We start from the raw sequence: 72,089 nt of genomic DNA on the forward strand, positions 1-72,089 counted from the left end.
GTTGTGTTTCTCTCAATCTCCCTTTAGGGCAACAAACTATTTCTGAAAGCTGTTTCACCACCACCAGAAAGCCTGTTTCCACAATGCAACCGCCTTTTTCGGCAAACCAAAAGCCTGTCTACACAGCACCCGCCTTTTACGGCATCCACCAGTAAGCACGTCTGCACGCGGCATTCCCAATCGGTAGGTTAACTTTGGATCTGAAACTCTCTTTTTGCGCCCAAAGGACACCATGTCTCTCAAAAGCACTCGATTTATGATTTATTGGAAATCCCTAAATGCAAGGAATCCAACAGACCTGACCAAGTGCGAATCGGAGTCCAATCAGAAGAGATATGGACGACCGAATGCATTGATAAGAGACGAAACCACCGCCACCCGAAAGCCCGTTTTAACACGGCAAACGCCTTTTTGTCGAGCTAGAAGCCTGTCTAAACAGCGCCCGTCATTTACGACATAAACTGGTAAGCCCATCTGCACATGGCATTCCCAATCGGCAGGTTAAATTTGGGTATGAAACCTTCTTTTGGCATCCAAAGGACACCCAGTCCCCCGAAAGCACTAGATTTATGGCCCATTGGAAAGCCCTAAACATAAAGGTGTTTTAACGAACCTGATCGCGTGCGAATCGGAGTCCAATCGAAAGAGATATGGATGATCGAACATATCAATAAGAGACGAAAAACACTACAAAACAAAACAGAGAAGAGACGAACTATCGCAGGAACCGGGAACGACATCATCCACCTTTATGGGGATGATGTCGTCCCAAATTTCATCCCGAACGAATTCAATTTCGTCCCAAATGAATTTGAATTCGTCTGAGACAAAATCTGGTTCGAACCAGATATTTTTTACCCCCATCCCCTATTTCTAGGGGAGGGGGTAAAGGTTTTTTAACACTTACCTCTCTCTCTCTCTCTCTCTCTCTCTCTCTCTCTCTCTCTCTCTCTCTCCCTCTTGGTGTATACACCTTCTCCAGGTGTATTTCCCCCTTTTTTTCCAAACCCCGAACCCCTGCAGAAAATCAGACAGAAACCCTAGTTAGCTTGCTTTAGAAGAGAGAAAGTAGAGAAACACTATGTAGCTTTTTTCGGACATCGGCACTCCGCTGAATTTTCGAAGGTTTAAGGCGTCTTTTCTTTTTTACGCCGTTGTTCTGCCGCATTTCGTAGAACTACGAGCTACTTTTCCGTAGTAGCACCGTTGTTCTACCGAAATCTTGACAAACTCGGAGGTATTTTCGGCTATATAATGTCGTTACGCCACCGATTTCTCTACAGCCTTTTTAGGCTCCCCTTTAAACACAAGCGCAGTCACACTACCCAACTCTCTCCGGTGGTAAGTTAAAAATCCTAAAAAATGTAATTCCTTTACCTTTCAGTTGTGTATTTACAAAACGAGTAGGGTGGGTTTCATCATCCGTGATGTCAAGCCCCTCTACCTGCCCCTTTACTTCTTTCTGCTATTTACAGCTTTCATTTACGAAACTGTTAGGGTGGGTTTCGTCATCCAAATGTCAAGCCCCTCTACCTGTCTTTTACTAATTCTAGCTCTTTACTGCTTTCATTTACGAAACTGTTAGGGTGGGTTTCATCGTCCAGATGTCAAGCCCCTCTACCTGCCTTTTACTAATTCTAGCACTTTATTGCTTTCTGTACTTTTACATTTCAAGGTAAGGTACGAGGTTGAGGTGTCAAAGAGACTTGTTCCTCTACGGCCGAACGCTTGAGACATTATTCCCTCCGACTTGCTTTTACTTTCTGCAATTTACAGCTTTCTGCATAGTAAGGTGCGAGGTGGTGACATCATAAGATCTCAGGCGCACAAGATTCCCCCTGAACTTATGATATAAATCCCTCTACCTTACTTTTACTTTCTGTACTGTCATTTTCCGTTTGATTTACGGAGAGGGGGCCTACTTGGGATCAGTTGCAGAATTCCCATGGAGCCTGTGACATATGGTCTCAAACAGGATCGAACCGATCCACGCCTTTGTTCGATTTTTCCTTTACTTTATGTACAGTCATTTTCTGTTGATTTATGTTAACCCGCGATGTGAGTAAGTTGCGATGTCTAGATCTTCCATAAGCAACTTACAATATCAATCAGGTTAACTATCGCTTAATTTTTATTTCTTTCATAAATACACTTCATTTAGATTCGGAATTAAGCATAATCTAACAAGGGAAACAAAATCAAATCCTTTTATTTTAAATCCTTCCAAAATGCCAATTTAAGTTAAGAGACCGGATTAATCCGGGCAAGAGGGGTGCTTAACACCTTCCCTAATTGTAACCAAAACCCTTACCCTGATATCTGTAAGGACCACGCCTTAAGCAAACAGAGTAAAATACAAGGTTTTAGGCCTAGAGCAAAGGAACCCCTGATTTCTATTCCTCCAAATGAAATTCGAGTCGTTACTCATTTCCTTGGAAGAATAGACATGGGTCCTAGATCCTAACCTAGGTAGCGACTATGAGTTTCTCTAACTTTCGAAGTTAGGACTAAGGTCCCGAGTTCGCAAGTAGCACAGATCAAATAACATCCCGTCTTTGAAAACCCGATTGTGGTGATCGCATGTCGTCCTGCGCAAACACGGGAAAAAATCGGCCCCCATAGAATGACGACTCTGCTGGGGAAACTAAAAGAACATGATAATCCCTCTCTAGCAGAGCCTGTTATCAAATGAAAGGGTTGTAGCTCTATATAGCTAAATTGGCATTTTTCAAGAATTTGAAATCAACTAATTTGATTTTTCTCCTTTTTTGGAGTTCTCCTTAACCCGATGTAGCCTTCAGGAGTATTCGCAAGCTGCGAATTTTTTCGCAAGTTACGAATGCTCCAGACGAGCAAAAATAAAACAAGTGTAAAATTTACTTTCTAGTACATATACACTTGCTGCGCCATTTTTTACAGGGATTGCTAAGAGCCAATACTCAAAATTGCCGCAAAATTGTTAAGAGCCAATGCTCGCAATTACCGCAAAATTGTTAGAGCCAATGCTCGCAATTGAAATGTCATGAAAATGCCCCGTGAGGCACCCTAGGTTTACCGTTTCTTTTAATTTTCATGCACACACCATGGGAGTTCATCGCCCACTTGCATAACTATTTACCCGGGAGTGACTAGGCCTTGGAACGAATTCGGTACCACTTGGGATTTTATCACCTGAAGTACAGCTGATCTCGCATCCATTTACGGTGAAAGCATCACCTATTTGCACGTCGCCCTTGTGGCGGTGTTAAAATGATAATGTATTAACTTCACGCCGCATTGGGTTACCCCTGACATGTGTTGTTTAATCACATTGGCAAGAGGGACCTTCAAGCCTTCATCCCCTGCATAGCCCAGCATTTTGTGCACTTAGATATTACCATGTCCTGTCTAAGGACATGTGAGCTTAGAGTTAGGTAAGCCTACCAGTTACTCTCGAGAGATGTGAGCGTCATCTAAATAGGGATACACTAAACCCCCAGACCACCTCGGGCATGTTGAGCGAGTCTAGAAAGGTGTCCTTGAGTTGCCCCAATTCTTGTTAGGGATGTCATTACCCTAGTCCGATGCGCACTCGGTCGCAGTTCATTTGACCCAAAATTGGAGGTTATGTCTAACCTTTAATTTTGTCTAGAGTCATGTTTGCAAACTCATATCATCACATTCTTTGAATAAGCAAACCATTGTACCCTGGAAGAACGTCCGTCTTATGGTTCACGCTTAGCCAAAAGACGCCCTCATTCTGGTCCTATCACACAAAATTTTGCAAATCCCTCAGTCATTCTCTTCAAATCCAGATCAAATTGGTCTCAGTCATGTTAGGCTCTACTGTTTTTCACTTCAATCCATCCTGACTAGCATTACAGTCAAGAAGGTGAAGCCCTGTTCAAATAAAGTCTACCTATCTTTAGACCCGTTCAAAGCTTTATCCAAATTCCTGTTAACAGGTTATCTCTTCACACAGAAATAGACCTTCCTTGACCCCTCTTGCGGTCGATAGCGACAAAGCTCTGCCCAAATTCATGCTAAAAGGTTATATCTTCACACAGAGATAGACCTTCCTTGATCCCTCTTGCGGTCTATAGCGGCAAACCTCTGCCCAAATTCCTGTCAATGGTTATCTCTTCACACAGAGATAGACCTTCCTTGACCCCTCTAGCGGTCAATAGCAGCAAAGCTCTGCCCAAATTCCTGTTAAAAGGTTATACCTTAACACAGAGATAGACCTTCGTTGACCCCTCTTGCGGTCTACAGTGGCAAAGCTCTGCCCAAATTCTTGTCAAAGGTTATCTCTTCACACAGAGATAGACCTTCCTTGACCCCTCTTGCGGTCAATATCGGCAAAGGTCTGCCCAAATTCCTATTAAAAGTTGTCTCTCCACAAAGAGATAAACCTTCTGTTGAGGTCTATGGCGGCAAAGCTCTGCCTAATTCAACCCATCTTCCGGCACAAAGATATCTTCGCTCAAACCATCTGTTATGATCACAGTACCTGAGCCTTGCTCCCCCTCCTTTCAGTCTTTTCATAAGATTAGACTCATTTCCACCCAAAACAAAGGCAGAACTCTGCCCAAGTTATCTTCATCTTCTTTCAAGGGAACGTGCATTTCTTGGTCATTGCGTTCAAAATGTCAGGTCTCTGTGAATACATCTTCTCGTCAGAAGGTATTTCCAGCCAAATCTTTGTCATAACTCAGGTATCGAACCTCTGTCCATTTATTGTCATGAGGCCGGGATTAGATGTGTATCTAAACCCTATTTGAGTTCAGCCTTAAAGAGGTGTCTCCCAATTCTCATATCGCCAGGGCAGACGTTGCTCTCATCCCTTTCTAGTTCAGGATCCATCCATAAGTTAGTAAAACTTACAAAAAGAAAAATGACTAAAAATAAATAAAAAAATAAAAAATACCAAAAGAAATGTTTTACCAACCGTTTTACATTTGTCTTACCATGTTTTGGTTCTTTGTCTTCCATGTAGGTAGATCATGAGCCACCAGGAAGAATTGGATGATTGGATCAACAACTTCTACAATGTCAAGAGTTTCAATTTTGGTCGTTGGTTCACCAACCCCTTCGAGCAGTATTTTCCTTTGCTTTCTTCCGTCCAGGTTGATTGGAATTTCTTCCGAGTAGCCGTTCAATGCTGGGACAAAGACAATCATGTTTTTCGATTTGGATTAGAGGAAATTTGCCCTACCTATGAGGAATTATGTACCCTATTAGGAGTACCTGAGGATGGATGCACTGTCAGACCTATCGACAGGTTAGGATATGTCCAGCAGGTCGTGAAACACTTTTGCTTCCAAAGGCAAAACCCTTTAGACTTCATGACTTCAGAAGCAGTTCTCGTTAATCAGTTAATTGAGACTTTTTCTTCAACCCGAGATATTGATGATCTCGTTTACCAAGCAGCTCGTCACAGAGCTCTCTTGTTCTGCATCTATGCTAAGTACCTCACTAAGCAAGAATCTGGCGAAGCTTCCTTTCGCATTCTCAGCATACTGGATCAGGTCCCCGACGGAGCAAATCAGGTACCCATCATTCTAGCCAAAACTTTAAACGGATTAGACAAAAATCGAGATAATCCCCCTCGTCGGTTCACAAGTTTTCCTATCCTCCTTTACATCTGTGTCTATCTAAATCTTTACATCGCCACCCCAGGATCCCGATTAGATGTCTCCATATACAACTTCCATAATTGGCATCATTTCCCACACTTGGAATCGATATCCAGCTGGCATTCATTGATGTCCGGTTTAAAAGCTGAGAGCATATATTGGAAGATACACGGGTATTGTCCCAATATTCTATCTTCGCCAGGATCTTCTTACATCCAGCTCCTTGGTCTCGAAGATACATCATTCTATATTCCGAGCCGTATCATGCATCAATATAGAGCCAGACAGGAGATCATCGAACCCATCCTTCACTTTTTTCTTCCACGAGAGTTTACCAATGAAATTGCCAAGATCGTCGCTTCAAAGTGGAATATTAGGAAACCCTTTCTTCTCACGATCTGGCCTCTTCACTTGTAAACGAAGTGGCAACCAATTACTACTCTGAACTCGAAGCAGAAATCCTTCCTGCATCTAATTCTTTCGGTCATTGATCTAGCTGTGTAGAAGACAGAGAACATCATTTTTCTTTTCTTTTACCCTTTTTTGCTTTGTAAATAACCTGTCAAAGGCGTCTGTATAAAAGAAAAAAGGAAATGTGGATAAATAAAAAGTACGTGCATAGGTATTGTTTCATTTAGCCGACCCCAACTAGCTTGGGACAAAGGCTTTGTTGAGTTGAGTTGAGTATGTGCATAAGTATTGTATCAATCTTTTTTTTGTCTGGAAATTTTCTTGTTATCTTTGATTGTGATATTATAAATAACCGCAAGTGCAGGGATCGTGTAAATACGGGTCGAACTCATGGAAGAGCTTATTGTGATTTCTACTCTTATACTACTTAGAAATAAACTTATGATATATTATTGCCTAGAATGGAATCAGGATTTCCTTGGACTACAACCTCGGATCCAACAATATATTTAAATTTATAAACTAAATAGACAAGGATCGAAAACAATAAAGAAACGATTACCAGTTTAACTCTTATATTTAGGCAAAGTGAACCAAAAAGACTTCCATTAATTATCTAACCTAATTATAAAACCAAAATCCAAAGCATAAATTAATCAAAAAATTGATTAGAAATACTACTCTAAAGTGAATTGGAAATCTATTGGAAAAGTAATTGACAATTAGATTGGAACCTTAATTCAATTAAAAGACAACATAGGGTTAGAATCCACCATGGGTTTGGATTGGATTATCAATTAAACCAATTTTAGCATTGGATATTGTATTTGATAAATTTGGTCAATGGGGAATAAGATCTATGGATGCCATTGCGCATGAGTGATTGATCAAACATATGACCCAATTTTAGTGATTATATAAGAAATTATATTTGTTTATTGGCAATTATTCATATGAAAGGGAAAAGCCAATGGCATGAATAATTGGGAATCTACAAATATAAACCCCTATATACGATGTTATTTTATGCTATTGATTGTAATTAATCATCTTTCTCCTTCCCCATGAGTTCATCTAAACCCTAAGTAGATGGGTTTAGTTACTCATAGAGAAGGAAATAGAAACAAAAAGAAAGAAGAATAAGAAGTAGAGAGCCATCAAGATTTGAGAAAGCGAGAAGAAACAAAAGTAATCTCTTTTAATTGAAATTGAAACAAAAGTACATCAATTTGGAATTGAAATAAAAAGCAAAAATAGGAAAAACTTAGCCTTTTTCTTCTCCTCAAGCAATTGTTGAATCATTGTCCTCCTTCAAGCTTTGATATCACCCTTGGATTGAATCTTGAATTGTTGGATCGAGCCTTGGTTGAGAGAAAGAAAAGAATGGGAACTTGAAAAAGAGCAAGAGAGAACAAAAGAGTAAAGAGAGAGTAGAGAGAAGAGCCTTCCTTTCAATATATGGCCTTCTTCCCCTTCTATTTTCAAAACCCACGAAAATACACAAACTTGGCAAGTGTCTTGTATTTTTGGAAACCACCACCTGTAATTGGTAATTTTTGCAAATTTAATTATTTGTTGGTAAGGCAAACTTCTTCTTTTTATTTCTTCACAATTTCTCCAACTTAGAACTTGCTTTTGGTAATGTTTCTCTCCCTTTTTACTTGTACGTGGAAGAATGGGTTGAAGACAAAATAGCATGAGTATGCATATATTAGAAACCATATATATAAATATAAGTGAACCAAGTGGGTCCCACCATGTTGTGTATGTGGTTGTATATCCACTATTCAAGCCAAAAACAAAAACGTGTATTGTTCTTGCATGTTTTAGCAAATAGAAAGTGGCTTGTTGGAGAGGCATGCAAGTGGATCCCACGGTTTTGCATTGAATAAAAAAATTACAAACATAGTGAAGAGGCTGCTTTGTTTTGGAAACGTACATGGGAAGTCAAGGACATAGCAAGTGTATTCTTAAGTGGGTCCCCTCCATTGCATGTAGTATATTTAAAAACATCCAAATTCATGGGTTGCCATGTACGGAAATAGGCTTTCATGCTTTTGTAAGGAAATTAGCAAAACGTGAGCTGTATTTCTAATCCAAAACGTGGCTGCTATTTTACACCAAGGTGGGTCCAATTTTTCCATGCTTCCAAAAAACGAAATTCGTTGGCTGAATTGGCTTGCATGGTTTTGGTTGGCAAGATGTCAAATTTAGTATTACTGCTTTCCATAATGTGAGAGTAGCACTATGTAATGGCCGAGTGGGCCCTACAATAGAAATTGCCGAATCATGAGGTGGAGAAGGGAGTTGCCACAACCATGTTTTGATAGCTACACTAGCTAATCTCCTCCTTACATCAAAGGTTATTATATCCCATGTGTGGATATAATAATGTATATCTAAAGCCTTGTGTGGATTCCATATAATGTTGGACATATGATGGGCTCACATCACAGGCCGAGACCCCATTTTGGACTGATTCAAATCGTCCAATTAATGAACCACGTTCATGAGCTATGTCAATTTCATGGAGTAATCCTTACCATTCATTTTGATGGGCTACAATTCAATTAAAACTTCTTAAATTCTTCCTACCCAATAAATGGATGGATCGGATTACTTCTATGATATTGTAGTGCACTTAATTGGGTGATCAAATCCACCCACTAATTATCTCGATAAAATAATCCGAACCCTTCATTTAAATGATCTTGGCCATCCAAAATATAGCTCATCCAGAAATCAACCTTGCTCTCAAATCAGCCCATATTTGTACGAAAATCCAAAACAAAAAAGAGTAGCTTTAGCAAGCAATAAATTACATCTTATGGGTTCGGCCAATGTTGGACTCTTCTATGTTGGGAACTTATATAATCTCAGCCATTCAAATTGTAGCACCCACAATCATGCCATGATCTGGACACCCTGTAATTTTTCTTTGGAATTTCATTTCTCTAGCTCCATTTTCTATAAAAATTTGGAAATTACCCGTAACACCAGAAACAGAAAAAATACCTTAGTAGCACTTCTTTAAATGAGAAAATTACATGCTTTTCCAACCTACAATTCACACATAAATGTGCTCGTCAGATTGCCCCATACTGAAGCTTTGCTTGTCGTCAAGGAAACAAAAAGAAAATAAAACAGAAATAACAACTAAAACAAAAATAAAATCCTAACTCACTTTCGTAAGAATCACGATTGCACTTAGCACGTGCAACAAACCTTTAAACACATAGGTTACCCTAGTAGATGAGTTGTGTCTCGTGAGTGTTTGCCGTGAATATACACACAAAATTCCAAAATAAAACTTTCTAAAAATAAAACTTTCTGAAATACAAGGTGACAATCCAAGAGGGGGTGGAATTGGCTAATTAAAATTTTGGGGTTTAACTAAATAGATTATTAAAATCAATTTACCCATTAAGCATTAACAAGTCTAACCCTTTATCAATCAATATAATGTAGGATCGGGATTAGATATAACTTTATGCTTATATAATCTAACCCTTGCTCAATGAAATATAAACACAAGTAAAGGGTAGAGATTACCAACCACCAAAGTGCAAAGAGAATGAGATAAGAAAGCATCCACAAGGTACAAGTTTTATAGTGGTTTGGTCACAACTTGACCTACTCCACTCTTCCAAGTTTTCCTCCTTGGGATCTCCACTAAACCAATAAGATTATTCAATGGGCGAATCTCAAAGTCGTACACCAACTTCTCCTTCAAAGGGATCACACCCTTTTCACACAAAGCCTTGCGAGGGCACCTCCCTCTTACAATGATTCACCTTTCTTAACGGGCCGAATCGGAGACCCTCACAAACAAATGAAGAAATAAAAATAAGAACTCTCTTTGCCTCTTAGATAGGCTGATTACAACTTTGAAAGCTCACAAACACTCCAAGGAAGATAAAATGTAAAGCCTATGGAGTACCTCTTGATAGAATATACAAATACAAGTTCAAAGAGGTTTTAACCTTTCATATAAAAGTTTAAGTTCAAGAAGATAGGATTTAATCTTGCCAAAAAAGGTTATTTAGAAAGGTTTGGATAGTGTGTATATAGCCCACAAGGAAATATGACCGTTTGGGGGTAAAACTGTAAAATACAGGGTTAAAAGAGTCAACCTGCGCAAGCCCCAACGGATCTATTTCCATGTCGTTGTGGTCGACAGAGGCACATCGGTCGCCCGCCCTTATCGGGCTCACAGTTTGAGTTTCAAATATCATACCGGCGCGGTCGACCAGCCCTAGGACGGCCGCCCGGCGAGGCTACCTGTTTGAAATAAATTTTCGGCACAAAAACACTATCGCGGTCGACCGAACCTATGGCGGTCGAGCTCCAAGCCCAACTTGGATGTTTTCTGGATTTTCAGAAAACATATCCGAGGTCGCCCGGATTACCCCAGTCGTCCGGCCTGATATTTTCGAGATGCCTTAGAGTTCCAGGTAGCATCCTGTGGTCTCCCGGCATAGCCCGGTCGACCGGCCCTGAGTAAAATTTCATTTTTATCTTTAAAATCAAGTGGCTTTGGGCTTAAGTCCTAGGTTTTCAAACACATATTTGGGTGTGTGAAATGATTTTCAAAGATATAAAAAGTTAAGTATGAGAACCATTTGAAAACCTATTGAAAGTGCATTTAAACATAAATCAAGAGGACTCCAAATACATTCTAAAAATAAGAACCTTGAGTCTTCTTGGAATATTTTGGGTCCTTTGCAATTCCTTGGACTTCTTACGCTTGAGTGAACAACTTGAACTTTTTCTTGGCTCTTGTGACTTGTCCTCCAATCTTCAACGCATGTTGAGGTACATGAGGTGTCACCATGGCATGTTCAACTCCAATCTCCTTCTTGACACTTGCTGGGGAACTTGTGGGATCTTCATGTTGAGCTACTTGACTTGATCATCTCCAAATGGTGATGACTCCAATGTAGGTGAAAGCTCTTTGCTCCTTACTTTCTTGATCCACAAGCTATGTGTTGAGTTGAGTTGTGTAATGGTGATTATGACATGAAATTCCTGTATAAGACACAACACCTCAAGGCAACACATTAGTCTGTAAAAGCTAATCAATTTGGTTTGCTAGCATCAAAACAAGAAGGTAAGGTGAATGATTAACCCATGGGAACCCTTGGGCTTACATTCTCCCCCTTTTTTATGATGCCAAACAAATTAATTAGGGAGGCAGGAGACATTAATCAAATATATGAATTTAGCATTTAAGTACTTGTAAGCCCAAGGGTTCCCATGCGTTAATGATTCACCTTACCTAATTGTTTTGTTGCTAGTAAACCCAATTGATTAGCATTTATGGACTGATGTGTTGCTTTGAGGTATTGTGTTGTATACAGGATTTTTATATCATAATCGTCATTACACAACTCTTCACAACACATGACTTGTGGATCAAGGATCAAAAGAACCAAAAGCTTGCAGCTACATTGGAGTCATCACCATTTGAAGATGATCAAGTCAAGAAGCTTATCATGAAGATCCCACAAGTTCGTAAGCAAGTGTCAAGAATGAGCTTGGAGTCGAACATGCCATGGTGACACCTCATGTACCTCAACATGAATTGAAGATTTGAGGACATGTCACAAGAGCCAAGACAAAGTTCAAGATGTTCATTCACCAGCCAAAGAAGTCCAAGAAAGTGCAGATGAGCCAAGACATTCCAAGAAGACTCAAGGTTCTTATTTTTAGAATGTATTTTGAGTCCTCTTGATTTTATGTAAAATGCACTTTCAAAAGGTTTTCAAATGGTTTTCATACTTAACTTTGTACATCTTTGAAAACCATACACACACCCAAAAATGTGTTTGAAAATCTTAGACTTAAGCCGAAAGACCATAGCCCAAAAGCCCCTGGATTTTAAAGTTAAAATGGAATTTCACTCTGGGCCAGGCGACCGCGGGATGGAACCTGGAAATCCAGGCCATCTCAATTTTATCGGGCCAGTCGACCGGGTTAAGCCGGGCGACCGCGGATGCGCTTCTGTTTCAAACAGAACAATCCAATTTGGTCTAGGGTGGGCGACCGCCGTGGGTCGGTCGACCGAGTTAGGTTTTTGAGCCAAATCTTTTGAGCAAACAGTAAGCCCTCACCGGGCGACCGCGATGTGGTCGGTCGACCACGACGGTAAGAAATTTGAAAATAGAATAGGACGCCCAATAGGGGCGGGAGACCGCCGCGGTACAGCAAATTAGCCGTTTGGGCATTTTCTGCTTGACTTTTTCAAGCAGTTTATTTACAATTTTACCCCAAACGGTCATATTTTCAAATACACTATATATACATCATTAAAACATATCTCTACAAGCTTTTGAACATTAGAGAAAGATCAAATCTCATTTCTCTTTGAGCTTCAACCTTTTTATTTCAAAAGCTAAAATCCTCTTTGATCTTCCATTTCTACATGTTATCAAGAGGCACTCCAGAGGGCTTTTCTTTTACTTATTTCTTTAGAGTGATTGTGAGCTTAAACTTTATAATCTGCTTATTAAGAGGCAAGAGAGTTTTTATTTTTATTTGTTCTTCATGTGAGGAGGTCTCCTCTTCGGCCCGTAAAGAAAGGCGAAGACAAGGGTCTCTGATTCGGCTTGTGAAGAAAGGTGAATCATGTGCAAGGGTTTGACTCCCTTGTCAAGGCTTCGTGCGAAGGGCTTCGCTTTGGCCCTTGAAAATGGAAAAGCAAGGGTTTGTTCCCTTTGGAGGTGAAGGAGTCGGGTGTACGGCTTCATCATTTTAGTGGAGATCCCAAGGAGGTAAACTTGAAAGAGTGGAGTAGGTCAAGTTGTGACCGAACCACTATAAATCTTGTGCCTTGTGGATGCTTGCTCTTTTCTCTCTCTCTCTCTCTCTCTCGCACGTGTGGTAATTGGTAATCTCTAACCTTACTTATGTTTATGCTTTAATTAAATAAGGGTTAGTAAATGCACTTAAGATAAATGTCTAAACCCTAAATTGTATTATAATATCTATTTGAACAAGGGTTAGCCAAATGTGCATGATTAGAAAGTTTAATCCCAAGAGTTTATTGATATACCTATTTGAACAAGGGTTAAATTAATTAGTGTTTAATTAAATGGATTAATTTTTAATCTCCTTTAATTAAGCCTAAAATTTCTAATTGAACAATTCACCCCCCTCTTGGATTGTCACACCTGTATTTTATTTGGTATCAGAGCTTAGGCTCTTAAAGAGATTTTTAATTTCAAAAAATCTACAAGAGAAAAGATCTGTGACAATCCCTATGGATTTTGAGAAAGGCGGATCCACCATAATTCCTCCATTCTTTGATGGAACGAATTATGGAGTTTGGAAAGCACAAATGCAAGCCTATCTCAAATCCATAGATAATGACATTTTGGGATTATGATTGATACCTTCTCGTAACCCCAATAAGATGTAAGAAGATTAAAAGCTTTCTCTTTGGGATTAGGATATAAATCTCATCTTTCCTAAGATCTCATAGGATTAGTCTCTTCTTTATCTACCCATTGAGTTCAATCTTCAGCAATTTCGCCTAATCTTTTGATCATGCGTTTATCATTTTTCTCTTATGAGATTCAATCATGTCTTCATTCCTTCTATTAATTAGCGGGAAGTATGCCTCGATCCTATGATTATGTAATCATGATCCTCCTTTTGAAATGATCTGATCATACATGTATGCTTGGTCTCTTTTTACTCAAGGGGTGACCTTTTTCAAGATTACTTTGCTAAACTCCTCAGAGTTTATTCTCATGATTCTTAAACTAGGGGCATTCCCTTGTGCGGTTGTGTCATCATTGTTTTGTCTCGATCATTAGGGTTTCATTCTATCATCCCAATTGCTTGCTTAGCCCATAATCATCTTTCAGTCACTGAATAGAAAGCACTCCTTGAATGTCAAGCTTACGCCTCGTGTTCATTGTTTCTATTTCAGGAAGTTGACACCATAGATAAACCCACTTCTTGGGTTCGGATTTCTTCACGACTGGAGAGGAGATTTGTTTCTCCACCACCCTCTGTGATAACCCCAGCATCTTCACCTTCTTTCCCGTCCCCACCAATGGCAGAGAACTCAGATAACCCTTCACCCATTTCCATTGCTGATACTCTTGCATTGGTTCTCAAGCAATTGCGAGAGCTTAAAGAAGAGAATCAATACATCAAGGCTAAACTGAACGAGAAATTGGGTTCAACCGCTGTTACTTCTAAAGACAGAGGTCCTAGCTTCCTGGATACATTGGAGCCATCACAAAATCCTATGGCTATGAGAATGGGAGAAATGATTATGAATCTCTCTAGACAAATGGCCGCGCTAACAGAAGAAGTTCATCAAATGAAGCAGCAAATGCAGACGAATTATTCCCAATCTTAGGACTCCGACCACCAGGGTGATAGAGCACAGAGTTTTTTTATATGTAACTTGGCCGGTCAAAGGTCAAAAGAACCTCTCAGGCCTCTAACTCATGAACATGACCAGGGAGAATCATTCAAAAAATCAAGAAGGGAATTCAGCAACCTCTACAAACCAGATCCGATAATTGAACTCAGTAGTAGCAGCAGCAGTGATAGTGATTCAGATGACGAAGGAAAATTGGATGCAGTGTTGCCATATGGATTCCTCGATCCCTTGCCACCAGAAGAACTAATGAAATATTATCAGAATCAGAATCATCAATGCGTTGTAAACGCTGCAAGCCTTACCTCCATGGGGCAAAAAATCAAAGAGGCTGCGACACATGGGGCTTATAACCGAGGCAATTTTACTTAAAAAAATATCAGGGAGCTACAAAACCCTATGGTATTCAAATACAATCAATCAAGGGCTGCACATCGGCCATAGGATCAGACATAATTTACTCATCTCCCTCTTCTACCATCTGAGATACTTAGGCAGTGTCTAGCCTCAGGTCATATTACCCTACCTGGCATTAGGGCTCCTCCTAATCCTTTACCGGCGAATTGGAGAGCAGACCAACACTGTGAATACCATGAAAATCCCGGCCATCTCACTAACAATTGCGTTGCCCTAAAATTCAGGATCCAAAGGTTGCTCGACAATAAGGGCCTTGCCTTCCAGCAAATACCTAGTACTGTCAATAATCCTGTGACGACTCATGCAGTACCGCCACTAGGAAATCTCAATGCTTAGACAACTCAGGGTTCAAAGAAGCACAGGTCTGGCTGCAATGAAAAGAATCGGAAGTTGGAAGTACTAGTTACGAGGAAGCCATCTCCGAGCCTCCACGGCTGGACAGTCGCAGCAGTTAAAGTTTTAGTCAATTACTAATTTACGTTGAGTCAGTCATTATGTTCATTCCAGTTAATATGTCAGGTCTTACAGTTCAAGGTCAATGCCTAGTCCAGGGCAATTATCTTCTACTTTTCTTCTTATTTTTTGGAGTTGTGAATCCTGATCATGTTCAGGATAGATCATGTGATGTAATAGCCTTTTCTTTAAATGGAATTTCAGTTCCAATACCTCCTTTGTGTTTATTTCTCAAGTATGCTTCTAATCTGGATAACAATAACAATAAGACTCACTCCTCAAATGAGGAAGAGATCGACGAAACTCCACTTGATTCACAATAATTTCTTGAACAAAAGGAGGAGCGTCGATCCCAACCTTTCAAAGAAGAAATTGAAATGATAAGCATTGGCACTAAAACTTTAATCCAGTAAATGCCAATTGGAAATGCATTACCCCCAAAAGAGCACAAAGAATTAATAAAATCATTTCGAAGATAAGAGGATTGCCTAGAAGCGTTATAATCGATACCAAGTGCAAGACATAGATAGAAAGCTAAAGAGAATAAAGGAAGTGAGAGACATATGCTATACAAGGGACATGGATTATAAACAACTTTCATATCTGCAATCAATGACCTTGGTTCCCAAGTTCAAAGGTTATTATATCCCAAGGTTGTGGCGAAATCATTTCAATTCACTAACCAAAAAGCTCCTTCAATACAAACCGGACCACCACCTTCCATTTAATCTCGCTGGGCTGTATGATGTATATCTAAAGCCTTGTGTGGATTCCATATAATGTTGGACATACGATGGGCTTACATCACAGGCCGAGACCCCATTTTGGACTGATTCAAATCGTCCAATTAATGAACCGCGTTCATGAGCTATGTCAATTTCATGGAGTAATCGTTACTATTCATTTTGATGGGCTACAATTCAATTAAGACTTCTTAAATTTTTCCTACCCAATAAATGGATGGATCGGATTACGTCTATGATATTGTAGTGCACTTAATTGGGTGATCGAATCCACCCACTAATTATCTCGATAAAATAATCCGAACCCTTCATTTAAATGATCTTGGCCATCCAAAATATAGCTATCCAGAAATCATCCTTGCTCTCAAATCAGCTCATATTTGTGCGAAAATCCAAAACAAAAAAAGTAGCTTTAGCAAAGCAATAAATTGCATCTTATGGGTTCGGCCAATGTTGAACTCTTCTATGTTGGGAACTTATAAAATCTCAGCCATTCAAATTGTAGCACCCACAATCATGCCATGATCTGGACACCCTATAATTTTTCTTTGGAATTTCATTTCTCTAGCTCCATTTTTTGTAAAAATTTGGAAATTACCTGTAACACCAAAAACGGAAAAAATACCTTAGTAGCACCACTTTAAATGAGAAAATTACATGTGTTTCTAACATACAATTCACACATAAATGTGCTCGTCAGATTCCCCCATACTGAAGCTTTGCTTGTCCTCAAGGAAACAAAAAGAAAATAAAACAGAAATAACAACTAAAACAAAAATAAAACCCTAACTCACTTTCGTAAGAATCACGATTGCACTTAGCACGTGCAACAAGCCTTTAAACCCCTAGGTTACCCTAGTAGATGAGTTGTGTCACGTGAGTGTTTGGCGTGAATATACACACAAAATTCCAAAATAAAACTTTCTAAAAATAAAATTTTCTGAAATACAAGGTGACAATCCAAGAGGGGGGTGAACTGGCTAATTAAAAATTTGGGGCTTAATTAAGTGGATTATTAAAATTAATTTACCCATTAAGCCTTAACAAGTCTAACCCTTTATCAATCAATAAATATAATGTAGGATAGGGATTAGATATAACTTTATGCTTATATAATCTAACCATTGCTCAATGAAACAAAAACACAAGTAAAGGGTAGAGATTACCAACCACCAAAGTGCAAAGAGAAGGAGATAAGAAAGCATCCACAAGGCACAAGTTTTATAGTGGTTCGGTCACAACTTGACCTACTCCACTCTTCCAAGTTTTCCTCCTTGGGATCTCCACTAAACCAATAAGATTCTTCAATGGGCGAATCTCAAAGCCGTACACCAACTTCTCCTTCAAAGGTATCACACCCTTTTCACACAAAGACTTGTGAGGGCACCTCCCTCTTACAATGATTCACCTTTCTTAACGGGCCGAATCGGAGACCCTCACAAACAAATGAAGAAATAAAAATAAGAACTCCCTTTGCCTCTTAGATAGGCTGATTACAACTTTGAAAGCTCACAAACACTCCAAGGAAGATAAAATGTAAAGCCTATGGAGTACCTCTTGATAGAATATACAAATACAAGTTCAAAGAGGTTTTAACCCTTCATATAAAAATTTAGGTTCAAGAAGATAGGATTTAATCTTGCCAAAAAATACAAGGTTAGTGTATATATAGCCCACAAGGAAATATGACCGTTTGAGGGTAAAACTGTAAAATACAATGTTAAAAGAGTCAACCTGCGCAAGCCCCAACGGATCTATTTCCATTTCGCGGTGGTCGACAGAGGCACAGCAATCGCCCGCCCTTATCGGGCTCTCAGTTTGAGTTTCAAATTTCATACCGGTGCGGTCGACCAGCCCTAGGGCGGCCGCCCGGCGAGGGCTACCTGTTTGAAATAACTTTTCGGCACAAAAACACTATCCCGGTCGACCGGACCTATGGCGGTCAAGCTCCAAGCCCAACCTGGATGTTTTCTGGATTTTCAGAAAATATATTCGCGGTCGCCCGGATACCCCGGTCGACCGGGCCGATAATTTTCGAGATGTCCTGGAGTTCCTGATAGCATCCCGTGGTCTCCCGGCATAGCCCGGTTGACCGCCCTGAGTAAAATTCTATTTTTAACTTTAAAATCAAGCGGCTTTAGGCTTAAGTCCTAGGTTTTCAAACACATATTTGGGTGTGTGAAATGATTTTCAAAGATATAAAAAGTTAAGTATGAGAACCATTTGAAAACCTATTGAAAGTGCATTTAAACATAAAATCAAGAGGACTCCAAATACATTCTAAAAATAAGAATCTTGAGTCTTCTTGGAATGTTTTGGCTCCTTTGCACTTCCTTGGACTTCTTACGCTTGAGTGAACAACTTGAACTTTGTCTTGGCTCTTGTGACTTGTCCTCCAATCTTCAATGCATGTTGAGGTACATGAGGTGTCACCATGGCATGTTCAACTCCAATCTCCTTCTTGACATTTGCTGGGGAACTTGTGAGATCTTCATGTTGAGCTTCTTGACTTGATCATCTCCAAATGGTGATGACTCCAATGTAGGTGCAAGCTCTTTGCTCCTTGCTTTCTTGATCCACAAGCTATGTGTTGAGTTAAGTTGTGTAATGGTGATTATGACATGAAATTTCTGTGTAAGACACAACACCTCAAGGCAACACATTAGTCCATAAAAGCTAATCAATTTGGTTTGCTAGCATCAAAACAAGAAAGTAAGGTGAATGATTAACTCATGAGAACCCTTGGGCTTACATTCTCCCCCTTTTTGATGATGCCAAACAAATTGATTAGGGAGGCAGGAGATATTAATCAAATATATGAATTTAGTATTTAAATACTTGTAAGCCCAAGGGTTCTCATGGGTTAATCATTTACCTTACTTTCTTATTTTGATGCTAGCAAACCAAATTGATTAACATTTATGGACTGATGTGTTGCTTTGAGGTGTTGTTTTGTATACAGGATTTTCATGTCATAATCGTTATTACACAACTCTTCACAACACATGACTTGTGGATCAAGGATCAAAAGAACCAAGAGCTTGCACCTACATTAGAGTCATCACCATTTGAAGATGATCAAGTCAAGAAGCTTATCATGAAGATCCCACAAGTTCCTAAGCAAGTGCCAAGAAGGAGCTTGGAGTTGAACATGCCATGGTGACACCTCATGTACCTCAACATGAATTGAAGATTTGAGGAAATGTCACTAGAGCCAAAACAAAGTTCAAGATGTTCACTCACAAGCCGAAGAAGTCCAAGAAAGTGCAAAGGAGCCATGACATTCCAATAAGACTCAAGGTTCTTATTTTTAGAATGTATTAGAGTCCTCTTGATTTTATATAAAATGCACTTTCAAAAGGTGTTCAAATGGTTTTCAGACTTAACTTTTTACATCTTTGAAAACTATACACACACCCAAAAATGTGTTTGAAAACCTTGGACTTAAGCCCAAAGACCATAACCCAAAAGCCCCTATATTTTAAAGTTAAAATGGAATTTCACTCAGGGCCGGTCGAGCGGGCTATGCCGGGCGACCGCGGGATGGAACCTAGAAATCCAGGCCATCTCGTATTTTATCAGGCCGGTCGACCGGGTTAAGTCGGTCGACCGGGCTATGCCAGGCGACCTCGAGATAGAACCTAGAAATCCAGGCCATCTCGTATTTTATCGGGCCAGTCGACCGGGTTAAGTCGAGTGACCGCGAATGCGCTTCTGTTTCAAACAGAACAATCCAATTTGGTCTAGGGTGGGCGACCGCCGTGGGTCGGTCGACCGAGATAGGTTTTTGAGCAAAAATTTTTAAGCAAACAGTAAGCCCTCACCGGGCGACCGCCATGTGGCCGGTCGACCACAATGGTAAGAAATTTGAAAATAGAATAGGGCGCCCGATAGGGGCAGGCGACTGCTGTAGCTCGGTCGACCGCCGCGGTCGAGCAAAGTAGCCGTTGGGGCATTTTTTGCTTGACTTTTTCAAGCCGTTTACTTACAAATTTACCCCAAACGCTCATATTTTTAAATACACTATATATACATCATTAAAACCTATCTCTATAAGCTTTTGAACATTAGAGAAAAATCAAATCCCATTTCTCTTTGAGCTTAAACTTTTTATTTCAAAAACTAAAAACCTCTTTGATCTTCCATTTCTACATGTTATCAAGAGGCACTCCATAGGGCTTTTCTTTTGCTTATTTCTTGGGAGTAATTGTGAGCTTAAACTTTGTAATCCGCCTATTAAGAGGCAAGAGAGTTTTTTTTTTATTTGTTCTTCATGTGAGGGTCTCTTCTTCGGCCCGTAAAGAAAGGTGAAGACAAGGGTCTCTGATTCGGCCCGTGAAGAAAGGTGAATCTTGTGCAAGAGTTTGACTTCCTTGTCAAGGCTTCATGTGAAGGGCTTCACTTTGGCCCTTGAGAATGGAAAAGCAAGGGTTTATTCCCTTTGAGGATTAAGGAGTCGGGTGTACAGCTTCATCATTTTAGTGGAGATCCCAATGAGGTAAACTTGGAAGAGTGGAGTAGGTCAAGTTGTGACCGAACCACTATAAATCTTGTGCCTTGTGGATGCTTGCTCTCCTCTCTCTCTCTCTCTCTCTCTCTCTCTCTCTCTCTCTCTCTCTCTCTCTCGCACGTTGTGTAATTGGTAATCTCTAACCTTACTTATGTTTATGCTTTAATTGAATAAGGGTTAGTGAATGCACTTAAGATAAATGTCTAAACCCTAAATTGCATTATAATATCTATTTGATCAAGGGTTAGCCAAATGTTCATGATTAGAAAGTTTAATCCCTAGAGTTTAATGATATACCTATTTGAACAAGGGTTAAATTAATTAGTGTTTAATTAAATGGATTAATTTTTAATCTCCTTTAATTAAGCCTAAAATTTCTAATTGACCAATTCACTCCCCCTCTTGGATTGTCACACCTGTATTTCATTTGGTATCAGAGCTTAGGCTCTTAAAGAGATTTTTAATTTTAAAAAATCTACAAGAGAAAAGATTTGTGACAATCCCTATTGATTTTGAGAAAGGCCGATCCACCATAATTCCTCCATTCTTTGATGGAACGAATTATGGAGTTTGGAAAGCACAAATGCAAGCCTATCTAAAATCCATAGATAATGACATTTTAGGATTAGGATTGATACCTTCAGGTAACCCGAACAAGATGTAAGAAGATTAAAAGCTTTCCCTTTGGGATTAAGACATAAATCCCATCTTTCCTAAGATCTCATAGGATTAGTCTCTTCTTTATCTACCCGTTGAGTTCAATCTTGAGCAATTTCGCCTAATCTTTTGATCATGCGTCTATCGTTTTTCTCTTATGAGATTCAATCATGTCTTCATACCTTCTATTAATTGGCGGAAAGTGTGTTTCGATCCTATGATTATGTAATCATGATCCTCCTTTTGAAATGATTTGATTATACTTGTATGCTTGTTCTCTTCTTACTCAAGGGGTGACCTTTTTCGAGATTACTTTGCTAAACTCCTCAGAGTTTATTCTCATGATTCTTAAACTAGGGGCATTCCCCTGCACGGTTGTGTCATCATTGTTATGTCTCGATCATTAGGGTTTCATTCTATCATCCCAATTTCTTGCTTATCCCATAATCACCTTTCAGTCACTGAATAGAAAGCACTCCTTGAATGTCAAGCTTACGCCTCGTGTTCATTGTTTCTATTTCAAGAATTTGACACCATAGATAAACCCACTTCTTAGGTTCGGATTTCTTCACGACTGAAGAGGAGATCTATTTCTCCACCACCCTCTGTGATAACCCCAGCATCTTCACCTTCTTTCTCGTCCCACCAATGGCAGAGAACTCAGATAACCCTTCACACATTTCCATTGCTGATACTCTTGCATTGGTTCTCAAGCAATTGCGAGAGCTTAAAGAAGAGAATCAATACATCAAGGCTAAACTGAACGAGAAATTTGGTTTAATCGCTGTTACTTCTAAAGACAAAGGTTCTAGCTTCCTGGATACATTGGAGCCATCACAAAATCCTATGGCTATGGGAATGGGAGAAATGATTGTGAATCTCTCCAGACAAATGGCCGCGCTAACACAAGAAGTTCATCGAATGAAGCAGCAAATGCAGACGAATTATTCCCAATCTCAGGACTCCGACCACCAGGGTGATAGAGCACAAAGTTTTGTTATATAGAACTCGGCCGGTCAAAGGTCAAAAGAACCTCTCAGGCCTCTAACTCGTGAACATGACCAGGGAGAATCATTAAAAAAATCAAGAAGGGAATTCATCAACCTCTCCAAACCAGATCCGATAATTGAACTCAGTAGTAGCAGCAGCAGTGGCAGTGATTTAGATGACGAAGGAAAATTGGATGGAGTGTTGCCAGATGGATTCCTCGATCCCTTGCCACCAGAAGAACCAATGAAATATTATCAGAATCAGAATCATCAATGCGTTGTAAACGCTACAAGCCTTACCTCTACGGGGCAAAAAATCAAAGAGGCTACGACACATGGGGCTTATAACCGAGGCAATTTTACTTCAAAAAATATCAGGGAGCTACAAAATCCTATGGTATTCAAATACAATCAATCAAGGGCTGCACCTCGGCCACAGGATCAAATAGAATTTACTCATCTCCGTCTTCCACCATTTGAGATACTTAGGCAGTGTCTAGCCTCAGGTCATATTACCCTACCCGGCATTAGGGATCCTCCTAATCCTTTACCGGCGAATTGGAGAGCAGACCAACACTGCGAATACCATGAAAATCACGGCCATCTCACTGACAATTGTGTTGCCCTAAAATTCAGGATCTAAAGGTTGCTTGACAATAAGCGCCTTGCCTTCCAGCAAATACCCAGTACTGTCAATAATCCTGTGCCGACTCATGCAGTCCCGCCACCAGAAAATCTTAATGCTTAAACAACTTAGGGTTCAAAGAAGCGCAGGTTTGGCTGCAATGAAAAGAATCGGAAGTTTGAAGTACTAGTTATGAAGAAGCCATCTCCGAGCCTCCAGGGCCAGACAGTCGCAGCAGTTACAGTTTTAGTCAATTACTAATTTACGTTGAGTCAGTCATTATGTTCAGTCCAGTTAATAAGTCAGATCTTACAATTCAAGGTCAATGCCTAGTCCAGGCCAATTATCTTCTGCTTTTCTTCTTATTTTTTAGAGTTGTGAATCCTGATCATGTTCAGGATAGATCATGTGATGTAATAGCCTTTTCTTTAAATGGAATTTCAGTTCGGAACATATTTGAAAACCAGTTGGAATTAGGCTTCTCGGAACTCCGAGAAATGGTCCAATAACATTTTTCCAACATCTGTTTGTATTCCCGAAACTCCGAGAGAGAAATTCTCGGAGCTCCGAGAAAATCTCTTAGAACTCCGAGACCACTATGTCGGGAACAAAATTATAGCCGCTGGGGATTTTGCCAGAATTACCACTATGCCCCTCAAACGGTCATATTTGGATTTTCTATATATAAAGGGAGTTCAAAACTTCCCAACCATCAATCCTAACACTCTAAAAACCTATTGGAATATCCTAAGAGTGTATTAAGCTTGTTTATGCCTCTCATCCTCTAGAATTAGGATTTGGATCATAGGCTTCAATTTGTACATCTTCTTCAAACATTGTAAACCCTTGTGAGGGATTTTTTTTGTTCTTTTTTTCTTGTTCAAACGATTGTATTCGGGCGAGTGTTCGGAGAACTGAAGCCCTCTCTTCGTGGTGAGGATTGCCACCAAGGTTAAAGGCAATTGGAATTGTAATTGGCACCGATCTTCGCCGAAGTTAAGAAGATCAACATAGTGAAGCCATCAACGGGTTTGGTTGGTAGAGTGGAGTAGGCCTCGCGTTTTGAGGACCGAAGCACGGGTGCACTCTCTCTTATCTCTTGCTTTACATTTGCATTGCACTTAGGATTTAACTTGTATGCTTAATTGCCTTTTTGATCTCTTAAATCTTCAAAATTGGGTTAGAGTTTTCAAAAGCTTAAAACTTGTTTGTAACCTAATTTCCCCTCCTCTTAAGTTGCCATTAGAATAGTACTTGGGCCTACCCTTGGAATTTCACTTGGTATCAGAGCCTTGGCTCTTAAAGGATTTTCTTTTCTTAAAATCTTTTCTAAATTTTATTTTTTTAAATTTAACAAAGGAAAGATCATAAGATCATTGGCAACTTTCTAATTGTGAAATGGCAAACATAAATGGATCCGGACTTCCGAAAGGCCATTCTACAACTAGACCTCATTTCTTTGATGGGTGCAACTATGGACATTGGAAGACAAGGATGCACATCTATCTTCTTTCAATAGATGTGGAACTTTGGCACATTGTAAACAATGGTTATACTTTGCCTTCCAAACCATTTGAAGAATGGAATGTAGTAGAGAAAAGGCAAGCAAATTTAAATTCCAAAGCTATAAATTCTTTATTTTGCGCCTTATCTACAGAGGAGTTTAATAGAGTAGCTCTTTTTTATTCCGCCAAGGTTATTTGGGATACTCTTGCCGTTACCCATAAGGGAACATCACAAGTCAAGGATTCCAAAATAAACTTGTTAAAGAGCAAATATGAAATGTTTAGAATGGGTCAAAATGAAAGTATTTCTGAAATGTATACCCGATTTTCTAAAATAACAAATGAATTAGCTAATCTTGGTAAATCTTATCCTGCTGATGAGCTTGTGGGTAAGTTGGTTAGGTCTCTTCCTCTACATTGGGATCCAAAGGTCACCGCCATACAAGAATCAAAGGATCTCAAGACGCTAACTATGGAGGAGCTTGTAGGATCTCTTATCACTCATGAGATGCTCCTCACTAGCCATCAAGAAGAGAAGAAGCCAAAGGAGAAAGAAAAAGAAAGTCGATCTCTAGCTCTAAAGGCCTCCAAGACGGACTCATGATCCTCAAGTGAAGCCGATAGTGATGAGGAAGAAGCGTTAAAAAAATTTAAAAGCTTGTGAAGAAAGAAGCACAAAAAGGACAAAAAGAAGAAGAAAGAAGAAAGTGAAGTAGAAGGAGGAATAAGGTGTTATAATTGTAAGAAGACGGGACATAAAAGACCGGAGTGTCCACTTCTCAAGTCATCTTCCTCGAAGTACAAGGGAAAGAAAAAAGATTGGAAGAAGAACAAGGGCCTCTTGGGATGCTTCTAGCACTTCGGAAAAAAGCTCAAGTGAAGAGGAAGCTAATAAGGATGATCTTTGCTTCATGGCACTCACCCATGAAGATTAGGTAAATTCTAACCCCTTTTGTAATTCATCAAGTAGTGATAGTGGAAACATATCTTATGATGAATTGTGCATTACTTTGCATTCTCAAATTTCAAAAAATAAAGTTCTTAAAAAATCTATTTCAAAATTAGAAAATGAGTCATCTTCTTCCATATCTAAATCTCAAGCACAAATTGAAAATTTTAAAATTGAGATTGAAACCCTTAAGGGTAATTTGGATGAGAAATCTTGCCAATTAGTACAATTTCATAATGTGGCAAGCTCTTCCAAATCTTGTGAAGATGACACTAATGATTTTCTAAATCAAATAACCCATCTTCATAATGAAAATGAAAGGTTAAGATTATATCTCCATGGATTCTTAAATGGTGACAAAATTATTGACATAATCTTGAAGAAGGCTAGTTATAGACCTAATCATGTATTTTATGATAGGACTAGTCTATTTAACCCTCATGTTAGATGCTATTATTGTGGAATACATGGTCACTACCAATTCCAATGTGCATCTAAGATTAGGGATTGTGGTGGAACCAAGAAAGCTTGGGTTCCCAAAGCCCCCATATGATTCTCTTCATATGTGTTTTTAGATTAGGGGCTTGCACTTAATATTTGTATATCTTTCTCTTTGAATTTTAAAATCCCCTCTTATATCGAATTTGTGTTCAAAATAGGGGGAGTTTTATGTTTGTCTTTTTTCTTGAAAAAGGGGGAGCTTATAATTGTAAATTTCATCCCTTTGATTTTCTTTTACCCCATCTTTTTTATTGATGCCAAAGGGGGAGAAAAATCTAGTGTAAGGAAATATATGTGTGCTTTTATTGGAAAATCTCTTGTGCTTGTCATCATCAAAAAGGGGAGATTGTAAGCCCAATGGTTCCCACCTTGGCATTCCCATCTTCTTTTGATGATTCCAATACACAAGTGATTTTATATCACTAATGTGTTTGATGGTCTATGTTGTAGATCATGATTGTGTTAAGACAAGAGTGCTTGGATTGAGGCCAAGAAGCTCTCATTGGACCGCATTCGGAAGGCCAAAGACATCGGAGATCCAAGACGCATGAAGACTTGAAGCATCGCAATTGAAGATCAAAGTCATTTTAGAATGTATAAGATTCAATCCTAGTTTAGGTGTTAAGAGGCATAAATAAAGTAATCACACACCCCTAATGGACTAACATGTTTAAGCGATCGTCCTTGTGGTGTTCCAAGCCTTTGGAATTCTCATAACAATCCCAACCTTGTATAAAATGTGGAAGTCTTGAAGCCCAAAACAAACAGCAAAACATATTTGAAAACTAGCTGGAATTAGGCTTCTCGGAGCTCCGAGCTCGGAACTCCGAGAAAGTTCTCGGAGCTATGAGAAATGGTCCAGTAACATTTTTTCAACTTCTGTTTGTATTCCCGAAACTCCGAGAAAAATTCTCGGAACTCTGATAATTTCTTGGAGCTCCGAGAAAATCTCTCGGAACTCCGAGACCACTATGTCGGGAACAAAATTATAACCGTTGGGGATTTTGCCAGAATTACTACTATGCCCCTCAAACGGTCATATTTGGGTTTTCTATATATATGGGACTTCTAAACTTCCCAACCATCAATCCTAACACTCTAAAAATCTATTGGAATATCCTAAGAGTGTATTAAGCTTGTTTATGCCTCTCATCCTCTAGAATTATGATTTGGATCATAGGCTTCAATTTGTACATCTTCTTCAAACATTGTAAACCCTTATGAGGGATTTTTTGTTGTTCTTTCTTTCTTGTTCAAACGATTGTATTCGGGCGAGTGTTCGGAGAAGCAAAGCCCTCTTTCCGTGGTGAGGATTGTCACCAAGGTTAAAGGCAATTGGAATTGTAATTGGCACCGATATTCGCCGAAGTTAAGAAGATCAACATAGTGAAGCCATCGACGGGTTTGGTTGGTGGAGTAGAGTAGGCCTCGCGTTTTGAGGACCGAACCACTTTAAATCTCGGGTGCACTCTCTCTTATCTCTTGCTTTACATTTGCATTGCACTTAGGATTTAACTTGTATGCTTAATTGCCTTTTTTATCTCTTAAATCTTCAAAATTGGGTTAGAGTTTTCAAAAGCTTAAAACTTGTTAGTAACCTAATTTTCCCTCCTCTTAAGTTTTCATTAGAATAGTTCTTGGCCCAAAATAGTTTCCTATTTTGTTGGTCTCTTAAGTGGGAAAGAGATATTGTTGATTCAGTAGGATTTGCTTATCTCAATCACTCAGGTAGTGGACCCTAACCAAGATAGAATTGGTGTAACAATGCGATTGCGTACTGAACAGGATCACATTAGAATAGCTTGTGGACAGGAGACAGTTGAGCTATTCTACCAGACAGGACCCTTTACATGTCCTTTGACCTGAGGGGTCATATTGGTCTGTTGACGAGTCTCTCAGTCTTTATCTATCTAACCGTGATTCTCTTGGAGTCATCAGAGGGTAGTACTGGAGTGTTGGACAAACCTTTGAGGTCAATAGTGATACCCGACATGGAATTCTCCACCTATTTTGTAGGATAACATTTACAGTTTTGGTCAGAGCAGTAGACGTAGAAAAATACTGGACATGTGGATTTGATAAGGTGTATATCAAAAGGGTTTCACAAAATAACTTTTGAAATGGTTTTAGCAAATGCATTTGTCGGCCAACACTGCTTGACTAAAAGGTATACCGTGAGTGAGCCTAGGGGATAGTTAATGTCCACCCCCGTATTAATCGACTCGGTAGATGTGGACTTGGAGAAAGGACTTACACATTTGATGTGATTAGGGGTATGATGATTTGAGGGTTATCGTTAGGGTTACGTCTCGATGGAGGCCAGTGACTCAATACGATTTTAGCATTGGCTACAGAGCAATAATCGCAGTAGGGCCCACTTGTGAGTTCTACAGGATCTACCGTTAAATCCCAGCTACGATCCCACTCACTACTCGATTGACCTATTATAATCTATTGGATAGAGGTCCCTCATTTATTTGGTTGCTTACACGAACTAATTTCGTGGCATTGGACGCTTTGAAAGGATATACACAATGTATATAGTTTATTTGCACTATGGGATACATTGGGAATCCCAAAATAGTAAAGTATTAACCATAAAGGTTATTTTGAGAATTATAGAAAAATATGGATGGAGCTTTTATCCCATTGGATGGGGAAAATATGTTTATTTAATTAAAAAATTAAATAAACAATTATAAGTTTAGCTTATAGACTGGTTTTACCAAAACAGTCATAACTTACTCATCTCTTAGCCAAAATTAATGTGTAAGTACTTGTTTTGAAGAAATTTGAATATCTACAACTTTGTAGTGTATGACTTTTTCTAGTTCGGCCATTTACATATCCAAAAATGTGGTCAAAATTTGACCTACAGAATTATAGCAGGAATGTAGAAAAAAGGAAAGAGTGTAGGAGATATTTTAGGATTTGTTTTTATCCAATAAAGCAACCCACATTTTTTTCTTGGAAAAACTCAATTTAGGGATTTCTAAAAGTCCAAGAATTTCTAAAAACATTCCCCACATTGTTTGGTTTCTATTTTGAAAATGCAAACTAGCTTGTTTCCAAATTGAAGCTTCCAATTGTGGCAAGTTTCCATTGTTTTTAAGAATTCTCTAGAAAATTTGGATTGTGCATAATATGAAAATTGAGAACTCTATAAATATAAGACATATTGTTGGAGTTTTCTACAGCTGTTACATAATTCCATGTGCTGAAATTGGTAGAGACACCCCAAAGTCTTTCTCTTCTTCTTCATCTTCAATTCCATCAACTAGTTTTTTTTCTTTTCTAAGTCCAAGACTAACATCCAACCAAGATCCATTTATCTAAATACATATTTCCATATTATAATTTGATTTAGATCAGATTATAAAGTAAACAAAGAGTTGTTTACAAGATCCTTTGTGCAACAAAAGGAATCCATCGGTTCAACTTGCGGTTTTGCAAAATCGATTATATCGCTGGCGGATTTTTGAGGAGTAGATAACGCAAATATTTTTATTCTCATCAGCAAAATAAGGTATTTGTATTTATATTTATGTCCCTAGGAATCCTGGGTTAGAGCAAAAATTTGTTTCTACACGGTCTAATTTTTCGCTACAGGTAGCAATTTTGCTCGGGGTTTTTCTAACCTTTCTAACAAACGCTTGCAGGGGTGGCTCTCCAACGAGGACCGGGAGTTCGATCGACCCCTCTACTTTGACTATCTCCCCGGATAATTCAAATAGGTCCGAGTTGGCTGGTTTTAGACGATCTTCCCTGATGTGCATTTGCTTAATGGAGTGTAGTATAAGATGTCAGCAGAGCTTCCGATGTCTACCAGGATCTTCTTCAGTTCCCAATCGGCTACCAGTATGGTGATGACTAGAGCATTTTAGAGTTAGCATCGATTCTTCCACTAACTATTTTAGAATTATCTAACAATTTTAGAGTTAGTTAATCCTCATAATTCCATATTACCAAAATTAAGGCTGAAATTTGGGCAACTATATGCTGTTCGCAATAGGAAACAATCCACCGAACTCAAGGCGATTTTTCAAAGGTATTGGTACTGATATACTTCATCATATGAAGTATTTTAGATAAGTAAAAAATATAAACAATGCGTCCACCCTCCATTGAATCGATAGAATCGAGGTCTGTCATCATCTATAGTCTTCTTGAAGCATCGCCATGTCCAAGTTCTCTTCGATTGACCACCTCAAAACAATTTTTCTTCTTCATTACTTCTTATGTAATAAGAAAATAAACTACCCTATTGTCTTACACTAGCCTAAATAATATATACATCAAAAGAAATTCTCCATTGGAAACCAGTAGTTCGCACTACTGCCCAGAGGGAGTACATAAACCAATAAAATCATTAATTATTGCATTGCAAACTTTTAATTGCTACAGTTTAGCAATATCAAACAATAAAAATAAACAACAAACATCCACAAATATTATCAATAAGCATTTCATGCATGGATAGAGGTTGAATTATCCTTTTTGCCCAATTTTCACCAATAGAGATTATCATGTTGAAATTAAATTAAATAATTTTTAATTCAGCCATAAAAACTACTGACATCTAAAGAAAATTGATATAATCAATACTTATTATGTTAGAAGTCACCACAAAAAATTTCGCATAAAACCGAAATCATTTGAGCGACAAAAGCTCAAAATAGTGGTTTTCGGGGACCCTTTCAGAATAGTATAATTTATGAATATTTTAAGTGGGAGAAAAATTATTCGGACTACCAATTTAGTTACTCATTATGCTTAGAATACACCAAAATAATGTTTGAAAAATTTAATCTTGGGCTATAAATTTTTCTCACAACTATGGGGCCATTCTGAAATAAAACATGTAATTCCAAAAATAAAAATCAGCAAAAGACTACACTTTTAGCCTAACTTGTAAAGATCATATCTCCTAATCTGCTCATCGAATTTTGATGATTCTTTATGTGTTGGACTCCTATTCGAGTCTACATTTTAACCATCAAGGTTTATAAGATCTAAAATCATAGTGAGTAGATAGAAATTATTGATCTTTACACAACAGTTCATATGTTGAATAGTTAACACTGCGGACTAAAAACCTCGGATAGCCGGGATAGAACGTTCGGACTCACAAAGAATATATTGCATGATCTATATTTGGTTAATTTAATCCCCTAACTGAGCCCTAGTTACTCTGATACCACTTGAAGGAAGGTTATCCCCTTCTGGCAAGATCGTTATGCGCAGCGGAAAAAAATCGCATAAAACTTTAAATTTTTCTTTTTGATCTTGCAATTGCCCAAGATCCTAGAGTCTAGATTAGTTAATTATATTAATCAAATATAAATATATACCTCTTTGATGAAGAAATCAAGGAACCACGATGCGTTATCTACTCCTAGAACGGTTGCGATCGTTCTGAACGCCGCGAACCTCGCAAGTTGAACTGATGGATTCTTTTTCTTTGCTTGGACTATTGTGGATGTGAATAACTCTTATTCACCTTTTTAAGGTCTGATCTAATTAGTACCCTTGTTGTAGATAATAGAGAAATTGATTGGATGCCTTTCTCTTTGAACTTTTTTAATTGGAAGAGAGATAGAGAGAGAGAGATATGGAAAATATTTTCCAAGGGTCAGGGAGAGCGAATTTTGGAGTATTCCTTTTTCAAAAATTCGTTCATCCCTCTCTCATATATAGAAAATACAATTTTGGTTTGATAAATCCTTGTTTCTCTCTCTAAATTCCTATCCAATTAAGAAACCAGCTTGAATTGAGACTCCTCGAGCCATTGGGATTCTCTCAAACATCCAAGGATGTGTGGGGACACCCAAGATACATAAGATAACTTTTATTAAGTATCTCTCCATCCTTTGTTGTCTTATCTCATAAGAGTTGGTTTTGGAAACAAATTGCTTGCTTTGTAGATCCTACAATTTAGCAATTCTTATCCAACAAGAAGTTTGAGTACAACTCAAAGTCCTTGAGCAATTGGTACTCTTTTCCCCATCTATCCAACTGATTTGGCAGTGTGGTGGGCCCCACAAACCTTATCCAAATGCGTAGTCCTATTCTAATTTTTAATTCCATTCCAATTCTACAACTTTTGCAAAACCGGTTTGGGAATAACTATTCTCATTTGGATTACACATTATTATGCTTATTATTAATCAAATTAATAATACATAATAATATATAATAATTGAATAACTAATTAATAAATTAATTAATTAGTTACTCACATCCAATGGAAGTAATTTCGGCTCCAATTTGTCTTCGAAAAATTCTCTTACTATCTCTTATTACTTACTTAACAAGGACATATATATATATATATATACTTAATTAATATCCACGTTAATCTAACGGATCATATCCGTCCGTGCAATTACATAAAATGTGGAACCCTGATCCGTTTGGATGTTATCGGGTCATTCGAGTTATGAGTGGGATGGTCGCAGAGATCCGACGGTCGACCTACAGAACCCGATGGTGGGCGCCACTGCGATCTCGCTCTGTAGTTAAACTACACTCACATTAGGTCAGTGGCCTCCATCGAGACGTAACCCTGAAGATGATCGTCAGATCATCTTACCCCTAATCACATCTTGTATGTGCAAGTCCTTTCTTCGTAACTACATTTACTGAGTTGAGTCATACGAGAGGTGGACACCATTTACCCCCTTGGCCCACTCTTGGCATACCATTTTTGTCAAGCGGTGTTTGGCCTCCAAATGCAATTGTAAAATCCTTTAAAAACATTTCAATGTTTCATAAAACATTTGGATAAACCATTTATCAAGTTCGCCTGGCCAGGGTATTTAATAGGCCTACCGCTATGACAAAATTGTAGATGCCAATCCCTAAAATTTAGGGCGAAGAATCCCTTGTTGAGTATCACTATTGGTCTCGAGGCTTTGCTCTAAGATAGCTCTATGCGAATGTGACTCTAAAATAGAATCACTATAAGATAGACTAAGACCCTAGAACGGACCAACAGGCCAACAAGATCCCTCAGGTCTAAGGACATGTGAAGGGTCCTCTCTAGAAGAACAACTTTATACTTCTTTGTCCACAAGTTGTTCTTTATTTGATCCGGTTCGGTTGCGCGATCCAATCGTCGCACCCACTCTTCTCGCTTAAGGTCCACTACCCAGATGACCGAGATAAGTCACCTCACGACACGTGAATCTAGGCAAGACTGGTGCAAGTGGTATACAAAAAGTGATGTCTAGTCTCTTTGCCAACTAGGAACTATTAAGGCTTGCCTGTAGAATTCTTTGAGCATGTCAATAAAAAAGTACATCACACACATTCATTAATATAATTACCCATTCATGTCATGAAATAAATCTTTATTGATTAATAAATGTTATTCTACAGGCTTTTCAGGGCATATACTCTAACCGTTTCTTGTACATTGGCCTATTTATTGGTCTGAACAGAGGACCAATTTGTTGCAGAATCATCTCCATGACTTGATCTCTTTTCAGGCCAGGATTCTGGGGGATATAATTGCCCATGACAAAGGGTTGACCTATCCTAGGATCAAGTGGCACCAGTTTCCCCTCCCAGCTCCATCGTGAAATGGAACTCCCATAGCCACTTAGGGGTTCAGAGGTGGTGTATGAGGCTTGTTCTAGTTCTGGTTGTTGTTCCCTGTTACACCAGTCCCATTTCCATTTGTCACCCCACCACTAGGATTGGCCATGCCTTCATTTGACCTAAAGGCCCCAAGGTCTGGTCGGTCTGCCACCAAAGATCTCACCTGGTGTGGAGGAACTGGAGGCGAAATCGCTACCCATGGACGGGTTTTGTTTCAGATAATATTTTGGGGACGAATTATTACCTGATTCCCTCGGGGAAAATACAGATGGGCCACTAAAGGGGCCGCCTAGAACAAGATTCGATTTGGATAAAAGCAAGACCTGACCGAACCTAATTATGCCCTCAAGCAGAGTAGTAGCACTCTGAAGTAAAACCCCATTAAAAGGAAGCCGTGGGGGAAGCTTGCTACTCTGTCAGAGAGGTGTTTGTGCTGGTGCGGTCAGCACCATTTTGTCAGTCAACAATCCAAACAGTCTGTCTACTTGCTTAGAAAAATTCTTGCTAGCATACTAAAAGGGCCTCCTCAATTCAACGATTTGACGAACTACCGTTTGTGACAACTCATAGGGATTCTCATCCATGTGCTGCCAAAGGGTAGCTACCATGTCTTGAAATGACATAGGCACAGCAGGGCTTTGTCCACGTGAGAGAGACTCTCTAGTGGCTGGAGTGGTATTTATATTTTCCTCTACCAAAGGATTTTCCTGGTTAGTATTCCTTTTATCCTGTCGTCCAGTACTTCCGGAGAGATTACATTCATTAACATTTTTGAAAGCATTGGGCCCTGTAGAGTTACTTCGTGTATTATGGGTCATTTGACGCCACACAACTCACAGTGTCCAACCGGGCGTGCCAGCCTCTCCCGAGGAAAGAGTCAGAAATTCAATTCGAAGGAGGGTTCGAAGATGAAAAGATTTTCATCCCATGGGATTGGATTTCATAAAATTGAGAAGAGGGGAATGACACTTCTTCCTTGGGTTCCTTTGCCTTTACACAGATGGAAAGGACTTTTTTTATGTGGGAAGCGTGGCGTTTCTTACTTATGCATATAAATTCGAAGGAAACCAGGAATTTAAAAATAAAGAGAGGGTACCCACATGCATGGGGCATGAAAGACCTTGAGGGTCGCCAGACCATCTGACACAAACCGAACAACAAAACAAGCACAAAGCAAGCGCCAGTGCGAGTGATAAAATGAAGTAAAGAGAAAGATTTGAAGTCCGGGGAGATGAATTCATTGAATCCTTAATCCGAGTACAACTACAACTAAGGAAAAGTAAAAGGTATGGATACTGGAAAAGTAAAGATAAAATGCTAATACATGTTTGGATTTAGTTTTGGGACCCCTTCCTTGGAGACATATGCCTCCTTATATAGTTTTATTTAGGTAGGTGCTTCACATCATCACACTTTCTTCTTGGAGGGAACTTTTTGGTAACTACCAATGATGGGTAACCTTATTTTCACATCTTCCATAGTCCAGTGGCTATCTTCCACCTTCCCATGACTAGCAACAAACATGTCATATCCTTAAGTCTTTCAAACAGGTAGTATCGGGCTGATTCAGTACCATTTGGATGATTGTCTCTTTTAGGATAAACATTATCTATTGGGTATTTCAATACCTTCCCATTTATATCATTTTGGTTCATGCATGTTCTCCTATATGTCAATTAGGTGCCAGCATGGCACATAATTCCGTTGACTCAGTCCACACAGACGGTCAATTGTTGATTCGGTCATTCGTGACTAATAAAAAACCCAAAATGGGTGTAAACATTATGGTAATCATACCGTGTGTCACTTCGACTAACACGACAAGAGCATTAGCGACGGTTGTAAAGAAATTGTCATCGAAATAGCAAAATTCCAGTGGTCGATTTGACCTAAGCGTCAGACCAACTCTGGCCATAAAACACTCAATTCTCGCAGGGTAATTATGATGCTCGACGCTAACGCTGAAAAGTAATTAGTAACGGTTCTTAATTGATGCTGATTTATTTTTATAGCGACATTATTGTATCACCCTCCCTACTGAAGTAATTTTTGTGGGTAACTTTGGGCACCGATTTCGAAAAGGTTATTTGCGACAGCTAAGTTCCGAATCTATTTTTATTTTATCGTGGTGGTAGAAAATTTATATCTCCATAAATAAATAATATGACAGCAAGTGCTGGTGGGAATGACAGTGTGATTGTTGTGGGAAACTCGTAGGCAGTAATACGAAACCATCTCTAATGTAATGTGTGTTTAAAAAATATTAAATACATTTTTTATTTGATTAAATGACGGTTAATATCTTACCGTCCCCAAAAAATTATGTTCGCATCAGTTTGAAATATATTGTCACCGATTCACTTTCATTAGCAACGGTCTATGTTGCTATTGCCATTGTTATGATGTAGCAACGGTTAATTAGCGACAACAAAAATGTCGTCGCAATCGGCCTTTTTTCTTGTAGTCCTATCTAGTTGCAACCACCACCGAAAAACTCGAGCAAATGCTCCAAGAAGTTGCCAATCGTCCTCTCCAAGTCATTTGTCAGAGTCGCTTGCCTATAAACACCCCTTGCCTATAAACACCCCTGCCGCCACTAGCTTTCAAAATTTTCCTACCAGTTTTCACCCTAGCAAGGGTCGCGAGACATAGAAGATGCGACAGGGGAAAGCTAAAGAGAGCTTATTCACATCTACAGTTATAGAGTGCGATAAGAAAGAAACATGCAGATATATTGATTGGAATAGAGAGAAATTTTTGAAGCAAATTGCCATGTCTGTTTTACTTTCTAACTATAGCTCAAATCCACTACTTTTAGTATGGAATCCCATGAAAGTAATGTCACAGATGAAAATCCGGAAAGGATTCGACGAATTCGATTGAAAATAAAAATAATATCCTGCAAGATTTATATTTGGTTTTCTAAGGCATCAGAGAGGCAAATTAGGAAACACAGTATTGCGTTACATTTATTTTTTGCCAAATATTTTTGCAAAATAAATGTAGGATGTGAGGACAATAAATGAAAACAACCCTATAAAGTGGTAGCTTTGTCTCCTCTTCCATGCCTGCCGACCCTTACAAGAATGAGAAATCGAAATAGCCCATGGAATTCCATTCCTTGCATTCATGTGCCAGTCATGCCATCTCTTTCCCTTCCACTTCTTCTCCCAGCATCCATACAAACTGAAAGAGAAGAGAAGAGAAGGGAAAAAGAACGTGAAAGTGAAAGCCAAATGAAGAGGTAAGATTTTGAATTTATTCCACTTTTTCACTCCTATTTTACTTATTTTTTCTATTTTTATCATATTAATATTTTTTGTATCTGCAACAGGCCTATCGACAACTAAAAGAGAAGAGAAGATAAAGAGAAAGAAAAAGAAGAAGAGAAAGGGAAAAGAAGAAACTCTAGGTAATATTTTTTTATTTTTTTATTTGTTTTTTTTTCATTTCTTATGACATATGCCATCAGATAAACTATTTTTTGTTTCTATTTTGAACGATTTTGAATTCACAAAGTTCTTTAGTAAAGTCAATTTATTACTTAGTTTGTATCATATTAGGTTATTTTAGTAGATTTGATGATTCTAATAAAGTGGGGTTATACAAAATCCAAAATCGTATTGTATGAAAGATTCCATAAAAGACATCAACAAAAATGTAGAAATAAACAAATAAAATGAGAGATAACTCCATGAAATTGAAATAACGTATAAATAAAAGAAAAGCTAAAAAAATCGAACAGAGCAATGGAAATGCTTTTTTGCAGAGATAATCGAGGAGGAACTGGCCAAAAACAATAACTAAGATTGAATGTCTAACAAATAATCATTAAAATTAATAATAACTATATCATAAATTTTGTTCTATACAAAATATTATAAGCACATAAAACTATAAGATCAATAATTTTTCCTAGCTCGAATATCAGAACTAGGGGTTGTTTAAGAAAGAATTAGACAAAATATCAAAATAAATAGAGGAGATTGCAGAAGTTACCTCTCGATTTCTATGGTGTGTGTGTGTGTGTGTGTGTGTGTGTGTGTGTGTGTGAGAGAGAGAGAGAGAGAGAGAGAGAGAGAGAGAGAGAGAGAGAGAGAGAGAGTCTTTTTGTTTGGGAATTCAAAGAGAGAAATTAGGCGCACATGTATCTTAGTTCAATCTTAATGTGGAAATCGAATCATTCCTCCAGATGATGATCATATGGAGTTACCAAGTGTCATGTGCGATCCAATCATTGAACACACTCTCGATGAATACAATCTATTGACTACTAGAGGGGGGTCTTCTATTCTACCTCAGTCTGAATGCACAAGAATGAAGATCAGGGACTACCTAGAGAAAGCGCTAAAACACTCTTAGAGCTTTACGTGTTTTGCTCCCATTAAGCAACCACTATATATAGTAGGTGATTAGGGTTAAGTCTCCCATAGACTACAACTCTTACTAACTATAGATATTAATTAAGATTAAACTTAATCAACTTTAATTCATGTTTAAAAAATCATTAAACCTAATTAGTTTCGGTTGGTAATGTTTGCCACCTAATGGAAAACGTTTCCAACACTCTCCCACTTGATGAATATTGACCTCTCTAGGCTTTGAAAAATGATTCCTAGGTTTCAAGCACATTAAAATAACATTCCTACGTATGGCTATACATATTGAAAACAATCACCTGGTCGAAGCCATTAAGAGTATTTATTAGTTAATGTAAAAGGTTTCAAGTGGGCGAATCATGACAACAATTGTCCTAAGGCGAGCATTACCTTTCCATGTGTCAAATGGAGAAGGCCGGGTGGAAATATCAACAGGATATAAGTAAAAATGACTAATCGCTAAGGGTAGAAGTGCATAAACCAGGGTCTTTAAGTGTCTTTTATAGTCAACTAAATGACATGAATACCGCCCCTCCTCAAAATGACTCTTACAAAAGTTTCAATCATGTTTTCATAGGAATAACAAAAGGACTAAAAACTTTATTTCAAACATATTTTAGTAATAATTATGTATTTCCTATGCCTCTTAAATGAGATGAAATCATCCTTCAAAAAAAATGGACAATATATGAGATTATTCATCCAAAATCTTTAGAAACCCACAAAAAAAGTGGAATGAGGTGAAATTTAATGTTCCTTCAACTTGGCTTGTTATTTAGCTGTTTGCACATTTACAATGTCAAGTATAAGAAAATAGTATTTTATGTCCCTTGTTGCGCACCATTTCAAGATAATGTTCACAAATGATTTTGTTACTCCCATTTCTATCGATGTTAGTTTAATGGGTATTGAAAATCAATAATTTACTTCTTCCAACTTAAAATTAGATATGATATACTTGTTTGGATAGAAGGTTATTAGCAAGCTGGAATGCAGAACTGTTGCTTATCATGAATCAATCCATGCTTTGCTGGATGGTTTCTTAGGCTCGTAGAGCCCCTACTTAAAGTCACAATTGTTCCTCGTGGAACTGAAGTAGTAGGATTTGGACAATACATTCGTAACGAAAACCTCCTTATGATCAAAGAGCAGCTCTTTGGCATAACATGCATGACATTAGGTGAACGAGTAACTGAACAGATAAGATTGATGTTTCCACTTCAACCTCTACATATTTCTGAAAAATTAAACAGGTATATATTTTATAACGAAGTTAGGTCGCGCTTGGATTACCAAAATAGAGAATAAGAATCGACATCTGATTCTCAATCAAGGAATTCCAGCATTTGGATTGGCATTGCTGGCATAAAGGGAAGTGTGGAGCAGAACATTCGACGGAATATTGGGTAGATTTTGATACCCCTCGAGGAGGTGGTATTTTTAATTCTGGTTGGCTCGTTCTTCTCTATAGCAAAAATCTCTCCTTAGTTGCTACGGTCCCACCCTAAAAGCTCTCTCTTCTATCTCTAGATGACTAATTTTAGTGAGAAAATATCTCGTAGAGAGAAAATAGCTCTCTCTAAATTTAGGGAGGACCAGTCAATAGAGAGAAGAGAGCTCTCTCTATGGAATGGAATTTGATTTTAATACCAATTCCTGATTCTTGTAATCCAAACGCAAGAGAAATTCCAGTAGAACCCACCCATGAACATTAAAAATCAAAGTTGTGCTGTGAGATGGATACACCTCCTAAAATTCAACACAACAAAGTGTAGAGACCAGACTACAGGCATTTTATTTGTGATCTGTTGATCTATTTATATGCAGGCTGGTTTTTTTTTATCATGGATACATCCCACTATACACACCAATGGATTCACTGAAAAGTAAACAGGAAAACTTAGGACTTAGAAGCTGGAGTCAATTTTAAACATTATTTGTTGTGTTTTGACAGCATGCATTTTCATTTAGAAGAGACCCAAATTCGTGCTATTTTTTCTTCATGAACAGATGATCTATGTTATTTGACCCATTTGATCTGGGTAAGTTGTTGCCTTAATTGGTCCCCATCCATTGTTCAAGAACACCCCTATCTATTGCCTAACCTCATTTAAACTACTTAACATGCTTTCCTACATAGAGTGTTTTTCGACTTTGACACAATACAACCACTTAAGGCCCACTTTGTTTTGGATCTTGAGATCCGAGTGTGAGTGGAAACCGATTATTGGACTCAACTTAATTATGAGGTCCATGTTTTTGACATGAATAGTATGGATGGGTCATGCACCGAAACCTGTGAAAAAGACTCACTCCATTGGATCATAGGCTACAGATTCAAGGCTTCTAAGGCGGAGAAATTATAAAAAAAGAAAATCAAAGACTTGAAAATAGGATAGATAAAGAATACCATATGCAATAAATACATTATGGAAGCAAAACGGGGGTGAAATTGAAAGTGAGGTGAGATAATGGGTGGCCAAGGCCTATCACCACACTTTAGTGTTGATAGAAGAACATAAAGAGCAAGTGGCTTAGATTGAAGAGCTGTTGCTTGAGAAGGAGGTTCTACACCAAGATGACTTGCTTCGGGTCCTGGGGGAGCGCCCGCTCTAGTCAAGTGAGCTGACTAATTATGATAAGTTTAGGCAAGGATTTCAAGTTGAAAATGAGAAACAACCCCCGAGGGTGGGATCACGGGGGACGCACATCATCAGCTTTGCTCGATGGGGAGGTGGTGGTGCCGACTTAGTGGAGGGGTATGACAGTTTGGTGAGACATCCTAAACCAAAAATTAAAGTTTAATAAAGGAATCCGGTTCATAGTGTACTCAGGGGAGAGAATCAAATTCTGGACAAAAAAGTGGTGTTGGGAAGCCTCGTTAAAAGAAATGTTCCCAGATATATTCATAGTAGTGTCGAAGAAGGGCATATGGGTTAGGGATTGCAAGGCACACAGGGAAAACAGCATTTCCTGAAAGCTGAACTTAAGAAATCTCGAGGACAAGGAGATAGGCTGAATGACTTGATTATTGCAGTTATTGGAATCGCAATACATTAAGACCTGATGCACTTCTGAGGAATTCAATGTCAAATCATTCTACCAAAAGCTTACATCTTGCACAATATCTTTGTAGGCAGTCAGAGTTCACAGTAGGCCGCTCAAAAGTGGAACCCTTCCCCTCAAGGTTTCTTGAAGTTAAATTTTACACAAACTTATATGGCATTCTTAAACCTGCACTATGGGATGTTTAGGACAGAAAAATACTATATCATTATGAAGATGTTGAGTTTGAACAGTTAGTTTACCAATATACAAATACAAACAACCTCTTCCACTAACCCGGCACCACCTCCCCCACATGGAGGGATGATGATGGTTTGTCCCTTACAATCCCACCCGCTGGGAGCTGTTTCTCATTTTCAATTTTGAATCCTCACCTAAAGTTATCATAATTAGTCAGTTAACGTGGCTTGAACGGGTCTCTCTCAGAACTCGAACCAAGTCCTCTTGGTGTAGGACTTCCTTCTCAAGCAGTAGCTCTGCAATCTGAGCCACTTGCTCTTTGTGTTCTTCGATTAAGGCTAAAGTGCGGCCATAAGCCTTCGCCACGCAGTCCCTCACTTCATTGTTGATTATTGCTGCCATTTTGCTGCTATAGGGCTTGGACATTTCGTACATATCCTCCTTCTGAGGGAACGACAGAAGCCCAACTTTGTCACTGAAACCATAAACAACGATTTGGGCGTAGGTCATCTTCATCACTTTCTCCAAGTTGTTCTGGGCTCCAGTTGAGACCTTCCCAATCAAAATCTGCACCCAATAGGAAACCAAGTCATTTACACAGTTAGAATGGTTCAATACACTGAATTCAAATCATTATAAGATCAACTGCAGACATTACAAATCGTTTGAGTCCAACAGATCAAAAAGTGCTTACATTGATTTGATGTGGAAATGAAGTGAACTCAGCAATTTGGAAATTCATCTAGGTGAAGATAAAGGCCGACATTACTAGAGGATGATGAAAAAGCATTTAGCAGAAACTTTCATGAATAGTTTTAGGTGCTGGTAAAGCGTCACAGTCGAAAAACGATTTTGAATTCCTCAAAGTAGAAAAACGCTCTTGAAATCGTCCAGAAGAGAAACATGTTAAAGTAGTTTAAAAGCGGATGGGCAATCAAAAGGGTTGTTCTTGAACAACAGCTGAGATCAATTAAGGCAACCAGTTGCCCAGATCAAGGTGAGAAGTAAATGGGTCCAAAGAACATTAAGAAAATCTGTTCAAACAAAGAAAAAATGCACAATATGTGGTCAACAAAATCAAAATTCATGCTGTTACGCAATACCAAAAATAATGTTTAAAATTGACCCGAACTTCAAAGTCCTAAGTTTTCCAGTTTAATTTTGAGTGAAATGTGTAGTGGGGAAGGTATCCATAATTAAGAAAAAAAAACAGTCTGCATATAAAAAAATCAACAGATATCACAGATAAAATATTAGTAGTCTGGTCTCTAAATTTTGTTGTGTTTAAGTTTAGGAGGTGGTTATGCATCTGACAGCACATCTCCCATTTTTAGTGTTCATGGGAGGTTTCTATGGGAATTTCCCTAGCTTCACCATAAATATACACATTTAATATTCCAGAAAGATGTAGAGGGCAAAGTGGACACATCATTGTTACCTGTTCATCTGCTCACCCACGTAAGTTCATGCAAGTAATATCGAGGAGCTGCTCTTTGGTCGTGAGTAGGTTCTCGTATGGATGGTACTATACAAAACCCAATTCCACAGTTCCACAAGGAACAATTTTGACTTTAAGTAGCGGCTCTGCATGCTCAAGAAACTATCCAGCAACCACACGTCCTGATTCATAATAAGCTACCATTCTGCGTTCCAGCTTGTTAATAACCTGTTAACCAAACAAGGAAATATAGTTCGTAGCTAGTTCTTAAGATGGAAGAAAGAAATTATTGATTTTTCAATACAAATTAAAAAAATATCGATAGAAAAGTATCTAACGAAATGACTTGCGAACGTAACGTAGAAATAGGGACATGAAATCTATTTCCTTATACTTGACACTGTGAATGTGCAAACTGCCAATTGACAAGCAAACATGAAGGCTAACACATAAATAGATTTCTTTTATTTTTGGCAGTTATAAACTTGAAAGAAAGAAATCAGTGATTTTGCATACAAATTACAAGAATATTGATAGAAACACAAGTAAAAGTAAAATCAGTTGCAAATATGACACATGGCTAGCGCAACAGGAGTCTTATTTTCAGATACCATTTTCTTATACCCGACTTTGTAGAGGTGCCAACAGCAAAATGAAAAGCAAACATTCATACAGTAATATGAAGGCTAAAATGACCAGACACCTTCTGTTTTTAGCAGTAAATGTGACTATCAAAATCAGTGTTTAAAATGGTGGATGTGGGTCAAAATGCGGCCAAGAAAAATTGTTGTCGACTCGGCGCAGACGCGGCCAAGAACACGTTTGGCATGGCTAAGTACTTGGTTGATGTGGTCATAACTCGAGAGAGTCAAAGGATTTTTTATTGACTCTGTGGGGCAAAACGCGGAATGCTACCATGGGAAAATGGCATCAACTCAGGGGAGTCCTATTGTCTGTGTTGCATGGATCATATGAGTTTTTGAATAGAAAAAAAATGCAGATATTTATTAGGATGGATCTCAATCCTTTGTTTTATGTTCGAGTATAGTACTTCATGTATGCTATCAGTACTTTCTCATTTGCATATTGCTCTTATTTTTTATATATCACAATAAAGACTTGATGTGTAAGGAAACCTGGATGATTGCTAATGTATCATATACTTGATTGTCATGGCTTATGACATCTCCAAAATATATTGAAGAAACTATCAAGACTCTATCAACCTGGATGCTTGCTAATGTAGTTTGGGCCAACTGAAAATACTTCCTTCTCCGTGAAATATGCAGACCAAGAAAAGCTAAACTCATGGTTTCAAAAGACACAAAACATTTTAAATAAAGTGACTTCTCCACTGATAAAAATTGGAAAATGGAAGAAAATTTGATCCTAAGATGCACAGGAAAAGATGGAAATTGTTGAAGTGTTTGTGACAAATGGCATATTGTTGATCGTAAAACACCAAATGGGGATCTTTATTTAGCTGCTACTATTTCAATTGAGCGACTCAGCAGGTAAAAAAACTCACTTGGCAGTGATTTTGTTTATATTTTGGTGTTTCAAAATCATGCCATTTCACAAAAGGTATACTTTATTTGGTTTAAAAGCTTCTAGAACAATCATCTTATCATACGTTCCTCATGGTTTTTCTATTAAAATCTCAAAGGACTTTATTTATTGAAATATACTTTCATATATAATTGGGTCCATTAACAACAAGATGTACTTCTGATAAAAAAAATTAGATAATTTTCTAATGGATACCTACTAGGTCTTTTCATGTTTCTCTATTTTTCCAGAGGGGCGCAAAGAAGTTAGAAGTCTTGGGATACTTGGAGTACTCTAATGGGACGGCATTGGTTTTGTTGCCAAAAATATTAGTGAGTATATGTAGAATGTAGCCTTTATTTTACCCAGTGCGCCAGTGACACAACCTTTTGGGCTTCTCATATTTCTTATGACATTTTTTGCTTGCTGGATTTTATGATATTTTTTAGTATTCTTTGGAATTATTAGATACGTTTTGAAATGTAATCACATGGAAAACTTGTTATGGTCAACATCTCAAAGATCATTTGTGAAATGTCCCCACTTGGCAAGTTGATTTTTTTCTTTATTTCAACTATTATTCTGTTTCCTATCAATGACTTTAATCAATGATTTATTTCTTACTTAACTTTGAATTTTTAAATTTCAGCTATAAGTTGGTTTTGTATGTGAATTGTTTTTATTTTAGGGTACTATTTTTAAGAAGTAATTGCCTATCTATTAATGGATTCATGGATTTATGTTAATCATGGGTTTCAGATCTTATGACACAAACCACTCTTTTTGTAGTTTGATTTTTTCATGGCTTGGTAGCTGATTATTATGTGAAGCAAATTGTTAGTACATATTAGCATATGCCAAAATTTTCCATGATCTTAATAAGGATTGATATGATGTTCCTAATATTTATTTATCTTCTATTCCTCCCTGTCGGTGTAGTTAAATTCATGCTTCAAGATTTTATGTGAAACACAAACCACTTCATCAATCCAACAATATGATTTATCATTTAAGGCCGCAGTAAATGATTCAAAAAAGCATGTCTGAATCAACGACTTTCACTTTTTCAAGGTTAAAGACAAACCATCTTATAATTTCGCCCAAATGCTTTGTAATTTAAAAAAATTTCAATTTCTCTTGGTTTTGTTTCAATCTACGGGAGACAGAGAGTGGGAGATGTCCCATTGTGTCTTTGTTGCCGGAGATAAGTTACCTTGTTTTTCTTCTCCAAGCCACCAATGACCCTATCTATAGCTGTCTCATTATGTTCCATCATGACCTCTGTTTCCTCATTTCTTGAAGCAATCGAACAGCTTCGTTACAAACATTTGCAATGTCAGCTCCAGTGAATCCAGGTGTCAGCGCTGCAAGTCTTTAGGAGTAAAATGATTGTTCACTATCAAGTTTATGATTTTTGAGATAGATCTGGAATATGTTGTCGCGGCCTTTGATGTCAGGTTTATGAATGGAAATTTGACGATCAAATCGACCCGGTCTCAACAAGGCCTTGTCTAAAACGTCGGGCCTATTAGCACAAGCAAGTACAACAACCCCATTAGTTGTTCCAAATCCATCCATTTCTACAAGCAACTGATTAAGAGTACTCTCACGCTCATCGTTTGCACCCATGAGGCTCCCACGGCCCCTTGCTCGACCAATTCCATCAATTTCATCGATAAAAATTATGCTTGGTGCACACTATCTAGCTTCTAAAAACAAGCTCCTCACCCTGGATGGTCCAACCCCAACAAACATTTCCATAAAATCTGAACCAGAAATAGATAAAAAGGGAACACCAGATTCGCCTGCAGTTGCTTTTGCAAGAAGTGTCTTTCCTGTTCCTGGAGGTCCTACATGAAGAGCACTTTTGGGAATTTTTGCTCCTAGTTCCTCATACTTCCTAGAGTTCTTGAGGAAGTGTACAAATTCCATGATTTCTTGCTTCACTTCATCACATCCAGCCACATCTTTGAAAAATACCTGGACAATAAAAGCATTTCAATTTCCATCTAAATGTTTGAAAAATACTTGGATGAAAAAAGCATTCCAACTTCATCACAGCAAACTAAATCTTTGAAAAATATGTTTAAGGAAAAGTAATACCAATAACGAAGTGAAAGAAGCATAGCTCACCTTGTTTTTGGAATTCTTATCCAATTTTGTCACATTAGCTTTCCCATTAATAAATATTCCTTGACTACCGCTTCCATCACTCCCACCTACACCAAATCCACCTTGCATTCTTCTCCCCATGTATAAGAGTAACCCCACAACCAATCCTATTTAAGCGAATCTCAGCAACTCTTGGTACCATACTATTTTAGAGACATTCATTACAGGAACATAATCATGAGGGTCTACCCCTAGTGTTGCCTGGGCTGCCTCCAACTTCTTTTCAAACGATTCAACGCTCCCAATGTTAAAATGAAACATATAATGGCTCCCAATTCTTCTATCAAGGGAACCTGTCATAGTTTGAGAGCTCCTGACATACACTTTTGCAACATATTAATTGGAAACAACAATGTGATCTACTACACGACGTTCTAGAAGATTGTTTTTAAACTCTTGAAAACTGATCCGAGAATAAAAGACATACAAGGCATTTGATTTCAGAATAGAAAGATAAAAAGATTTCAGTCCGCAAATAAATTGTGCATTTACAGCAAGTCAGCAAGAACATGTGCTAATGTACTGATCATAAAATACGCGTTAGAAAGAAACTGTAATATGGCCTAATGCAATGATCGTAAAACAGATCAAATCCACGTTCAAAATTCAGACCTCTAGTTGAAAAGCCCCCACTTAAGTATTATGATATGGAACTAGTGAAGAAACATGTAAATAGGTTAACCATGGTTTTAAATTTCAACCGAAACTTTTTATTTAAGCCGAAATATTTCGATTTTGTCTACTACCAAAACGAAATCCATTTGGTTTCGGAAAAATACAAGATTTTCCTTGAAGTTTCAGGATTTTGTCTGAAACATACAATTTTTCAGATAAATAACAAAAGTTTATGTCGAAATGATGACAGATCTATAGAAATCACGACAAAAATCAACTCCACTGACAGAAAAGAGAAGAAGAATGGGATTCCTTTAAATTTGTCCTAAAAACGACAAAAAATAGAAAGAAAAACCAGTGGTGAAGAATCTTACATGGATTTTAAACATGGATTTGTACTGAAATATTTTCGAGATTTTATAAGATTTTGGCCAAAATTTCTTACCAAACCCAAAATGTTTTCGTTTCGCTGATGACCGAAATAGAAACCATAACCGAAATTTAAAACCTTGAGTTGAACCACTAAAGCTGAAATAAGATGTATGTGCCATTATGATTAAAAGCAAGAAAAGCTCAACACATCAAGATTACAGAAACTGTCAATATTAAAAAGTTAATGAAAGACTTGATGAGATTATAATACAGGTAGCGGTAGCCACTAGTGGAAGAGGATAAGGTTTGAATCATAAATGGGGAAAAGGAAAGGGGTTGTACAAGCCACACATAATAAAGAACTTGCAAAATGCATCCTGTTGGGAATATTGCCTTGTTTCCCATGGCAATGGTGGGAAAGTTGCCTTATTTCCCACCGTGCATGGGAAGGCAATAAGGCAAATAGAAACTTGTGTTGTTTTTTAGGTTTTTCCAAAACCTAAGTATAAAGAAGAAAGTTTCACTCTCTTGGTAGAGTGAGGACTCTTTGGTGTGTCGGCTGCCAAAGGAAATGAGAGGAAGAGAGAGAGAGAGAGAGAGAAGAAGAAGAAGAAGAAGAATAGAGGGTTTTATCTTTGGGTTTTCTTCTTGGGTTATTCTCTTGGGTTTCTCTTGGAGTTTTCTCTCGGGTTTCTCTCGGTGTACGGTCTTGGGTTTGAGAAGCAAGGAAAGGGTTGCGAGTTTGTGGGTTAGCGATTAATCCATTTTAATCCTTGTATATTGTTTTTCTCATAGTGAAAGATCGAGTTTCTCGCCCGTGGAGTAGGCTTGGCCAAATCACGTAAAATCTTGGTGCTCATCTTGTGGCTTGATTTATTATTTTACTTTTCCTTTAAGTTGTGCACGATCGGATCGGATTGCCTAGCGAATTTTCTCAACAAGTGGTATCATAACTCAGGTGGAGTGATCGTTGAGGCCGGGTGGAGTGATTGTGGGTGTTGTGGTGGGATCGCAGCTACAGCGATCTTTGGGAGTAGAAAGATTATCCAAGAAAGATTCTTGTTCAAGGTGGAGCGCTACACCCTGAAGTGCGGAGTAATCTGAGATGGCGGTAAAATCGAGTTCTACCCAGTTCAACATCGACAGATTTGACGGAAAGGGCAGTTTCACTCTATGGCAGATGAGTGTGAAGGACATCCTAGTTCAACAGGGCTTGGCGAAGGCGTTGAAGTGAAAGGACGGGAAGCCGGAGAAGATGACGGGTGCCGAGTGGGAAGACATAGAGTCGAAGGCGGTCAGCACGATTCGACTATGTCTTGCATATATCGTTATGTTTAACGTTATGGAAGAGGAAGATGTGCCTAAATTATGGGAGAAGTTGGAAAAGCTTTATATGTCAAAAAGGCTTAGCCAACCGATTGTATCTGAAGCGACAATTGTACGGGCTGAAGATGCAGGAAGTCGGGGATCTTCTGGAACACATCACGGTGTTCAATGGGCTTGTGGAAAGGTTGACAAAAAGTTGAAGGAAGAAGATAAGGCCCTATTACTTCTTTCTTCACTTCCTGATTCTTATGACAACCTGGTGATGACTTTACTGTATGGCAAGGATACGATAAAGTTGGAGGAAGTCACGGCATCGCTCTTATCGAATGAGATGCGCAAGAAACTTGTTCTTGGTGGAAATGAAGAGCATGGGTTGGTTGTTCATTGTGGGAATCAAAGAGGAAGGTCATCTGACAGGGGATCTGGTAAAGGAAGGTGAAGATCCAGGGTCGACGGAAGGGGCGTGCAGTGTTACCGTTGCAAGGAATATTACCACATCAAGCGGGATTGTCCAAAGCGAGCTGACCAGACGGACAATGGTGCTATGAATATTGTGGTAGCGACGGATGAGCAGAGCGAAGTGTTTGGAGAGATTCTCACAATCTCCACAGGTAATCACACTTCTCCTCATGATGAATGGATCTTAGATTCAGGGTGCACTGTTCATGTATGCTCCAGGAGAGAATTTTTTTGATACGTTCCAGGATGCAAGGGCCGGTGTAGTGTCCTTGGGTGACAGGTCTACTTGTGAAGTCACGGGAGTTGGGACGGTGAAGATGAAAATGTTGGATGGAGTAGTTCATACTTTGGGTGGTGTGGCGTATGTCCCAAAGATGCGAAGGAATCTAGTGTCTCTTGGCCGGTTGGACTCCAGGGGTTGCAAGTTTTCAGCTGCAGGTGGAGCCATGAAAATCACACGCGGCTATACGGTTTTGATGAAAGGAGAGAAGTGTGGCGGATTATATCATCTGATTGGGGACACGGTGACTAGTGTTCCCAAGATCTCAATGGTTAGTTGGAAACGGAGTGGTAGCGCGTGCATGCGTAGGGTCTCTTTCGCAGTTGGTACAGAGACATGTTTCCAGGTTGCAGACGATTGTGAGAGGATGACAGTACCTGTGTTGGGGAGGATGGATCGAGATCCCTCTCCAAGGTTGACTAGGTGAGTCAATGGGTTGGGCAGCTACACATGTGCATTGGCCGTGTTGATCGAATCGGGAGGAGTCAGAACCAAGTTGATTTGAGGGTGTGTAGCTGGTACTTTGGAAGGCCAATGGTGGTTTGCGGCAATAGCGGACCGGTGGCGACATCAACAGAAAAATCTTCAGGTGGCTGGGAGTCAAGCCAAGGTGGAGATTGTTGAGAATGTTGCCTTTTTTCCCACGGCAACGGTGGGAAAGTTGCCTTATTTCCCACCGTGCATGGGAAGGTAATAAGGCAAATAGAAAGTTCTGTTGTTTTTTAGGTTTTTCCAAAACCTAAGTATAAAGAAGAAAGTTTCGCTCTCTTGGTAGAGTGAGGACTCTTTGGTATGTCGGCTGCAAAAGGAAAAGAGAGGAAGAGAGAGAGAGAAGAAGAAGAAAAAGAAAAAGAAGAAGAAGAATAGAGGGTTTTCTCTTTGGGTTTTCTTTTTGGGTTATTCTCTTGGGTTTCTCTTGGAGTTTTCTCTTGGGTTTCTCTCTATGTACGGTCTTGAATTTGAGAAGCAAGGGAAGGGTTGCGGGTTTGTGGGTTTGCGATTAATCCATTGTAATACTTGTATATTGTTTTTCTCATAGTGGAAGATCGTGTTTCTCGCCTGTGGAGTAGGCTTGGCCGAACCACGTAAAATCTTGTTCATCTTGTGGCTTGATTTATTATTTTACTTTTCCTTTAATTTGTGCACAATCGGATCAGATTTCCTGGCGGATTTTCACAACACATCCGTTTATCATAAAGAGAATTGTTATTCAGATTTTCAGACTCAAACATCAAACAGTGATCTGTTACATAGAAGATCAATGATATTATTATTCCAAAACAAAAAAAAGTTGAAAATGCCTTGTGTGGAAAGAGCAGGATATTAGAATACATACCTATTAGAGCACCTCTCTCTCTCTCTCTCTCATACACAAACACAAAAACAGAGCACCCAAAAATAAATAAAAAATCGATGGTCTTGGACTTCATAGTCCCATTAAGCTAGCAAAATAAATAAAATAGAAAGACTTAGGCTGTAATTGTATAAGTTATATTGGCATCTAATGGAAATCATTTAAAATCATCAGTATTATAAATTTCGTCATAGAATTAACTACCAAATATAAACCAAGAAGATAAATAAAGTGACTTTAAACTACGTTAGAAGATATGCTGACCTGTTGTTGGTTCCGGAGCATCGACCGAAGGAGAAGAAAGAAACTACCAACCCAATAAAGAATAGAGGTGCCAGCAAACCTGGCAAATGCTTCGTAAAATGTTCCTGAGAACTCCCATGATCATCTGTATTGAAATCCTCTGGAGAAAAGGATGGGAGAAAACACAGTACTTCAAACCTTGTAATTTGTAGCATATAAAGCCCATAAGAATAGACTTTTCCAAAATCCAAATGGGTGCAAAAAAAAATGTTACCATCAAGGTTGAACAAGTTTCAATGACAAAAAAAAGTGACAGCTGAAATAAAACATGTCTAAACACTTGTGGTTCAAAAATGGCGTAGGAATAGATGTGCTAGATAAGGTTCCTCTTAAACAAAATGTTTGATCCCAAGTTTAACAATCTCACTCGGCATCCAAAGCATAATTTTACCTTCCAGCACATCGACTTTGGACGTTCATGTATACTATGCATAAAACATTAACCATCCCATTCAAATCTCAAGGGACGGACCTACATGTAGATTAAAGGGGGCAGTTGCCCTTGTTGAGTTGGACCAAATCCTTAATAGGCCCAACTCAATTGGGCCCAGCCCCCTTTAAAATTTGAAGGCCTGCCCCTCTTATGTATAAGCCTATATAAGCTTGCCCCTTTATGCATAAATCCTGGCTCCGCCACTGCAAATCTATGAGCAACGCTGGAGATTTAATCAAAAGAGACAAAAATCCCACTCTATAAAGATCTTCGTGTTATGTATTTAATTTGAATTTTCCAATAGAACAAGCTCATTTGCAAACTAGTTACGAAAAAGAAAATTGGATTTTTTGTTCATTTTGGGCACTGTCAGTGGTGAAAAAATTTTAAATCATCTGATCCAATAAGTTTTCTAGCCACATGGTTTTAAATTTTGGCCGAAATCCGAAACGAAATTCACAGTGAATCGTTTTTTCACAGGATTTCTCTGAAATTTCAAAATTTCGACTAAATTTTGTTTTCACACTTATTTACAAGATTTCCACTGGAAATTTAAAAATATCCAACTTTTTAACCGGATTTTACTTCATTTCGGCCGACAGTTCAACCGAAACCGAAATATTTCGATTTCGGTGGTGGCAGAAACGGACACCGAAACTGAAATTTAAAACCTTGTCGAGTAAATAGAAAACAAATGTAAGATCTGAAAGGAGTTACAAGTACATTTCGATTAAGATTTTTTATCATCATAAGTGATTTGCGTAGTGATTTGCTACGCAATTTTGCATAAAGACATTTCACAGTTGGATTTTGCATGTGAGAACAGCCACACATTGACTTTTTGGCAGATTTTGTCTTATGCATTTAAGTCATGTGATGCGACTGTTCTCTCATGCAAAAGCCACCAGCAAAATGGCTTTCCACAAGATTACCTCCCATAAGTGATTTGCTAAGCAATTTTTTAATAGCAAATTGATGCCCACCCGGCCACCATGTTAGAGCAGCCATGTGAGAACAGTTAATTAAATGCATAAGACAAAATCTGCCAAAAAGTTGATGCGTCTGTTCTCACATGCAAAAGCAGGTCGCGATATGGCTTACCCTAAAATTGCCTAGGAAATCCCTAGTCATAATCTATAAACTCATAATCTCGTCCATGTTGAAATACTACCATTGAGGTTATGATTTGTTCTCATCCATCTCTTCACAGCAAATCAACAAGCGGCATCTTATTCGGCAATATATATATTCGGCAACAACATAAGGGCATATTCATCATCAAACTTTGGCAGTGCGGTTCAAATCAAAAGATTCTATTTTCTTATGTGGAGAAAATTTTATTTTTTTATTAGGGAATTTCAATGTAATCAAACGTATGTTGATTTTCAATCTACATATGTTTGAGGAGGCATGTTAGCATATGTGAGATCTAACAGTCAGATTGTGTTGAAATACTACCATTGGATCATCACAGTGGTTGATTAGGCAAGTTGGTTAAAGGGGTAATCTTGCTAGATTAGGCACTCAAATTAAATTAGTAATTAGGTTAGCAAATATTCTATCTATATCTCTTTCCATGTTTACCATGATCTTCTTTCTATGTTTATCATCAAAGTGCTCTATATAAGCAACACTTGATTCTCTTGTAATTACATCCAAGAAATCCAACTTTAGTGAAATCTTCTCAAATTTGTCTCTTGGGGGCACGGTCTAACCGGGTCCCGGCCAAAGGAAATGGGACTCACATAGCTTAGGGTGATTGTAGGCTTCTTTTATTCTTAAGTGAAGGGGTTGGTAGTATGATGTATATAATAACCCATATGAAGGGCATTCTTGTCCTTTATGTTAGTTAGGTCTAGTCTAAATAGGGGTTTTCTTTTCATTTTAGGGGAGCTTTTGGGCATAATATTGGAAGGGAATTTGGGTTTTCTGCTTGGAGAGAAGATTATTCTATCTTTGGAGTGTTCTCGATCAGATTTCCGAGTGAAATTCTGCCATCCTGGCCTCCTCTTTATTTCCCTTGTTGCAAGCAGGTATTTGCATGCGCTTAATGAGATCAGTAAGATTCAATTGCCTAGTCGATTGAAATGAAATTGCTAAGTTTGTGTCCATTGTTTTCTGTTAGATGAATGTAATCTTCTCTTCCATCAATTAAAGTCTCTGCCAGTATAAAGTTACATGCTGATACTGTGGATTGTCGGAATTCTATGTTTCTTGTGGTTAAACACCTCTAATTGACAAGTAACACCATAGTACATATCATAATTGAGCTGAGAGGAAATAAGGAGGAACTGATTTGACAAATTTGAATATCAAATCCCGAACAGATGTATGTTTGATCTTTGTAATTTCAATCCATATTACCCTGTTTTGATTAATTTTGGAACCTAGCTTGCCTTGTTAGAATTTTAGAGAGCTTTATGAATGTGGGTTGAGAAAGCATAGACCTGGAGAACATTTGGAACTGAATTGCAAGAGCAGCTCCGTGATTGTTAAGGATACCTTTGAAGGGCAATGTCCGATCCGTACATTACATGTTTATGAAAATTCCTCAGAGTGCAGAATTTCAGCTTCCATCTATGCTCACATAGATGTCCTAGTTTAAGAGAAGCAGCTATTCTTGATATCATATTTTACACTAACAATTTAATCTACGTCACACGGCAAAACAAAGTTTCCTATGGAACAAAACTTGAAGCTTAATGCATCTGATGGGGATCTTTAGAAAAATCCCTCTTCGTATCGAAGACTTGTAGGCCGGCTGATTTACTTAACTATTACACGACCTGATCTTGTGTGTGCGATACGTTCTGAGCCAATTCATGGAAAAGCCACATGCCACATTTGGAAGCTGCACATCGAGTACTAAGGTACATCAAGGCAACGCCTGGACAAGGAATCTTTTTATTAGCCTCTAGTACGATTCAATTGAGGTCATTCTGTGATGCAGATTGGGCACGTTGTAGAGATACACGTAGGTCAGTCACTGGATATTGCATATTTATTGGTAATTTACTAATTTCTTGGAAGACCACGGAACAAACGACTATCTCACGCTCGTCGGCTGAGGCTGAATATAGATACATGGCAACAACATGTTGCGAGATCACATGGTTAAAGTATGTGCTAAACGATCTTAAGGTGGAGCATCCACAGCCAGCTTTGCTTCATTGTGATAATAAAGCAGCCCTACACATTGCTGCGAATCCATTTTTTCATGAAAGAACAAATCATATAGAGGTTGACTGCCACCTCATTCGTGAAAAATTACAAGACGGGCTTATTAGAACAACATATGTGTCAACAACTCAACAACCTGAGTGGCACAGTTTTGTTATTTAGTTAGCAAGTTGGGTGTACTTAATATACACCTTCCAACTTGAGGGGGAGTGTTAAGAATGGCAACAATGTGTTGGAGGAATAACTAGCCCAAAATAGCCGTTGTAACATGCCCAAAATTATGGCTCGAAATCTTGGTAGATTAGCTGCAATATTGGCTGTAGATATTGTAGATTAGATGCAATATTAGTGTAATAGAAGTATTACCAAATTCTAGATATATAGTTTAATTTGTTTCTAGAGGACGGAAATGTAAAGTGTATATATACACAAAGATTAATGTAACGATACAATTTTTCTCCCAAAGTGCTCTCTGCATATTCTCTTCAGTGATATCCCCCCTCCCTTTCATACGAGTCCACAGCCCGTAAAACACGTCAACTCTCTCTCTCTCTCTCTCTCTCTCTCCCAACAATAACGATTCGTGGACCCACAATTAATTTTTTTAAATGTTTGTGCAAGGTAGGCCCACCCATGTTTTTCAAAATGAACCGCACAGCCCACACCATATTATTGAAACCTCTATAGATTGGAGGGTTGAGATCAACCTATGGAAATTATTTTGGAGGCACAACCTATTTATGTTGTGGCCCATAAAATGGTCGGCTTGGATCATCCTATGGCTTCGACCATTCACTTCATTTTGAAAAATATGGGTGGGGCCTACAATTGGGCCTTAATGCTATTCTACGACCCACACCATAGGATGATCCAAACCGTCCATTTGATGGCCAACAATGTAAATAGGTTGGAGGGGTATTGTACCGGCTGTGGACTGGAAGGAGGGGGGAGGGCATATCACTGCCCAAAAAAAAGTTAATTAAAAGTTAATTAGCCAGACAGTACAGAATCAATCTCAGCTTACTTTTACTATTATTCTTCTTCTTTGGAGCTTTTCTTAAGAAAAATCTTCAATCTCTAGAGTTTGCCAGAACGATTTTCAAATCCGAAAAGTGATTCTTCTGAAGAGAATCATTTTGAACTCCTATAGATGTCAAATAATCCCTCAAAAAACCCTAATCCGCTATTCTCTTGCCGAGATTGCAGGATCGATTCTTTCATACATGGAGAGCTTCCAAAACCGCCCAAAAGACCACTCTACAATAGAAAAATAAAAAATAATTGATTGAACTCGAAAAAGAATAGATAGAATAGAAATAATACAAAAAAAAAACTTACTCTTTCAAATTTCGTGCCGTATGAACGCGAAACAGTACGTCCAATTCTAAAATAATTCATCGTTTGATGAAAATGCTGTTTAAATAATGAAGTGACCGATAAAACGCAGACAATGTAAAATCAGATATCACTCTTGTTTGCTTAAAGTGTTCTTTAATAGTGTTCTTTTACTACCTGGAATTGTGAAAGGTATCTAACAAAATCTTTGGAGTGATCAGCGGGTTGTGTTTAAATTGGAAAGTAGGGCTGTTTTGGGTAGGAAAAAAAAATCAAAAGGTATCTAACAACATCTACTAAATATTTTGTGGAGGGGTTAGGGGGCTGATAAATTGGCCCCTCTTTGCCTCGTTGTCAAGTCACAGCTGCCGCTGCCGCTACCGGTAGAACATACCTAATACGGCCAGTTTGGTCTCTCTCACAAGGAACCATTTGTGGGGCCAAACGATGAATAATCTGGATCTTTGAAGAGTGTGTACACCATAAAAAGTGTATTTTTTTTATAAAAAAAATCACTTGAGTCTACTTTGTTCAACGATCCAAATTCATTTGTTTTGAATTGAACCAACGCAAATATTAGACCTTGCCTCAAAATAATCTCCCCCACCTCTTTGTACCGTTGATATATTGTGTCATCGTGTTAGATTGAAGCATTTGGATCATCCGATGGAGCTGATTCTTGGGGCATGACTTATTTACGTTGAGGCTCAACAAATGAACAGTTACGATATTCGAACAAGGTGGACCCAATGAATTTTCTAAAAAATATGCACTACATGATGTATGCATACATTGTCATATAATAGGTGATGGCGTCTGAATCCGGGTCTGCGATCGCGCGGTCGGTAGAAAGCCTCCGCGGGGTCTGCAATCACAAACAAAGGGGGTCGGGGGGGGTCCGGGGTGGGTCCCGGACGACCGCTTCGACACCCAAGTCAGATCCTTCGACCAATCAATATAAAGAACAGCGAGAGGGGGGAAGGGGTTCCGATGAGGGTTACCAGGGGCAACGCGCGAAATTTTTCCTGGGTGCGTGAGTGAGTGGGTCGGAGGGGACTAGCAGGAAGAGTAGGATTGAGTTCCTAGCCTCCTCTGTTGTTGCCTCGCCTCTTTTTCCGGTGTAACGGAGTGGAGAACGGGTGAAAATCCTTTTCTTCAGAGGAAGGTCCTTTTTCCAAAGAAAAAGTCCATCCCTTTCTTCTTCCTTTCCCTCCCTTTTAAAGGGAGGTGTGCGGCCCTTTTCATCATTATGGAGAGAAAACCTTCCTTTGCAGGATTGGGCCGTCCCCCTGGCTTGCCGGCGCGCATGGCTTTGGCGGCCTTTTCCTTCCATAATTGATGATGAGGCCTGGGCGGCGAGAGGGCGACATGTGTCATGATCGTGTGGTCTTTGCCGTTTTCCAATGCCTTTCTTCATGATGGTTGGGCTCTATTCGTGCATGGATGACATGTGGCGATATCTGGGAGCGTAGCCGTACTTGCGCCCTATCATAACTCCCCCTTACTCCTTTGGTCCATTGAATGGGCCAAGGGAGTAAAGTTTTGTTTGAGTGAAGTCATGATGAGGATATTTACGAGGGCTTCGAGGTACGAGGAGGCGTGCCGTTTTATCCGGCGGCCGTCCCCGGGAAGCGGCAGCGTCGTTAGGGGGGTTGCGTTGTTTCGAGGCACCAGGATCCCTTTCTTGAGCTTTTAAAGGGGAAGTACCCTGGCGTTTTGTTGTGGCTCTTCGTCGCTTTTCTTCTTTTCTTTTGCAGTAGGGGTTCTTTTCGTGCCTTCTTCAACAATATGTCTGGTTCTCCTTCGCGAGTTAGGGGCAAGGCCCGCCTCTTCCAGGAATCGTCGAGTGACCCCGACTTGTCCTCCGATCCGGGGGAGGATCTTGAGGCTCGTCGGAAGAAGGTTAGGGGGAAACCGTGCCCTTCCTCGGGCTTCCTCCCTCTTCGCCTTTCCTTCTTGCCCAGGGAGGACAAATCGTCTCGGTCCCGTGTTGCCAGGGAGTGGCCTTTTTTCTCCTGGGCCCATCACCAAGGAATGGAACTGCGTGGCCGTGTTTTGAAGATGGGCAACGAGATTGAGGACCTGAAGCGGGAGAACGAGGCTTTACAGAAAAAGGTTCGCTATCTCAATGAGCAGCTTTTTGAGTATGAGGTGGACCCCTTGCTGGAGAGTTCTTGGGAGGAAGAGGAGAACCCTTCGGGAGAGGAGTCTTTCTCCGATTGATCCCTGGCTCTTCTTGTGTTTTTTGTGTGCCTTTTCCCCTTCCTTGTTGGGGATTTTTTTTTGGGGCCTGCGTGCCCTGTGCTTTGTTCCTTGTTTCCCTTTCTTTTTGTAGGCCTGTGGGCCAGGAGGGTGTGAATGGATGATCTTTATGAATTGGTGCCGTGTCTTTTTGTGTTGCTTTTTGTATTTTGATGGAGATTATCTTTGTTTGTAAGGAATCGTGACGTTCTGACATAACTTATGCTGGATTCCGAGCCTTTTCGTTTGCTTATTGTGCTCGCGTGCCGTGGCCTTGCATCTGGGCTCCGGGCCTCGTCCTTTTTTTTTTTGTGGGCCTGCGCTCCGGGCCCTGAACCTGCGTGGGGTCGGGATAGCGACACGTGTCGATTTCGTATGGTCTTGTCGTTTCCCCTCGCCTTTCTTTACGGAGTTTAAGCTTTATATAGGCGTGGGGGGCAACACGTGGCGTGTTCTGGGAATAGCGCCGCCTTTATATCTCATCATGATATTACCTTTAGTTCATTGATTGGTCCTGGGGAGCGGGCTTGCTTGCCTGGCCAGAGAACATCGTGTCGAAGGCATTTATGGGAGCTTTGGGGTTTGAGAGGACGTGCTGTCTCGTCCGGCGGTTCCTTTCCAAGGAATTGTGTTGCCATCACGCGGCGCCGCTCGGTCATTCAATAGGAAACGAACACGCGGATGGCAACCACTTCGTTTTCATGCCCCAGGATTTCCCATACGGTTTTATAAGGGGTGAACTCTCCTGCTTTCATGCAGGTTGCCTTTTGTCTTTACTCCCCCCTCTTTTGTAGGCCCGTGGGCCAGAAGGAAGTAGTTTATGAATGGCTTTTTTTTTCTTTTTCTCTGCTTCTTACAACTTATATCTTATGTTTGCCTTCTTCTTGCGCACTTGCTTTACCGCGCTGCTCGAGCCCATCGAACGCGGTTTTTTCCATCTTGTGGATATGTACGCCAGACCCTTGTGACGGGTTCCGAGCCCTTTGCCATCGAACGTGGTTTTTTTCATCTTGTGGATTTGTACGCCGGACCCTTGTGACGGGTTCCGAGCCCTTTGCCATCGAACGTGGTTTTTTTTTTTTCTTTTATCTTGTGGATATGTACGCCGGGCCCTTGTGACGGGTTCCGAGCCTTTTGCTGTTGAGCGCGGTGAGGGTTTAAGGATGGCTTGCTGGGGAAGCCATGTAGGGGTAGGGGCGTCTTTTCCGCGTGGGACTTTTGGCGGTTCCCTCGGGTTTCCCAATCGGCACCACGTGTGCGTGTCCCATCGATTTAGAAAAGGAGGGAAACCAAACGACGCGTGTCGAAACCCTAGCCCTTTTTAAAGCCTTTTGGGGATTTCATTCTTTGCTTTATTTCTTCGTCTTCCTCGGATTAAACGGGTTTCCCTCCGCGGCGATTTTTCTGCGCGTTGCTTGTTCACCAACCTTCTTCCGGTGAGTTCTGTGTCTTTTTTTTTCTTTTTTCACTCCGCCGCTTGATAGTTTACGATGTCTGTCGTGACTGTACCTCAAAGCTCTTCTTCTGAGTCGGCAGAAGTAGTGGAGAGGGCTCCGCCGATAAAAAGGAGGCGGTTGTCTGTAGAGAGTGGGGGTGGCGTCTCTGAAGATGTACAACAGCCCACGGAGTTGAGAGATAGCTCCGGGGCCTCTGGGTCATCGGTGGGGGCCGCTCCTTCGAAATCTCTGGCTCGAGTTTCTTCTGCTCGTGAGGCGGAGACTGGGGATATTCGGTCTGGTGCCGTCATTTGTCCTGGTCGAGTGGCGTGTTTCAAGAACACTTTGGGAGAAGGGGCGGCGGAGAAAATTAGGAGGGAGTTCCACATTCCCGATGATTATGGGATTAGGGTTCCTTCCTTTGTAGAGGGGGTGTGTGAAGGTACCACTGAGGAAGAGGTAGCTTTCTACGTGGAGGCGTTTCGGGCGGGGGTTAGGTTCCCGCTCTTGGGCATTATAGTAGAGGCCCTTGAGTTTTACCGGGTGGCCCCCTCCCAACTGGCGCCCAATAGTTGGCGCACTCTCTTGGCCTTTGTGGCCAAGGCGGGTCTTCATAAGGTTCAGCCTACCATTCCGCTACTCTGGGCCTGTGTTGCCCTTAGCTCATTGGTGAAGGGGGAGGACAGCTGGCTATATCTGACCCAGCGTCCTGAGGTGAAAATGGCGGCGAACTTGCCTTCCTCCATCAAAAGGTGGAAGGAGGAGTATATGTTCATCACCCCTCCGTCGGACGCTGGCTGGGGCTTTCCTCGCTCTTGGAGGCACTCCGTTGAGTGGTGAAGGAAGTCCCTCCCCGACGAGTCTGACTATAGCAAGTTTGACTTGGGAAAGCTCGCCTCCGGGGAGGCTATCGACGTTTCTGAGTTTAAATGGGAGAGGAGCCTGAAGAGGCTTGGCTTGCTGAGGGCTGTGGAGAGGAGGGTCCATTGTACGGGCGAGGGAATGGGGGAGAGTTCCGCCAGTCATCGTGGTGAGCCCCTCCCCTCTTTCTCTCTCTCTGTTTCTCCTCTTCTTTTTGTTGCTTCCCTTCGTTCTGAGCATTTGTTGTTCTCCTGTTTTTGGCAGGAGGTATGTCTTCTTCCGGCGACGCTGGGAAGGGGAAGGGAGTTGCGGTGGTGACAAAAGGTCTGACGAGTCACAAGAAGATCCCTTCTGATTTTATGGCCGCGGCCAGGCTGGGCCGGTCGCAAGCGAGACTCGTGGCATCCGTGCCTTCTAGCCCCTCTGTTCGAGCGGTCGGAGAAAAGGGGGCGGCTGGGCTTTTTGCTTCGGAGTCGGAGCCGTCCGCCAAGAGGGCTGCCTCTTTTGGCGCTTGACAGGGGGACGTTGTTCGTGTGGCGCGTCCTCCTTCGTGTGGCGCGTCCTCCTGTCTTTGCGGAGGACGTGCCAAGTCGGATGGAGGGGGCGGTTATGACCAAACTTCTTCTCGAACGAGTGGTGCTTCCTCCGCAGAGCTTCCAGGCGCGAGGAGAGTTGTTTAAGCCTGACTGGAAGATCGGTGTCGAGGATAGCGTTCTTGCGAATCCCCGGGTTGGGGTGGAGCTGAGGGTGACGACCGCCCTTCCTGGTGACGAGGCTGAGTTGGAGGGCTATGATCGTAGGGCCCTTGGGGCTCAGTATTTTCAATCAACATCTTGCGTAAGTACCGGATGGCCGGTTTTCTATTTGTACGTTCCCTCTTTGGCATTTTGAGAACGTACGTTGGTAATTTTCTAATAGGTTGCTTTTGCAGTCCCAGAGCTATGCCAGGAGGATGGTGCAGTGCCTGCTCGAGGACGAGGCTGAGATAAGCGCCTTTGCGGAGCGAAACCGGCAGCTAAGCGAGGACTTGGACAGAGCCTGGGCGGAGAGAGCGACCTTTGATGATACTGTCGCTCAACTTCGGGAGGCCTCCGGAAAACCATGGAGGGGAGAAGTCGTGCGGCGGACAAATTGGCGGTGGCCCGGCGAACGCATACCCGGGAGCTGGCTGAGGCGCGGGAGGAGTGGCATGGCTCAAAGGAGTTCCTTAGGGCTGCGGCCGCGTTTAGCGTGGATGTTGAGATTGATGCTTTTGCTGAATGCCGGCGAGGTGTGCACGAGGTTGATCCTTCCTTTCCCCTTGACAAACTGATGCACGAGGCTGAGGTCAATCCTCCGCCGGTACCAGTAGAGGCACCGGAGCTGGTCGAGGAGGAGGTGGCTGCCCTGGCGGATCCTGTAGTTACTGAGACCTCTGAGGGGGCTCAGTGATGCCGGGATGTCTTTTTGGATCTTATATTTTTCTTTTTCTTGTGGGTCTGTAATAACTTTTGAATTCTCCTTCTTCTTTTCTGCTTTCTTTTTTTTTTATATATACGACGTGCTCCGGGTTATCCGAGCCTTTTGGTATTGAATTTCAATCTGACCGTCGAGAATATTTCTAGTGCACCCCGTGGGGTGTCTTTTTGCGGAAGGACTATCTTCCCCTTGAGTGATCAGTTCAGGGTTAATGGGTCCCGCCTGTCCTTTAAGGGGAGGTATTTTCTTCATGGGGAGCGTTTTAGGGTATTCTCGGGGGGATCGGCCCCGATGCTACCTCTGTCTCACTCCCTGTCTTCTTTCGGGTCCCTCGTTTATTATGGGCCGGAAAGTGAAGATACGTATAGCTTTAAGTAGAAACGCTATTCCATTGATTCGTTTAAGGAGAAAATACATCTTTGCTTCTAGTAGACACAAAAAGAAACAAAACAAACATTCGTCATGCCTTTAAGAAAAACACGGAACTTACCCTGTCTTTTCACTGGTAAAATTCTCGGAGGTTGTCCATGTTCCAACTTCGAGGGACTGAGGTCCCGTCGAGACGTTCTAGTTGGTAGGCCCCGGGGCGGAGTGCTCGAACGACCCTGTACGGTCCTTCCCATTTAGGTGCGAGTTTACCGGTGTTGCGAGGGTCGGATACCTCTGTACGCCGTAGTACCAGGTCTCCGAGTTTTACCGAGCGCTTTTTTACCCGGGCGTTGTAGTACCATGCCACCTTTTGCTGGTAGGTGGCGGTCCGGAGGAGGGCTTGCTCTCTTTTTTTCGAGCACGAGATCGAGGGTGTTCCGAAGGAGCTCGGAATTTCCCTGCTCGTCATAATTCGCGGTGCGGAAGCTGGGGAGGCCAATTTCTAGCGGAATGACCGCTTCGGCCCCAAAGGTTAAGCTAAAAGGGAATTCTCCAGTTGCGGTCCGCGGCGTCGTTCGATAAGCCCAGAGGACACTAGGTAGCGCTTCTACCCAGTTTTTTCGGCTTCTCCCAATCGCTTCTTGAGGCTCTGAAGCAAGATCCTGTTAGTTACCTCTACCTGCCCGTTGGCCTGTGGGTGCGCAACGGAGGCGAAACGGTGCTCGATGCTTAGGTTATCGCAGAATCTGCCGAATTCAGCGCTTGCGAACTGGGGACCGTTGTCCGTTACGAGTGTCTTTGGAATGCCGAAGCGGCATACCACGTCGTGATAGAAGAACTTCTCCGTTGCTTTCGAATTGGATTTTACCACAGCTTTGACCACGACCCATTTGGTGAAGTAGTCGATGGCGATGTATAACATTGTATGCCCCCCGGGGGCTTTCGGGAAGGGTCCGAGTAGATCCATGCCCCACATGGCGAAAGGCAGGGGTCCTGCTATCGCGGTGTATGGTGTGGCCGGTTGGCGGGGGGTAGTCGCGTACCTTTGGCATGGGCTGCATTTTTTTACGAACTCCTTGGCGTCCCTGAGGATCGTGGGCCAGAAGTAGCCTTGCCTCAATATTTTCTGAGCCAGAGTCTTGCCGCCTCCGTGGTCTCCGCAGATCCCTTCATCTACTTCTCGTAGCGCGTAGTCGATTCGGAGGGCACCAGGCATCGGAAGTACGGCCATGTGTATGATCGTTTGTAGAGCCTGGGCCCGTGGACCACGTAGTGGGCGGCTCTTGCGGTTAGGCGTCGGGCTTCCAGCTTATCTGCGGGCAGTATACCGTCTTTTAGGTATCGCATGATGGGGTCCATCCAGTTTGGTCCGGGTGGGATCTCTAAAACTTGCACCTCGTCGATGCTGGGGTGGGGCAGTATTTCTGTGAGCATGGTGCCGAAGTCATGGGTCTCTTCGGTGGCCATTTTTGATAATGCATCCGCTCGATTGTTCATGTCTCGTGGTACCTGGAGGATCTCTACCTCTCTCATCCCTTGCAGCTTTTCTTTTACCTTCTGGAGGTATCTCTTCATCCTGGGGCCTTTGGCTTCGTATATTCCGTTTACTTGGTTGACGACGAGCTGGGAGTCGCTATGGACTTTTAACTTTCCCGCGCCAAGTTCCGCGGCTAGACTTAGTCCTGCTAGTAAGGCTTCGTATTCGGCCTCGTTGTTGGAGGCTTTGAAATCTAACTTGAGGGCGTATTCCAGTGTAAATCCTTCTGGGCCGTGGAGGACTATTCCCGCTCCGTGCCCTTTTTTGCCTGCTGAACCGTCAACGTGTAGGGTCCAAAGGACCCCGTCGCTTTGTTCTGCTGAGTCCGGCGCCACGCCTTTGCGAGCCGTCTGTTCGGTGGGGCCCTCGCCATTTTCTATTGTTGCTGGTTCCGCGGCCAGGGCAGTGGATTCTACTATAAAGTCAGCGAGGGCCTGAGATTTAATAGCCGGCCTCGGGCGGACTTGTATGTCGAACTCTTCCAACTCGACGGCCCAACTTATCATCCTACCCGAGGTTTCTGGTTTCTGGAGAATCTTCCTCAGGGGTTGGTCGGTCAGAAGCACAATGGGGTGGGCCTGGAAGTAGGGGCGGAGCTTTCGGGCGGCGCTGACGACCGCGAGGGCAAACTTCTCTATGTTTAGGTACATGATTTCTACACCGTGGAGAGTCTTGCTCACGTAGTACACCGGGTGTTCCTTTTTGTTGCTTTGCTTGGCCAACACCACACTCACCGCCGCGGGGCTGACGGCCAGGTATAAAAATAGCTCTTCCCCCGGCTCTGGCTTGGCGAGTACGGGTGGTGTCTGAAGTTATTGCTTCAAGGAGTCGAAGGCCTCTTGGCAGGCCGGGGTCCATTCGAATTCCTGTATGTTTTTTAAATGTTTGAAGAAGGGTTGACACATTTCCGCCGATTTGGGCATGAATCGGCCGAGGGCCGTGATTCGACCTGCGAGCCTCTGTACTTCTACCGCCGTTGTCGGGGGTTCCATGTCTAGGATGGCCTGGATCTTCTCGGGGTTGGCCTCGATCCCCCTCTGGCTGACCATGAATCCCAAGAACTTTCCGGAAGTTACCCCGAAGGCGCATTTTGCGGGGTTTAGCTTCATTTAGGCTCGTCGCAGGGTGTTGAAAGTTTCCTGAAGGTCAGAGATGTGTTTGGAGGCTTCCCGACTTTTTACCAGCATATCGTCGACATATACCTCTACGTTCCTGCCGATTTGTGCCTGGAATAGCTTATTTACGAGCCGCTGGTAGGTGGCGCCCGCGTTTTTTAAATCGAAAGGCATAACAGTGTAACAGTAGACTCCCTGATCGGTGATAAACGCTATTTTCGGGATGTCCGGCTCGTGCATTTTGACCTGATTGTAGCCCGAGAACACATCCAAGAAGGTGAGAAGTTCATGTCCGGATGTGGCGTCGATGAGTTGGTCTATGCGCGGGAGGGGGTAGGGGTCCTTTGGGCAGGCCCGATTCAGGTCTGTGAAGTCTATACAGGCCCGCCAACCTCCGCTAGCTTTCTTGACCATGACGACGTTCGACAGCCACTCGGGATACCAGATTTCTCTTATGAACCCAGCTTGTAGTAGCTTTTCCACTTCGACCTTTATGTGAGTTTGACGCTCTATTGCGAAGTTCCTCTTTTTTTGTCGGACGGGCTCAAGGGTTGGGTTCACATTCAACTTGTGAACGGCTAGCTCCTTGGGTATACCCGGCATGTCTTTAGCGGACCATGCGAACATGTCCTTGTTGATTCTGAGGAAGTCGATCATCTGATCTCGTAGGGGGCCTTTGAGTAGGTAACTGATTCGGACTTGTCTCTCCGGCTGATCTTGGGCTATGGGGATGGAGTCTAGCTCCTCGGCGGGCTCTCCTCTGATTGTGCGGGCCCGCTGCCGGGGATCTTCGCTATCGATCGCGAAGTTTTCGGCCGGGGCATTGGTTCCTCTCAGGCTTGCTGCGTAGCACTGGCGCGCTATCATTTGCTGTCCCCGGACCTCCCCTACTCGGGTCGGAGTGGGGAATTTCATCTTGAGGTTGGGGGTGGAGACTACTGCTCCTAAATCTCTTAGAGCAGGGCGCCCAATGATGGCGTTGTAAGTGAACGGTATATCTACAACCAGGAAGGTGGTCAGGATGGTTTTTTGGAGGGGGTATGTCCCAAAAGTCACGAGTAAGTCGATCTTGCCGTCGACCCGTACGGACGCACCGGAGAACCCGTAGATGGAATACTCCGCGGGTCCCAACCTTTCCCTGCCTAGTTTCATTTCTTCGAAAGTGTCGAGGTACAGCACGTTGACGGAGCTTCCTGTGTCGGCTAGGATTTTTCCTATGTCGAAGTTGGCGACGACTAGCCTGATGACCAGTGCGTCGTCATGCGGGACTTGTAGCCCGTCAAGGTCGTTGTTGGAGAAAGTGATGATCTGGTCCTCACGGGGCGGATCTGTTCGGGCCTTTTTGGAAGGCATATCCATGGAGAATACACGTTCAGCATATGCCCGCCGACCGGTGGTTGTCGGCCCTCCCGCTGCCGGCCCACCCGTGATGATATTAATTTTTCCGATAATGGTGGGTGGCTGTTCGCGAGCTTGTGGTTGCTCAGGGGGCTCTTCTTTCTGGGGGCGCTGGTGGCGGTGCGTGTCGTGTCTGCTGCGGGATCGGCGTCTGCTTCGGGAGCGATGCCTGCTGGGGGATCGGTGTCGGCTTGTGGATCGGCGACGGTTGTTGGACCGGCGTCTATTGGGTGACCGATGCCTACCTCTGGGCTCGTCGGGCGGGTGCTGGACCTCGCACGAGCTTTCGTCAGGGCTCCTGAGATACTAATTTAGGTGCCCTTCTTCGGCCAGCTTTTCCAGCTGTAGGCGGAGGTGGAAGCAATGGTCAGTTTCGTGGCCGTGGTCCCCATGGAATTCGCAGAATTTTCTGGCGGACCTCTTCTTTGGGTCTGTGGCCATCTTCCTGGGGGGGGGGGGGTTAGGAGACCCTGATCCCTGATAGCTAGTAGAACATGGGAGAGGGGGAACTTCAGTGGGGTGGTTCCCAGTCGTTCGAAGACGGGGACGGGGTTTCGGCCCGCCTGCCTCTCGTCGGCGCGTGGCCGCATGGCCCTTCGGCCGTCATTTTTCCTCTCATCGGGGCCGGGCTGATTCTGCTCTCGAGCGCAGGCTTCTTCTGCTCGGACGAACTTATCGGCCTTGGATTCAAGTTCCTGCAGGTCTTGTGGTGGCTTGAGGGTGAGATGCAGCTTGAGATTCGGATCGGTGGTGGCGTGCTTCAGCGTTGCGACCGCTATTTGGACGTCCATGTTAGAAAGCTGGGCCAGTTCGGCGTTAAATTTTAACATGAAGTCTCTTAGGGTCTCATTTCTTCCCTGCCGGAGGGACAAAAGGGCGTCCGCCGGATCATGGCGGAGGCGGTTGTTGGCGAACCTTGCGCTGAACTTCCTCCTGAATTCGTGGAAGGATGCGATGGAGTTGGGCTCCAATCTCATGTACCAGTCATTAGCGGTTTTTCTTAGTAGGGATGCAAAGGCTCTGCACATGAATCCGTCCAACACGCCTCGGAGCATCATTACCCTTTTGAAGGTTTGCAGGAATTCGAGGGGGTCTGTGCTTCCATCGTATAGACCGAAGCGGGAGAGGTCTGTGCCTGCTTTTGCTGGGGTTTTTAAGACTTCCAAGGTGAATGGGGATGTCGTCTCCTTTTCCCACTCATCGAGGATGCCGTGGGCGTAGGGTTTTTTCATTTCTAGCTTTACCTCTCGGATTTGCCTTTGTAGGTCGGCTATCGGATCCAAGCCGGGCGGTTGTGCTGAGGTTGCTACTTCTTCCGCCCGAGCCAGGGGCGGTTCCTGGAGACGGGCTGCCTGGACAGGGGGGCGCGGCTTAGCGTGGCCTGCTTCCCGCTGTCTCGCTGGTGTCCCCTGGTTGCGGGGGGCATAGGGATGTTCGTTGATGGGGACGGCGTCTGGCGAGTCGGTGCTCGCTTTCGTCGGGGATGATGCTCCCCTGGCTGTTCCTCGTTGCCTTCGTCATAGGCTTCCGTTTGGTCCTATGTTGTCAGGGGCCTCTCCGGGGCCGGAGGAGGCAAGCGCTGGAGTAGTTCTCGGCGGAGTTCGTTGAACATCTCCATGGTGGGGACCATCTGCGGCGCGCTAGAGGAGGGCTGGTGTCGGCCCGAGGGCGGTGAGTTGGGTTCTTGGGAGCTTGAGGTGTTGGTTTGTGCGCGTTGAGCCTGACTTCTGGTCATTACCCCTATCTTTTGCTGTTGGGTGTGGTTTCTCATCGCCATAAGGCGTTCAGTACTCAACGAGTCCCACGGATGGTGCCAATATGATGGCGTCTGAATCCGGGTCTGTGATCGCGCGGTCGGTAGAGGGCCTCGGCGGGGTCTGCAATCACAAACAAAGGGAGTTAGGGGGGTTCGGGGTGGGTCCCGGACGACCGCTTCGACACCCAAGTCAGATCCTTCGACCAATCAATATAAAGAACAGCGAGAGGGGGAAAGGGGTTCCGATCAGGGTTACCAGGGGCAACGCGCAGAATTTTTCCTGGGTGCGTGAGTGAGTGGGTCGGAGGGGACTAGCAGGGAGAGTAGGATTGAGTTCCTAGCCTCCTCTGTTGTTGCCTCGCCTCTTTTTCCGGTGTGGCGGAGTGGAGAACGGGTGAAAATCCTTTTCTTCAGAGGAAGGTCCTTTTTCCAGAGAAAAAGTCCATCCCTTTCTTCTTCCTTTCCCTCCCTTTTAAAGGGAGGTGTGCGGCCCTTTTCATCATTATGGAGAGAAAACCTTCCTTTGCAGGATTGGGCCATCCCCCTGGCTTGCCGGCGCGCATGGCTTTGGCGGCCTTTTCCTTCCATAATTGATGATGAGGCCTTGGTGGCGAGAGGGCGACACGTGTCATGATCGTGTGGTTTTTGCCGTTTTCCAACGCCTTTCTTCATGATGGTTGGGCTCTATTCGTGCATGGATGACATGTGGCGATATCTGGGAGCGTAGCCGTACTTGCGCCCTATCAATAGGCGGGCCCCATTTCCTATGTGAGCATATATTTTGAAAAATACATCGCGCCCACCTTGTTTCAAGATCCGAACACTTCAATTATTGGGCCTCTATGTTACAGGATTGTGCCCCAAAAATCATCTCCATTGGATGATCCTAACCCTCTAATCTGTAAATAAACTACACCATATAGATATCTCTACCGATCGAACATTTAGGATCATCTTATGAAGATGATTTGTGTGGTACGACATATTTAGGTTGGGGCCTAGAACCTAAAGGGTTTAGAACATTAAACAAGTGGGCCTCGGTATATTTTTTTTTTCAAAAAAATATGTGACCAACGTACAAAGAGAGCACGATATAACGCATATTTATTAGAAAATTTATTGGTGCCCACTGTTGTGGCCAAAATTGGCGATCTGCTGACGTGGCTTTGGGAAGAGCTGACGTGATGGGAAAGTAGTTATGTTGTACTGTTCTCTGCACAAGGTAACAGATGGTCAGACGACCAACCTGGAGTAGTTTCTCCGGGAAGGCCCTCCGATGCTTAAGTCAGTAACTACAACAGATTGTGTAATGCTGATGTAAGGATTATGAATAGTAAAATTTTGGGATTCGATCCTTACCTTGGGATTATCGTGGGCTATTTATAGCATAGGCTTGGGTGTTGGTTTACCCTTTTACCCGTAGGGACAGGTATCAGCCCTTTATTTGGTGAAACTTTGTCTTTCTCCTATGCCCCTGGACAGGTGTTGGCCTATAGTTGGGTAGGACTTAAATTAAGACCTTTTGCTTATGGGCTGTGATTACCTTGTTGCCCATTGCTAGGTGACATTATTGCAAGCATGCTCTAATGCCACGTGTTGGTTTGTGATTGGAGGCTCTTTTTTTACCCTCATCAATTGCCCTTCCATTCCTTAAGCCGATGTGTTCGACTTGGGGAATGATTTCAGAGTTGTACTGTCTTATCCACAGAATCGGTATCTAGTTTGTCCATAGGACGAACTGAACTTGGGACGAACTGCCCTCTGGATAGTTTTTGTCTCTTCTTCGAGATTGGCATCCAGCTCGCCCCATAGAATAACTGAATTCAGGACGAACTGCCCTTTGGACAGTTTTTGTCCATTTTTGAAACTTTGGCACCCAGGACGAACTGGATTATGGACGAACTGCTCCTGTTGAGCAATTTTTGTCCTTTAGAAAAATTTTGGCATCCAGTTCATCCTAAGGACGAACACTCCCGTTTGAGCAATTTTTATCCCTTTCTGAAACTTTGGCACCTAGTTTGACGAACTGGATTTTGGACGAACTGGACCTGTTGAGCAATTTTTGTCCCTTTGCAAAATTTTGGCATCCAATTAATCCTAAGGATGAACTGCTCCTGTTTGAGCAATTTTTGTCCTTTTTTGAAACTTTGGCACCAAGGACGAACTGGATTTTGGACGAACTGCTCCTGTTGAGCAATTTTTGTCCTTTGGCGAAATTTTGGCATCTAGTTTGTCCTAAGGACGAACTGGATTTTGGACGAACTGCTCCCGTTTGAGCAATTTCTGTCCTTTTCTAAAACTTTGGCACCCAGTTTATCCTAAGGACGAATTGGATTTTGGATGAATTGCTCCTGTTGAGCAATTTTGGTCCTTTAGCGAAATTTTGGCATCCAAGGACGAATTGGATTTTGGATGAAATGCTCCCGTTTGAGCAATTTTTGTCCTTTAGTGAACAATTGGCATCCAGTTCATCTTATGTCGCTATGTTTTTGGATGAACTACCGTCCTTTGGGTAGTTTTTCTCCTTTAGCGAAAAGATGGCATTCATCTCGTCTTATGGACAAACTGGTTGCTATGTTTTTTGACGAACTACCATCCTTTGGGTAAATTTTGTCCTTAGCAAAAAGTGCTAATATTGTGGCAGTTTCGTGTGGGAATTAAGGGGATGCTTCTCCTCGTCGTGCGCACTATCAATAAATGCTTCACGCGGGGTGTGGACACGTGGCGTGCTCGTATTCACGTCATTTGGTTCCACGAGCCACTGACAGCTTGTGAGGGATTCTATATAAGGCGTTGAGGAGTGTCTTCTTGCCATTCACTCTTATTTTGCGATTTTTCTCTCCTCCTCTTGTCTTCTCTTAGATCACGGCTCAGGAGTTGGTTGTTTTAAGTTTTTCGGGATCGTTTATATCGGTAAAGTTCTCTTTTCTCACTTAGACTTCATCTATTTTTTTCATATTTCTTTATAGATATGCCGATTTCGGAGTCTAGCTCGTCTTCTAGTAGTTCGTCCGAAGATACTGAGGTAGATATATTAGGAAATGATGGTGAGGCCAATGTGGACATCGTAGGAGATGGTAATGGAGCCAATGTAGTAGAGGAGGTAATATTGCCTTTAGGGTTTAGGGTCAACTCTCCTGAGCTTCTTGACTAGGATGAGGACAGCGATGAAGAGGACAAGGAGGAGGGTGATGGAGAAGGCGACGAAGAGGGTGATGGCTTCGACGGTAGTCAGGGAGGGGCGGCTTCGGAGGTACAGGCCATAGCTAGAATGGAAGCCTATCCTACGTACAACATCGATGCCCTTAATGAAGGGGAATAAACTTTGGGATGCTAGGTTAGAGTTCATCAGACTTAAGTATTGCATCCCCAGTTGTAGACGCCCAATTTTGTCAAGATTGTATTAGTGTAGGTGACACGAGGAAGAACCTTATGACGAGTTCCAGACCAGCAGTTGTGTTTCTCTCAATCTCCCTTTAGGGCAAGAAACTATTTCTGAAAGCCTGTCTACATAGCAGCCGCCTTTTACGGCATCCACCAGTAAGCACGTTTGCATGCGGCATTCCTAATCGATAGGTTAACTTTGGATCTGAAACTCACTTTTTGTGCCCAAAAGACACCCTCTCTCTCGAAAGCACTCAATTTTTGGTTTATTGGAAATCCCTGAACGCAAGGAATCCAACGGACTAGACCGCGTGCGAATCGGAGTCCAATCGAAAGAGATATGGACGACCGAATGCATTGATAAGAGACGAAACCACCGCCACCAGAAAGCCCTTTTTAACATGGAAAATGCCTTTTTCGTCGAACCAGAAGCCTGTCGACACAGCGCCCGTCATTTACGACATAAACCGGTAAGCCCGTCTAAATACGGCATTCCCAATCGGCAGGTTAAATTTAGGTATGAAACCTTCTTTTAGCATCCAAAGTGAAATTAACAAGAGGGGGGGGGGGTGAATTGATTTTAACACTAAATTATGCATTTTGAAAAATTATGTATTGAACTTAATTTGATTTATCTTCTCTTGATTAGATTTTTGGTTAGTGCAAATAAAATTAAATAAAATGAAATGCCAAACCAAAAAGAATTTAAAATGCAAGAA

The 72,089-nt window shown here is 41.3% G+C and overlaps 1 pseudogene across 1 annotated transcript; it reads right to left on the minus strand.

Annotated features, from left to right (window-relative positions):
* Nucleotides 1–41,007: 41,007 nt before the first annotated feature.
* On the minus strand, nucleotides 41,008–51,082 carry LOC143856702 (ATP-dependent zinc metalloprotease FTSH 8, mitochondrial-like; annotated as a pseudogene). Its single transcript, XR_013238300.1, has 5 exons — nucleotides 50,829–51,082; nucleotides 46,120–46,471; nucleotides 45,200–45,966; nucleotides 42,439–42,666; nucleotides 41,008–41,567 (listed from the first exon to the last, which is right to left on the minus strand). The product of XR_013238300.1 is annotated as an ATP-dependent zinc metalloprotease FTSH 8, mitochondrial-like (transcript).
* Between the last annotated feature and the right edge of the window lie 21,007 nt (nucleotides 51,083–72,089).

This window comes from Tasmannia lanceolata, unplaced genomic scaffold (assembly GCF_043159265.1).
Source record: "Tasmannia lanceolata isolate RefF3 unplaced genomic scaffold, GAP_Taslan_0.1 ptg000023l, whole genome shotgun sequence".
Lineage (NCBI taxonomy): Eukaryota > Viridiplantae > Streptophyta > Magnoliopsida > Canellales > Winteraceae > Tasmannia > Tasmannia lanceolata.